This window comes from Aegilops tauschii, chromosome 2 (genome assembly GCF_002575655.3).
Source record: "Aegilops tauschii subsp. strangulata cultivar AL8/78 chromosome 2, Aet v6.0, whole genome shotgun sequence".
Classification (NCBI taxonomy): Eukaryota; Viridiplantae; Streptophyta; class Magnoliopsida; order Poales; family Poaceae; genus Aegilops; species Aegilops tauschii.
The window spans coordinates 204,220,076-204,292,164 of NC_053036.3; positions in this window are offsets into that span (position 1 = coordinate 204,220,076).

Genomic DNA, 72,089 nt, shown 5'->3' on the forward strand with positions numbered 1-72,089 from the left:
AACATTTATTTATAACAGTACCAATACAAGTAGCACAACATCTCAAAACACACTGCACGATCATGTGGATGAAGGCAAGTACCAAACTGTCACGACGCACACAAGATCACGTACGAATCTGCCAACACGAATAGGAAATCCAATCTCGTTTTGTGCAATTGCCGGTGTGACATTTAAGTTTGCTGTAGCAACAAGTTGAATAGATATTGTCGGAACCCCGATTCCAAGTCACACCGATCTAGCCTGTAACACCTCATATCACATTGCAGCCTCACGCACGGTACTCCCACGGGTGTCGCCTTACCATGGCCCGGGACCGTTTGCGCCTTTTGGCTCATGTATATGACAATGTCGCTAGCATCCATATGACAGAGAACCCGGGCCGACATGGCTAGTCGTGAACCCAAAGCGGCACTAACGTATGGGGACAGGCATACATGAATCAACATCGAACGTGTCGGTCAGCAGCGTGCGAATCCGGGCTGTAGCACTGGGCTAACAGGACTCCGGGAACCTGGGCTGTAGCAGGATAAGCAGGACTCCGGATGTCACCACGTGACATTTCCCCGAAGGGACAGACACAGGAACGATATGAAACACATGCCGGCCAATCAAGTGTCCAGAGCAGTAGTGCTGGGCTAGTAGGACTCCGGTGAACCGGGCTGTAGCGGACTACTATGGCTCAAGGAGGCACTAGACTACATTTCCCCATAAGAGAGGCTGCTAAGGATAGACAACTAGATTGTTGGATCCCACACATACCAAGCATTTCAATCATACACACAATATGCTCGATATGTGCAAATACAACATGGCATCACAACAAGACTCTACGACTCAGAGTATTTATTCATTAGGCTCCGAAGAGCCAGATATTACAAACATGGGTCTCATGACCCAACATCCAGAGCATACAAGCAACAAGCACATGCGGAAGCTTAACATGTCTGAGTACAGACATCTACAAATGGAAAAGGCTGAGAAGCCTGACTATTTACTAGATCCTGCCGAGGGCACAAGATCGTAGCTGAGGTATCAAGCTAAACGTCGAAGTCCACACGGAACTACTAGCGAGACTGACGTCTCTCTACAAAACATAAAATAAGCAAACGTGAGTACAAATGTACCCAGCAAGACTTACATCAGAACTATCTACATATGCATCGGTATCAACAAAGGGGGTGGTGGAGTTTAACTGCAGCAAGCCAGCTTTGACTCGGTGGCTATCCTAAACTATGGCTGCAAGTAACTCTTTTGAGGTGGCGCACACGAGTCCACATATTCACCATATCAATACACCACTATGGATCCGCTCCCGTCTCCCTACGAGAACGCCATCCATAGCACTCACGCTTATCTTGCGCATTTTAGAGTATCCACTTTCACTTGTCTATGAACTGTTATAGGCAACCCAGAAGTCCTTTACCGCGGACACGGCTATTCGAATAGATCATATTAACCCTGCAGGGGTGTACTTCGTCACACACGCTCTCGCCACTTACCACCATGTACACGTCGTGTACCTCGGCAACCTTCAAGCGGAAGCCTGGTGAGGGAGTCGGCCACGACCTGACTAACCACACAAGTCTCTAGTCTAGGTTTATCGCCTATTCGGGTTCCATCCGCAAGGAGATCCGGCCGGGGTGTCGCTCACGGCCCCAAACGATGTGAACTGGGTTCCCAAGCCCACCTCGACGGATGGATCTACGCTTGGTACACCGTGCCACGGTGCCTAGTCTGTCCCAAGCCCACCTGTACCGGGTACCACTTGGTAGACTACTAACACAACCTACAAACACCAGAAACTAGTTGCAACTCCTGGACAGAGATCGAGGCGGTTAATAAGCCGAGAGGGGTCGAGTTACCGGAACCCAATGTGTGGTAGTAACTGTTCATGGATCACAAACATAGAACTCAGTTCCTGAGGACGGTTTCAATGAGACAACCCACCATGTACTCCTACATGGCCTCTCACCGCTACCTTTACCAAATCGTGTTCACACCCTTAGCTCTCACACAGTAGGACATGTTCACCACTTTCCAATTCATTCCCGATGAATCGGACCTGACACAACTCTAAGCAATAGCAGGCATGACAAACAAGCATGAATGAGTAGGCACATCAGGGCTCAAACAACTCCTACTCATGCTAGTGGGTTTCATCTATTTACTGTGGCAATGACAGGTCATGCAGAGGATAAGGGGTTCAACTACCGCAGCAAGTAACAGATGAATCGTTGTTGTCCTAATGCAGTAAAAGAGAGCAGGAGCGAGAGAGTGGGATTGTATCGGAATGAACAAGGGGGTTTTGCTTGCCTGGCACTTCTGAAGATAGCAAAACTCTTCATCAGTGTCATCGATCAAATCGTCGGAACGTCGTCTATTGAGAGGGGACAAACACCGGCAACAGAGAGGAAACACAATCAATGCAATGCAACAACATGATGCATGAATGTGACATGGCAATATGCTGTGAATTGAGCTAATGCAGCTAGCAACAAGTGCAAGGGAGTCCATTTGAACCAAAGGTTCAAATGCAAACTCTAGTTTGAGCATTTAAAATGCCATTTGAATGTTCTCACTTATACAGCAGGTATAAGTTGGTTTTTCATGCATGAAAGTAGCATAAATGGATAGATTGGATTTTTCTGATAATTTTTCGTATATAAATTATTTGATTTGGAGCTGCGATTGAATTTCTATGAATTTTAGAGGTTTGCACTATTTTCTGGAATTTCCTGTATAAGAATAAATCCAGAAAATCTATTACCGCGTCAGCATGATGTAAGTGTGACGTCAGCCAGTCAAAGGGCGACTCCAGGTCAAACCTGACGTGTGGAGTCCACACGTCAGTGACTCAACTAACTCACAATGTTAATTAAGGTTAACTAATCAAGTTAACAGGCACTGGGCCCACTGTCAGTGACACAAGGGGGAAGGTCAAACCCTGGTCAGCGGGGTCAAACCCGCCAGACCTGGTCCACGGCTCGTCGCCGACGACGACAGAGACGGCGGAGGGCTTCGGAGATTGCCCACAGGTGATGGTTTTGGGCGTGGGGAGGCTCTACGAAGAGCTGCTGCTCGCGCGCAGCTGATGGAGCAGACGGCGGGAGCTGGGGTGGCCGGAGTCGACCGCGGCGAGATCATCCGCGGCGGCCGGAGTTTGGACACGTGCGGGTTCGGTGTTCCGGTGCACGAGAGAGCTAGTTAGGGGCTGTGTTGGACTCATCGTTGCTCCAGGAGCACGCCGGAGGCACAATCTTGAGCGGAGATGCACGGTGGCTGCGAGAGCAACGACCATCGCGGACGGTGGCGCTCGGGTATGGCGGCTGGCACGACTAGAGGGCGTAATCGAGCTCGGTGAGAGGGGGTTACGACGCGTGAGCTCACGGTGGTTGCAGAGGTTGTCGAAGCGGGCTCGGGGAAGGCTTGACGGCGTCGGAATCCCGCCGACGATCTCCTGTGGCCGAGGAAGAAGATGAGGACGTCGAGGGCGTTGCGGTGCTTCCCAGCTCACGTGGCTTGGTGGGGTAGATGGGGACGGCGTGGCGGAGCTCTCGAGCACGTTGGAAGGGCGGGGGGAGGGCCGGTGGTCGTGGCAACAGCAAGCGGCGGCGACGACATACTCGGCCATGGGGGGGGACAGAGGAGCGAGGGGAAGGAAGGTCCAGAGAGCGAGGGAGAAGTGAGAGGGTGTCGGGGAGGTGGCGTGGCACTCGTGGAGGCGTCCAGAAGCGGCGGAAGCAGGAGGTGGCCTCGCGCGTGGCGACCACACGCCCGGCGTCCCTCTGGCGTCCTTCTGGCGCGAGGTGGGAGACGGTGGCGGCTCTGGTGGGCTGGGCCAGCTCCTGGGCCGTGGTGGGGCGCCAGGTAAGTCCAGGTGAGGGGCCCAGTGGCCTTCTCTCTCTCTCTCTTACTTAATTGTTTATGTTTTCTATTTTATTTCTCTGTTTTGAATTAGTAAAAATACTAATTCGTTTTGTAAGATCCTGAAAATAATTGTGGGCACTTTTGAAATTATTTCCAACAGCCCTCAAATGCTTTCAAGATTATTTGGACAGTTAAAATATTTTATAGTATTTAAATGTCCAAATTCAAATACTTATGATTTAATTCAAAAATCCAAAAATGGCCAGGAAATATGCTCATCATTTTTGGCAGAGGTTTTCACCTTTATCAAAATCATGAACATTTCCAAAGGCATTTTGGGTTCATTGAAAACATTTGAATTTGACCCTAGTTGAGTTCATTTGGTGCTAGGGTTTGTTCATCCCCATTTCAAATTTCAATAAATTTAGACATGGTGCAAGCATGACTAGCTAGCCTAGTGCATAGCAAGGCTAGGGATGTGACAACTCACCCCCACTAAAACAAGAATCTCGTCCCGAGATTCAAGCGTAGGGTAAGGTGAAAGGGGAACGCAAACTAACATAATCTTCACGATCCAATTGTTCTTCTCGAAGATGTTGATTCATTGCATCATTTTGATCTTGACATCATTTCTTTCGAGAGCTTCATCCAACTATGATGACGGAAGAGAGGGAAACTCTACAGGATTGATCTTCTCGAAGATCGAACTATACAAGATCAACTCGCGGAATGCGATGTTGAAACATCTCGAGTTGAGACACAAAACACATCGAGAGGGATGGAAGAACAAACGATGAGATTTGATTTGGTGGGCAACAATCCCACGCTTAGATAATATGGTGCATGGGTTCCAAAGCAGCGAGGAGTTAATTGCCATGATTCCATAACGGGGCACCTTAGGGAAGGTGGCTCATAGAAATATCCCTTAAGTGGCAAAAAGAATTACTTTTGATTCAGAGATCATTGAAACTCTTCATACCAGCCTAAGGCAATTTACAAATGATCGTTTGAAAGAATTCAAAGAATGGCACACTCAATTTGGAAAGGAAGCTACGGTTATAGAACAACTCAGCAAATGGAAGGCACATTCCAGTTGATACCAGGGATATAACCTAGTGACTGAGCGTGCTTTCAAGATCTTGAGCATTTCCATATTCATCAAGGTTTTACCAACATCCGTGCCGAGGATCCTGGCAACACATCATACTACCATGATGAATGGTGATGGAGGATGCAGGTGCAAAGGAGGATAACACTTTCTCAGATTTTCCTTAGCAATGCCAAAGAAGCAAATCTGGATGATCGACCGAGAGACATTTAGCACTCCGCTTCTAATGTTCTCCTTGATGTTCTAGCGTAACCCATTAGATGTGGTTTGGTATCTTGAACATCAAGTAGTAGGTCGGACTTCGGGAGCGCAGGAATCCATAAGGAATAACTAGTGGAATAAATCCTAAGAAATCCTTATGGGGAGGTGGCCAACTTACTCAATCAAGATACTACCATAATAGGTCTTCCGGCTGGGTGTGTTGGCCACGACATCCACTTTACCGGTTATCGAGAGACCAATATTATAATTCTTGGAAAATGTTCCAACCATCATATCTGCCCGAGATTCAGATCTGGTTGGTGTCAGGATATTCCAGACTCATCAAGTCTAGAAGGAAAATGAAAGTTTGCAACACAAATCGACGAGATGACGTTGCGAGATTCTCAGGGAATGAACTACGATAGCAAGCTCCAAAACATGAGCTGGTTCTGCTACAAACACGTGTGAACACGCTGTCCCAGACAAGCATGACCACATAGTAGTCTTATGATAAAACACTACCGAGTTCAGGTGGGGAACCACCATCTAGGGTAACGAAGTCTTGTGCATGACCTAGGATTTGCACAACAACTCCTTTTCCTTGAACAAATCAATCAGTGGCTTAGTGTGCTAGAGAATTCATATGGAATGAAGATGATCAGTCTAACAGACCACGGAATACTTCGCACGTGCATAACTGACTTGGGACGATTCCAGAGGAGGTAGAAACATGCTTTCTCAAATTCACGGCGGCAACTTGCATCAAATGCACATGAATTAGAGGAAGTCACTCCTTTCATCCAAACATAGGCTTCATGAACTAGCACAAAGAAAATGCTTTCAAAAGTTTCCAACACTAACTTAGATGTTCAACATGAATCATGGACAAGATGAAAATGTTGTCAATGGGCTTAACAACAACTCATCCAGGTTTCCATATAAATGTATTTCCATAACTATGTGAACATGGTGATAGCACTGGTCATACCAAAGGATGTAATGGTGTATGCTCGAGGGATCAACCACGAGTAAGACAACATTATGCATATCGTTGGTTCTGACTTGATTTGATGATAGCCCATACGCAAATCAAAGATTTGTGTAAGACAATAGATCCAACAATTGATCACGAGGATCAATCAATGAAGATATCATCTTTCTTCAACACACACACATACACAAGATATCCCTTTGGAAATGAACTAAGTTAGACAACCTTTTATCTTCCAATTCTCCAAGTTGTTGTTTAGCTTGACCAACTAGCTCAGGGGTATCCAACACGGATTCTTGGAGAAGGGGTGGTTTACAGGAAACCAACTTGATCACGAATTCAACATAGCGGTCAGGTGACAACCTGGTGATACTTCCGAGAAGATATTCGGAAAATCACGTACCACCGATATGTTGCTAAGTTCGAGAACAATCTTGCTTTTCAGGGCAAGACGATATGACCGAATAAGCAAGGACTGACACTATCCTAACTCATTGATCAAAAAGTGCACCAGGGAAAATGGACTAGGTCGCACGATAAATCTTAGGATGACGATTCAATAACCGGCATACTAAGGATGAGAGTATTGTCCATTAACTACCAAGCAACGAGTTGCTCAGAGTATTGATTTCACACATCACAGTTCACTTGTCGGCATTCCGGTTACAATAACACGGGAACCAAGGAATTAACAATGATGGTAAGAAGTATTACTACGTCAAGAATTCATAAGAGTTGGTGCAATTCTCATGACATTCCTGACATCAAGAGGGCAATACCTCAGGGTAGAACAGAATCAAAAGCTGGATTGGCATTTTGATCTGCGAAATACAACTACTTTGACCAGTCCAAGAAATGGATGAGGTACTGGAGTTTGTTTCTCCTAGTCATTCCGGATTAGAATGGCTTGACAGACCACAAGAATAATAGGCATCGATGAACGAATGGACACATACTCTTGACTATCAATTGATAGGCAATGGTCGAAATACAAGTGAAGAGTAACAACTCAAGGAACATATATATTTCTGAGTTGTGGATGCATAGATTAGTATGTCAAACAAGTTCAACATATTTCTTCCGGATAATCCATGCAGAAAGGTAGGACTGGCAGATTCATAATGTAGAATGGAGAACTCATCGAGATCACTCTTGTTGTGATCTTTTGGGTCAAAGGAACTTCTGCCATATTGGTTCATGGTATTGGAAGAATGATAAACCACGGACCTCGAGGACTATCGCAAAGGTTACTAATATCCTAAAGGTACGAGCAACACTATCAACTCGAGGTAAGTAGAGTGAATCTTGGGTCAAGAACCCAGGAATAGAATACCTACTAACTAAATGGCATCACGGGATGCTTTCGAGAATAATGGCCAGAATCATCACACTGGGGATGCAAGCATTGCTAGATTACTAAGTGGTCCTCTAAGACACCTAGGGTCATAATAATAACTCCAACATATATGTCAAGGCAACAGAGTACCTCAACTCAACGATTAGTGTGGTTAATCTAGCCCAAAGGAACATCAAGAACGGAAAGAAGGGATTTGCAAATGCGTCAGATTATTTAGAAGCCTGGGATGACTCGGACAACATAACGGCCGTAAATGCTCAAAGGATTTGAGACATCCTGCAAAAATGGTGGCATAACCACTCAATGACATCATAATATCAAGGTTCTGGTTCAACTGACAACATACTAAAAGTAGTAGAAACTGAACTGAGGCCTGGAACCAACAATCTTAAGATTCTATGGATTAGTAACACGTGATCCTGATAGAAAGACAAGAATCCTAGTTCTTAATCCCCGTAGAAGAGAAGAGGTTGACTCAGATTAGAGGGCATAAGGTAAAGGAGTAAAAAGAGCCTTACGTTCCCTTCCACAATCAATTCCCTTATATAACTAAAGCATTTCTAGACTCAACTTCGACCAGATTGGCTTGGTAATCCTACAGGCAGTCAGGCTCTAATACCAAAGCTGTCGGGACCCCGATTCCAAGTCACACCGATCTAGCCTGTAACACCTCATATCACATTGCGGCCTCACGCACGGTACTCCCACGGGTGTCGCCTTACCATGGCCCGGGACCGTTTGCGCCTTTTGGCTCACGTATATGACAATGTCGCTAGCATCCATATGACAGAGAACCCGGGCCGACATGGCTAGTCGTGAACCCAAAGCGGCACTAACGTATGGGGACAGGCATACATGAATCAACATCGAACGTGTCGGTCAGCAGCGTGCGAATCCGGGCTGTAGCACTGGGCTAACAGGACTCCGGGAACTTGGGCTGTAGCAGGCTAAGCAGGACTCCGGATGTCACCGCGTGACATTTCCCCGAAGGGACAGACACAGGAACGATATGAAACACATGCCGGCCAATCAAGTGTCCAGAGCAGTAGTGCTGGGCTAGCAGGACTCCGGTGAACCGGGCTGTAGCGGACTACTATGGCTCAAGGAGGCACTAGACTAAATTTCCCCATAAGAGAGGCTGCTAAGGATAGACAACTAGATTGTCGGATCCCACACATACCAAGCATTTCAATCATACACACAATATGCTCGATATGTGCAAATACAACATGGCATCACAACAAGACTCTACGACTCAGAGTATTTATTCATTAGGCTCCGAAGAGCCAGATATTACAAACATGGGTCTCATGACCCAACATCCAGAGCATACAAGCAACAAGCACATGGGGAAGCTTAACATGTCTGAGTACAGACATCTACAAAAGGAAAAGGCTGAGAAGCCTGACTATTTACTAGATCCTGCCGAGGGCACAAGATCGTAGCTGAGGTATCAAGCTAAACGTCGAAGTCCACACGGAACTACTAGTGAGACTGACGTCTGTCTACAAAACATAAAATAAGCAACCGTGAGTACAAATGTACCCAGCAAGACTTACATCAGAACTATCTACATATGCATCGGTATCAACAAAGGGGGTGGTGGAGTTTAACTGCAGCAAGCCAGCTTTGACTCGGTGGCTATCCTAAACTATGACTGCAAGTAACTCTTTTGAGGTGGCGCACACGAGTCCACATATTCACCATATCAATACACCACTATGGATCCGCTCCCGTCTCCCTACGAGAACGCCATCCATAGCACTCACGCTTATCTTGTGCATTTTAGAGTATCCACTTTCACTTGTCTATGAACTGTTATAGGCAACCCAGAAGTCCTTTACCGCGGACACGGCTATTCGAATAGATCATATTAACCCTGCAGGGGTGTACTTCGTCACACACGCTCTCGCCACTTACCACCATGTACACGTCGTGTACCTCGGCAACCTTCAAGCGGAAGCCTGGTGAGGGAGTCGGCCACGACCTGACTAACCACACAAGTCTCTAGTCCATGTTTATCGCCTATTCAGGTTCCATCCGCAAGGAGATCCGGCCGGGGTGTCGCTCACGGCCCCAAACGATGTGAACAGGGTTCCCAAGCCCACCTCGACGGATGGATCTACGCTTGGTACACCGTGCCACGGTGCCTAGTCTGTCCCAAGCCCACCTGTATCGGGTACCACTTGGTAGACTACTAACACAACCTACAAACACCAGAAACTAGTTGCAACTCCTGGACAGGGATCGAGGCGGTTAATAAGCCGAGAGGGGTCGAGTTACCGGAACCCAATGTGTGGTAGTAACTGTTCATGGATCACAAACACAGAACTCAGTTCCTGAGGACGGTTTCAATGAGACAACCCACCATGTACTCCTACATGGCCTCTCACCGCTACCTTTACCAAATCGTGTTCACACCCTTAGCTCTCACACAGTAGGACATGTTCACCACTTTCCAATTCATTCCCGATGAATCGGACCTGACACAACTCTAAGCAATAGCAGGCATGACAAACAAGCATGAATGAGTAGGCACATCAGGGCTCAAACAACTCCTACTCATGCTAGTGGGTTTCATCTATTTACTGTGGCAATGACAAGTCATGCAGAGGATAAGGGGTTCAACTACCGCAGCAAGTAACAGATGAATCGTTGTTGTCCTAATGCAGTAAAAGAGAGCAGTAGCGAGAGAGTGGGATTGTATCGGAATGAACAAGGGGGTTTTGCTTGCCTGGCACTTCTGAAGATAGCAAAACTCTTCATCAGTGTCATCGATCAAATCGTCGGAACGTCGTCTACTGAGAGGGGACAAACACCGGCAACAGAGAGGAAACACAATCAATGCAATGCAACAACATGATGCATGAATGTGACATGGCAATATGCTGTGAATTGAGCTAATGCAGCTAGCAGCAAGTGCAAGGGAGTCCATTTGAACCAAAGGTTCAAATGCAAACTCTAGTTTGAGCATTTAAAATGCCATTTGAATGTTCTCACTTATACAGCAGGTATAAGTTGGTTTTTCATGCATGAAAGTAGCATAAATGGATAGATTGGATTTTTCTGATAATTTTTCATATATAAATTATTTGATTTGGAGCTACGGTTGAATTTCTATGAATTTTAGAAGTTTGCACTATTTTCTGGAATTTCCTGTATAAGAATAAATCCAGAAAATCTATTACTGCGTCAGCATGATGTAAGTGTGACGTCAGCCAGTCAAAGGGCGACTCCAGGTCAAACCTGACGTGTGGGGTCCACACGTCAGTGACTCAACTAACTCACAATGTTAATTAAGGTTAACTAATCAAGTTAACAGGCACTGGGCCCACTGTCAATGACACAAGGGGAAGGTCAAACCCTGGTCAGCGGGGTCAAACCCGCCGGACCTGGTCCACGGCTCGTCGCCGGTGACGACAGAGACAGCGGAGGGCTTCGGAGATCACCCACAGGCGATGGTTTTGGGCGTGGGGAGGCTCTACGAAGAGCTGCTGCTCGCGCGCAGCTGATGGAGCAGACGGCGGGAGCGGGGGTGGCCGGAGTCGACCGCGGCGAGGTCATCCGCGGCGGCCAGAGTTCGGACACGCGCGGGTTCGGTGTTCCGGTGCACGGGAGAGCTAGTTAGGGGCTGCGTTGGACTCATCGTTGCTCCAGGAGCACGCCGGAGGCACAATCTTGAGTGGAGATGCACGATGGCTGCGAGAGCAACGACCATGGCGGACGGCGGCGCTCGGGTACGGCGGCTGGCACGACTAGAGGGCGTAATCGAGCTCGGGGAGAGGGGGTTACGACGCGGGAGCTCACGGTGGTTGCAGAGGTCGTCGAAGCGGGCTCGGGGAAGGCTTGACGGCGTCGGAATCCCGCCGACGATCTCCTGTGGCCGAGGAAGAAGATGAGGACGTCGAGGGCGTTGCGGTGCTTCCCAGCTCACGTGGCTTGGTGGGGTAGATGGGGACGGCGTGGCGGAGCTCTCGAGCATGTGGGAAGGGCGGGGGGAGGGCCGGTGCTCGTGGCAACAGCGAGCGGCGGCGACGGCATACTCGGCCATGGGGGGGACAGAGGAGCGAGGGGAAGGAAGGTCCAGAGAGCGAGGGAGAAGTGAGAGGGGGTCGGGGAGGTGGCGTGGCACTCGTGGAGGCGTCCAGAAGCGGCGGAAGCAGGAGGTGGCCTCGCGCGTGGCGACCACACGCCCGGCGTCCCTCTGGCGTCCTTCTGGTGCGAGGTGGGAGACGGTGGCGGCTCTGGTGGGCTGGGCCAGCTCCTGGGCCGTGGTGGGGCGCCAGGTAAGTCCAGGTGAGGGGCCCAGTGGCCTTCTCTCTCTCTCTTACTTAATTGTTTCTGTTTTCTATTTTATTTCTCTGTTTTGAATTAGTAAAAATACTAATTCGTTTTGTAAGATCCTGAAAATAATTGTGGGCACTTTTGAAATTATTTCCAACAGCCCTCAAATGCTTTCAAGATTATTTGGACAGTTAAAATATTTTATAGTATTTAAATGTCCAAATTCAAATACTTATGATTTAATTCAAAAATCCAAAAATGGCCAGGAAATATGCTCATCATTTTTGGCAGAGGTTTTCACCTTTATCAAAATCATGAACATTTCCAAAGGCATTTTGGGTTCATTGAAAACATTTGAATTTGACCCTAGTTTAGTTCATTTGGTGCTAGGGTTTGTTCATCCCCATTTCAAATTTCAATAAATTTAGACATGATGCAAGCATGACTAGCTAGCCTAGTGCATAGCAAGGCTAGGGATGTGACAGATATCCCTGATTTAACAGAGGTAAAAAAGGAAACAATTACTGCCAATAAAGGAGGATGAAACATGCAGCCACAAAAAGAAGCATCTACCTTATCTTGATGGAAAACAAAGTATAGGACAATAGCATTTCTAAAACGGTTGCATTGATTCATATTAACAGAGAAATTCTCTTAAAATAGTTCAGTAGTTAATTCTGAGAGTGGCATTGCTTAATTTTACCATCAGCATTAGATTAAGAAAAAGCATAAACAGTTCTAGGGCGAGTGGGTGCAACAACACCATGTGCTTCCATCTACTTATAAAGGGGTTGATGCAGAGTTTGTTGTAACAAAGCAACAAGCATCATGTCTGGATTGGTACCATTTTTGTTCCCTACTTAATGGGAAAAGAGAGCAATACAATAGCTTCAATTCAACATTTATTTAAAACAGTACCAATACAAGTAGCAGAACATCTCAAAACACACTGCACGATCATGTGGATGGGACATGGGATATGCCAGCACCAAGTGCGTCCACACGTATAAATGGGTGATGCAGAGTATGTAGCCAAGCAGCATATCTGCATTGGTCCCATATTTGTTCTCTTTGAAACTTTTTCCTATGTGAGGGCAGCAAATCTAGTCCTGCACAAACTACCCGACCCCCAATTTCTTTCCCTTTTCAACAAAGAGTTCGGTTCCTTACAGATGTGTGTACTGGGTTACCCCCTTTTTCCCTTTTCGACCAACAAAGCGGCTGGGTAGCTAGTCTATACTACTTTCCCTCCCTCCTTTCCTCATTGAACCACGTCCTAGATTCATGCTCCACCCCACCGCACCCTTCTTTCCTCTTTGAACCAAGACCTAGATTCGACTACAGAATCGAAAAAGATCTGCATGCAGCTAGACCAATGACGATTTCAAAGAAACTTATACCTTAGGGTCGTCAGGATGTGGCAAGGCGTGCGGCGGGAGGTTGGATCTGCCTACACTACGTACGGCAGCGAGGAAGAAGGGGTCGGTGGCCCTCCCGCACAGGCGCTGGTTGAAAGAGAAAAGCGCAGCCGGCAGTGGATTGCCTCCCTCACCGAAGGCGATAGAGTGAACGCTGCACCTCCTCCCCTTCCCGGTGCGACGGGATCCGGACGCCTCCTTCGCCAGCTGTGAGGGGGGGTGAGAGAGAGAGCGGCCACAACGCAGTCTTGTTTAGATCTGGTGAAGAGGGTGAGAGACTGTGAATATAGCAAACCCTAGCAAAGGAATGCTGAGCCACCAGCGTGTATATATATATGTAGTGCGGCGAGAGTGTGGAGAGTGCAAACCCTAGCGAACAAGCGCTGAGGCTCCAGCTTATATATATACTGTAGTACGGACTGAGCTCTAGTGCCTTAACTGCACCTGCTTTTGGCTGTATGACCGGTGGGCCAGCCACATTTTGGGCCCACCTGTCATAAACCCAAAGGCAGGTGCACTAAAGTCAATGAAGTTGCGTCCATATAGTACTCGTGTATATGACTAATATATAGTGGAGTGGTTTTCTTATTCTCTCCATAACAGTCGTTTTAAATTTTGTAAGTACGAAACGAAACTCTTTATTTAACGTACCAGTGAAGAAAACTACTACTCCCTCTGTTCCTAAATATTTGTCTTTCTAGAGATTTCAACAAATGACTACATACGGAGCAAAATGAGTGAATCTACACTGTAAAAAATGTCTATATACATCCGTATGTGGTAGTCCATTTCAAACCACTTGAAAGACAAATATTTAGGAATGGAGGGAGTACTTCCGATGAACTAACCATCCACGCGTCCTGGTCGCACTTCCTGTCCTTCACGTGCGGTACACTACCCTCCCTTAAGTGAACAACCACACATGCGCCAAATTATCGGAAACGTGTGAGAGTGTGTACAAATAAAGAATTTTAATTTCAATTATCAGAAAGGTTTGAGAGTATGTACAGTTTGCCCTCTCTAATAATTATGGTTTGTTGTGTTCGGCCTAAACTTGGTCAAACTTTGCAAAGTTTGACTTCAGTCAAATCTAATATGCGGAGTAAATAAAAATGGAGGGCTACTACGTCCATCCGGGCCGGTTTTTAGTCCACACCATTTTTTTAATCAAAGTTAATAGCTGGACAAATAAAATTACAGGGGAGCTGGAGACAAAGTTGTGAGAAGGCTTAGAAATCAATACAAAACTTATGCTCTTAGTACCAACATCGATCCTTCTTCGAGGAAACATTTGGTTCATAGCCACTTGTGTGATAAAATTGCACCAACGTGAAAGACGACTGCGTCTCCAACGCAACCAAGGTGAACTGACGAAGGATATCATCTTTGTGGGTAACAAGCAAAGAGCACTGATGGAAGACGGCTTGTTTTTCATTGAAAATCGACCAGCTTCACCAGCCGACGCAACCATGAGGCGCAACCATGAGCATCGATAGGTCATCGTGGTGATGCATCATCCATTTGGCATCAAGTTTGGGTGAGGCACCTATGAAGTTCGACAAATCCTCACTGTGGTCTGTTTCTTCTTAGTAATCAAGCTCGAGGAAGGAAGAACCACGTGGCAGAGGACAGTGAGGCGGAACAACAATGGCCATCCAATTTTGTGCAGTTCCACTAAAATTGAGGAAGACATGCCCGAGTATGGAGATACGCATCGCTGTTTCCAAAAATATAAAAAAGGGATATAGTGTTGTTACTTTGTTTTACAAGATTAAAAACGACATCTCAATTGTCAATAAGAATTATGAAAAGTACACCAACAAACAGAAGCATCATGATTATCTTGATAGGAACTAAACCAGGATACCCGAGAAAAAAACATTTCTTCATTTAACCAGTGATAGTATTAGATTAGCAGCAGCAATACGAGCATATGGACAATGACCGCGCAACCACCATGTACTTTTTGTCGAAACAACATGTATACCTCCACCGAGGCATAAATCAAGACAACTTTTCGAGTGGCATTTCCTCTATAATAGTAGGTGATGTTGGACCAGCCGATGAACCCTAGCTACTATACATGGGGAGCTGGGGAGTAGTCACATAGAATAAAACCCGCATGCAGCGACCTGGGGAGCTGGACCAGTACAAGAAGTTATACCTCAGGTGGGTGAGATGTCGCTTAGGCGGGCGGGTGGGATCTACCCACACGACGGCAGCGAACAAGGGTGCGGAGGACCTTCGTCCGCGCCAGCGCCGGCTCCGAGAGGACGGTGCGCATCGGCTTCCTCCATCGCCGACGGTGACAACGTCAACGCTGCACCTCCTCACCTCCCGCAGCGAACGGGATTCAGCCGGATCTATGACCACCGGTGAGGAGAGAGATAGTGTGGACACTGTCATCTTGTTTTGATATGGAGAGGGTGAGAGAGCGAGACGCGAGAAACTCTACCAAACAAGAGGCTATAATGGAGTAAAACAATCTCTCCATAGCAGTGGTTTTAAATAGAATACGCGCATTCCCAGAAAAAAGAAACGAAAATTGGCGGATAATTTTTTAACGTACCAAGAAAGAAAACTCGATTGAAAACACGCCCCCGCTTCCAGGTCGCGAGAGTCGTCGCGCACACACACATAGACATAGACATGCATATCCGTGTTTACGTAAAATTCCATTTCCATTTCCATCTCCATCTCCAATCATATTTGTCCAACTGGCACATTATTTACGTTGTTAATTATATACGCGGCAATATTAACGTACATCATCTCTTGTTTGCGGGTGTCCGGACCGCTGCCACGGCCGCTCCTGACCAACCCGAACCCTCTTCATCACCCGCGCGTGCTTCCCGCCCGAAACGGTCAGTGCCGCATTCATGCCCGGCCAGAGCGGACGTGACCTCTCACTGGCGCCGACATTGAAGCGGTGCACCAGCCGAGAGAGCGTCGCCCGCGTCGCTTCCTGGTGCACGCGACTGCTCCACGTTCAAAGGTCGCAATAGCCGGCGACAACATGCATGTAAAAAGTTCTTGGGAGTCCATGGTACAGCTAGCTATCCTCCCCCAACTCGTCAATCTCTTCCAGTAGTACTAGTACTCCATGGCGCGATCCATCGACAAGCAGGCGGGAAAGTTATCGTATACTCGATTTGCGGTGAGTGGCATGCCGAGCGACCGTGTGGGGTCGAGCCGTGGAGGAGGGTTAGACACGAACGCGACAGACGTGATTTAAACTTTGGTTTTGCTCGATGGCGCGATCCAACGAAACGAAACGTTGGTTTCTCTCCGTTTCCATTTTTCTCCGAAAAAACGGAAACTTTCCACTCCATTTTCATTCCTACTCCAAGGTTGCCCCGTTACAACATTCCATCAAATACAAAGGAAAACTAACACGCATGCTGATGCATCTCAGTGATTCATAGATCATAGCCAATATTTACTTCACAACTAAAGACAAAAGTTGTGAGAGCGTGTACGAAAGAAAAACTACTGATGGGGTCACTACGACTTAAACCCTAAACCCTAAACAGGATTTAATTTCCTGGCCATGTAGAACCTGCGAAGGAAAGACGACTGGCACCCTCGGATCATACGATGCTTTGGTGCAGTTCCACTAAAATCGAGCTAAGCATCCCTGATGGCAAAGATATTGAAGAAGTGTGATTGGAATAATAGTACTGGCACTAGTTCATGAGACATAAACTCATCACAAGAAGAAGCCGGTAGAAGTAGAGAAAGATCGACATGGAGATGGAGCTATGTGGGGAGCTGCGGCAGTGGAGCAAGCCGGCTCCAAAAGGAAGATGGACTACCTGGGACATCGGGCTGTAGCTAGAAGGGCGGTTGGGACGCGGCATCGGCCCATACAGCGGTGACCCCTGATTGGGACGCACCGACTGTGGATTTTCCCCCCGCCGATGTCAACCGCGTCTACGCAGAACATTGTTCCCTTCCCCCAGCTGCGAGATCAGGCCGGATATGTGACCAGCGGTGTGGCCACCATCGTTCTATGCTTGTGAAGAGAGCAACCCAAGCAAGCAGGCTTGTAGCTTAGGCTCTTGCTAGTGTATATATAGTGGGTTTTTTTTCTCTCCATATCAACCATTTTATATGTAGCGACCAGACCTCAAATGGCCTGTGCTGCTGTGCACCAGTGTCATCCCTGGATCAGTAATGCTGACACGCACAGTACAAATGGAGGATTTATAACAGAGTAGCAATCACACACTTATTACATCGAATATCTCCAAAGAGATTAAGTATGATAAGCATGGCTTAAGGCCATCTAACAACGATAACAGTGGAAGACTTGGAAGATAAGTGAGTCCATCACTCCAGCGGCATCACTGAGTATAAGACCACGACCTAAGGCACCTTACTCGTCGTCTGAAAAGTCTGCAACATGAAACGTTGCAGCCCGAAAACGGGTCAGCACATAGGATATGCTGGCAAAGTAACACATAGAGAGCAATGAACAATAATAATGCTATACTATATGCATATATGGCTGGTGGAAAGCTCTATGGTTACAGTTTTTGCGAAAAGCCAATTTTATCCTACTTCAAAAGGAATAATTTTATTTAACTATAATGGTGGTTGAAACATTGAGAAGGTACCTCCAACTCAATCCCAATTATGTATCATCATTAACCCAACAAAATTAATTATAAGTATCACGGTGATGAGATTCAAATGATAATCCAGGTACTAGATACTCAAGTTGTCCATAACCGGGGACACGGCTAACCATGATTAGTTTGTACACTCTGCAGAGGTTTGCGCACTTTTCCCCACAAGACTCGATCGCCTCCGCTTGATTCTCGCACTACATGATGTTTGAGAAACGGATGACCGAGACACAGTCTTTCAGAAACAATCACTCTTTACTCTGGATGGACCGGTACACCTACTTTCCCCTACATCTGCTAGTCCACCTCTTCAAGAGATCCTGTAACCTACTCAGCTATGCTAGAGCCCATAATAGCTTGTGGCTGCACACCGAAGTTTCTAGCATGAATAATCTTATGATCCCTTTGAGCCTGGGTGGCGGACCTTATACATACAGACAACACTGGGTTCTCCAGGTGCCTCAATCCACCCAGATGTGAGTTTTAGTTGCCACCTTAAGTTGAACCATTAAAAAAACATCTCACATCTGTCATGGATTTCACTCAAACCCAATCCACGTCTACGAGCATAGCATGGCAATATAATAGCAACGTAGAAGTAACTCCCAAGGGTTTGATAAAGTAAAACAGGTAATAGGTACTACCTCAACTACTCCCCAGTTCCCACAGTTTAATTAGATCCTAATCATGCAAGTGTTTGAGGAAAACAGATCTAATGCAATAAAACTGGGTATGAACGGGATATGATCAAAGTGTTACTTGCCTTGCTGATGATCCGCAAAACCTAGCGAGTCGAAGTAACAAGCGGCACACTCCAGGTACTCTATCGCAAACAAACAAGCATACAATCAGTACTCATCTATTGCACAGGTAAAACTCGAATGAAAGATCCAACCAGAAAGTTCAACTTAAGAACTCCGGTTTGCCAAAAAGAATCAACTCGAAAGAAGCAACGAAAGTCAAACGGCGAAAGAAAGAAACTTCGTTTGCTAATCTGGATCTAGGTCAAATTTTACTGTAGCAAAAACTTGTTTGAGTAGGTTAAACGGAAAGAGAATTTCGAGACGAAACTCTAGGCGCTTGAATCGCCTGATTCCGATAAACGAGCGAGAAGTTAAACAGAATCAAAGATTCGATCAGAAATCGAATCTGAGAAAATAACGAGAAAATCCGACGAAAAGAAAAATGGTCGAACGGTTAAATAACGGACGTTCGTTAACAGAGAAAAACCGACGAACGCGTTCATTAAAACGAACGGTTCGGTGAACGCTCGCAAAATAATAAAACCGAAAAAAAACCGATCTAGGGTTTTTTTAAACGAAGGGTTTTTTTTAAAACGACAATCGGCAACGACGGAACGGGGCAGCGGCAGTACCTCGTCGGGGCTCCGGCGAGGGCTCCGGCGGGGCTCCGGCTCGGGCGGCGGGGTGCGGGGCTCGGGAGGGTGCGGGCGAGGCGAGGGGCGGCGGCGGCGGCAAGTGCGGGCGGCGGCGGCGCTCGGCGATGAGGGCGGCGGCGGCGGCGGTGAGAGGAAAGAGAGAGGGGGGGTATTTAAAGGGGGGGTGCAAGGTGGCTTGGGGGAGGGGTTGGCCGGCGGGTGCCGTGCGGGGGCCGGACTCGGCCATGGCGGCGGCGGCTTCCCGTGCGCGGAGAGGAGAGGCGCGGGGTGGGCCGGCGCTCGGCTGGGCTTCGGCCCAGCAGGCGTCGCGCGTATTTTTTTTAAATAAGTTCCGCGGAAAATAATTCGTAGAAAAATAAATAAAAATCTGAAAAATATGAAATAAATTTTCCCCGTCTTGTTAGAAAATCTAGAACAGGGTGAACATTTGTTTTAAACAAAATAAATATTTTGAAAACATGCAATATTTTTAATGCAATAAAAATTGCAAATAAAATCCAAATAAATTCCAAATAATGATTTTAACACTTTTCCTCCAGTATTTCAATTGTTTTGGAGAAGTCATGTTTTCTCCTCTCGTTTATTTTAAAATGAAATATTTTTCCGGAGAGAAAAATAATTAAAACCACAATCCTCGTTTGAAAATCAAATTTGAAAATTCGAGAAAACCCCAACTCTCTCCGAGGGTCCTTGAGTTGCTTAGGATTTATCAAGGATTTTGTCAAAATGCAATAAAACATGATATGCAATGATGATCTATGTATAACATACCAAATTGAAAATTTGGGATGTTACAAACCTACCCCCCTTAAGATGAATCTCGCCCTCGAGATTCGGGTTGGCTAGAAAACAGGTGGGAGTGGTTTTCCCGTAGATCTTCCTCTCGCTCCCAGGTGGCTTCATCCTCCGTGTGGTGACTCCACTGAACTTTGCAAAACTTGATAACCTTGCTGCGGGTAACTCGGCTGGCATACTCGAGAATCTTAACTGGTTTCTCCTCATAGGTCAAATCACTTTCCAACTGTATCGCTTCTAGTGGCACAGTATCTCTTAGTGGTATCTCAGCCATCTCTGCGTGGCACTTCTTCAACTGCGAAACGTGAAATACATCATGTACTCCAGACAATCCTTCGGGCAATTCCAACTTGTATGCAACTTCTCCCATACGATCCACAACTCTGTATGGTCCGATAAAACGGGGCGCTAACTTTCCCTTAACTCCAAAGCGCTTCACTCCTCGAAGTGGTGATACTCGAAGATACACTCTGTCTCCGACTTCGTGAACTGTCTCCTTTCGTTTAGAATCAGCATAACTCTTCTGCCTGGACTGGGCTACCTTGAGCCTATCGCGAATCATCCTCACTTTCTGTTCAGACTCCTTAATCAAATCTGGTCCAAACAACTGACGGTCTCCAACTTCGTCCCACAACAACGGTGTTCTACACCTCCTTCCGTACAAGGCTTCGAAAGGGGCCATCTTCAAACTGGTTTGGTAACTGTTGTTATAAGAAAACTCCGCATATGGCAAATTGTCGTCCCAACTAGATCCATAATCTAGTGCACATGCTCTCAACATGTCCTCCAAAATCTGGTTGACTCTCTCGGTCTGTCCATCTGTCTGCGGGTGAAAAGCTGTACTGAATTCCAGCCTGGTTCCCAATGTTTCATGTAACTGCTTCCAAAACTTCGAGGTAAATTGGGTTCCTCTGTCTGATACAATGGTCCTCGGAACTCCATGCAAACATACTATCATGGTCATGTATATCTTTGCCAACTTAGCACTGGTGTAAGTGGTCTTCACTGGAATGAAATGAGCCACTTTCGTCAATCGGTCGACTACAACCCATATCGAGTCATAGCCTGAACGAGTCCTGGGTAATCCTGTGATAAAATCCATGCCTATTTTATCCCACTTCCATTCGGGTATCGGCAATGGCTATAGCAATCCTGCTGGCTTCTGATGCTCTGCCTTCACTCTCTGACATACATCACAAACTGCTACATACTCCGCAATATCCTTCTTCATTCCGGTCCACCAGAAAGTATTCTTCAAATCCAAATACATCTTGGTATTCCCTGGGTGAATCGAGTACGGTGAATCATGGGCTTCTTGCAAAATCAACTTCCTGATCTCTGGATCATTTGGCACATATACACGGTCCTTGAACCATAAGGTATCGTGCTCATCCTCACGAAATCCCTTGGCTTTTCCTTTGCTCATCTTCTCCTTTATCTCTTCAATCTCCTTGTCTGACATCTGAGCTTCTCTGATCCTTTCCATCAAGGTAGACTGAATCTCCAATGTCGCTAAATAGCCTCTTGGGACTATCTCCAAACATAGCTCGCGAAGGTCCTCGGCTAACTCCTGAGGTAACTCTCCTGTCATGAGGGTGTTGACATGACTCTTGTGGCTCAACGCGTCTGCTACTACGTTAGCCTTTCCGGGGTGATAATGCAATCTCATATCATAATCTTTAATGAGCTCCAACCATCTTCTCTGTCTGAGATTTAACTCCTTCTGCGTGAAAATGTACTTCAAACTCTTGTGATCCGTGTACACTTCACAATGATTTCCGATGAGAAAATGTCTCCATGTCTTCAATGCATGCACCACGGCTGCTAATTCCAAATCATGCGTAGCATAATTCTTCTCATGGGGTTTAAGTTGTCGTGAAGCATACTACACAACTCTTCCTTCCTGCATAAGCACTGCTCCAAGTCCTCGACGTGAAGCGTCGCAATAAACTTCATAATCCTTGCGTTGATCTGGCAGAATCAACACTGGTGAGGTAACCAATCGTTTCTTCAACTCTTGTAAACTAGCTTCACATTCCTCAGTCCAATTGAATTTGGTGTCCTTCTTCAATAGCTCAGTCATGGGCTTAGCAATCCTTGAGAAATTCTCAATAAACCTCCGGTAGTATCCTGCAAGTCCAAGAAAACTCCGGATTTCTCCAACTGTCGTGGGTGATTCCCAACTTGTCACTGTGTCAACCTTGGTAGGGTCTACTGCTATTCCTTCTCCAGAAATAACATGTCCAAGGAATCCAACTTCCTTCAGCCAAAACTCACATTTGCTGAACTTGGCGTATAACTGATGTTCTCTGAGCTTCTCAAGTACCAATCGCAAATGTTCCTCAGGCTCCTCCTCATCCTTGGAAAAGATTAAAATATCATCAATGAACACCACGACGAACTTATCCAAAAACTCCATAAACACTTTGTTCATCAGGTTCATGAAATAGGCCGGTGCGTTAGTCAGTCCAAATGACATAACGGTATACTCATACAATCCATATCTGGTGGTAAATGCCGTCTTAGGTATATCCTGCTCTCGAATCTTTAACTGATGGTATCCTGATCGTAGATCGATCTTGGAAAATACTTTAGCTCCTTGCAAGCGGTCAAACAAATCATTGATCATCGGCAGGGGGTACTTGTTTTTGATGGTCACTTCATTCAATCCTCGGTAATCAACAACCATCCTCAGCGATCCATCTTTCTTCTCCACTAGAAGTACTGGTGATCCCCAAGGTGACGAACTTGGGCGAATATAGCCTTTATCCAGTAACTCCTTGATCTGCTTCTTAATTTCCTCCAAATCCTTTGCGGGCATCCTGTACGGTCTCTTAGATATTGGCCCTGTGCCTGGCAAAAGTTCAATCAAAAACTCAATGTCTCTATCCGGTGGCATGCCTGGCAACTCTTCTGGAAATACATCCGGATAATCCTTCACCACTGGTACTTCCTCCTGTACAACTCCTGATAAGGAATTCACTTGAGTCCTCTTCGGCATATTCCGGGATACATACTTGATCCTTTTTCCTTCTGGGGTGGTAAGCAAAATCGTCTTGCTGGCACAATCGATGTTTCCTCCATACAACGATAGCCAATCCATTCCCAAAATCACATCCAAACCTTTCGATTCCAAAACAATGAGGTCTGAGGGGAAAATATGCCTACCAATGGCCAACGGTATCTGAAAACATCCTTGGGTGGCCATGTACTCTGCTCCTGGCGAGGTTACTAACATAGGGCTTTTGAGAACTTGGGTGGACATCTTAAACTTATTCACGAATCCCCTTGATATGTATGAATGCGATGCACCAGTATCGAAAAGAACGGTTGCAATAAATGACTTAACCAAAAACTTACCTATTACTGCATCAGGCTGAGCTTCAACCTCCTCCACGCTCACGTGGTTCACATGTCCTTTGTTGAACGGGTTCGGCTTCTTCCCAGAGCTTCCATTGCCATTTCAATTTTGGGCTTCGGGACAATCAGTAGCATAATGTCCCGTCTTCTGGCACTTGAAACAAGTAATGTGACTTAGATCCCTCTTGGTTGCGGTAGATGGGTTGGTGCGGTTCTGTCTGTTTCCTCCTCCATTCCATTACCATTCTTGGAGCCATTATGGTTGTGCGAGCTACCTCCTCCATGGGTATGCTGAAACTGTCCTCCCGGCTTCGGGGTAAAACGGGGCTTTTGCTGGGCTCCAGAATTGTACTTCCCTTGTCCATACTTCCTCTTGCGGTTTTCAATCTGCTGTTGCTTCCCTTCAATCATGAGAGCTCTATCTACCAGCTCCTGGCAGTTGTTGAAAGTTGCTACCATCAACTGCATACTCAGCTCATCATTCAATCCTTCCAAAAACTTCTCCTGCTTGGCTGCATCTGTAGCAACGTCATCTGGTGCATAACGTGCTAACTTACTGAAATCCTCCACATACTGGCCTACGGTGCGTCCTCCTTGGCGTAGGTTGTGAAACTCACGCTTCTTCATAGCCATAGCTCCTGCTGAAACATGAGCTGTACGGAAAGCTTGCTGAAACTGGTCCCATGTGACAGTGTCAATAGGGTGCGTGGCTGTATAATTCTCCCACCATGATGCTGCGGGTCCATCAAGCTGATGTGCGGCAAAACGCACTCTTTCCGCATCTGTGCATCCTGCAGTGGTCAACTCCCTTCCAACTTTGCGGAGCCAATCATCTGCAACAATCGGCTCGGTGCTACTGGAAAACACCGGCGGGTTTAGCCTTAAGAAACGGGCTAAGTGATCAACAGGTGGTGGGGGCGGTGGGTTGTTGTTGTTGTTGTTGCCTTGGTTCTGAACTAACACTTGCATCAGGGCATTCTGTTGCTGAATCAACTGGGTGATCTCTGGCGGGAAAACAAATCCGGTGTCGCGTCTCGGAGGCATCTGATGGGTTTAGAAAAGATGAGAGTTAAGAGTAGAATGAGGTCTAGAGGGAAAACACTACCCATATGCTCATGAGACAAATTCAATCAATATCACTCAATCAATCCAATCAAGGCAAAACAATCGATCTAACTAGCGTTACAAAGTGCTTGAACTATACTCTTGAATGGGGGAAAAACTACTACTGATATGGTGGTCTACTAAAAATTCTGATCCGTTGAAGACTCCATGATGTCTGCTCCAGCTTCATCAATCCATTCGTCTTCACTTGGTTCCGAGTCGGTGTCGTCGATGATGATGTAGTTATCCGGACAAGTGCATTCGTCGACTTCTGCTTTTGGCACTGGATTTCCCACGAATGCTCCAATCTTATTCTCCAGGTCGTCAATCTTCCCTACTAGTGCGTTGATTTCCTCCAAGTAATCTTCGCGTGTAGCCTTGAGTTCTTCTTGGAGTTCCTTGATCTTTGTTAATGCCTTCTTTAGTTCTTCCTTGTCCGTGCACATCTGGTTCTCCTGGCGACGAATATGTTGGTTCTGCTCCTGGATGAAAGCTGCAATTGATCCATCCTTCTTGGTCTTGATCATCTCCCATTGCGTGTCTCGACGTCCACAAATTTGGTAAATTGTATCCTTAAGTTCCTGGTGATAGACTTCTCCAATGCGTCCCATGGCGATGTGTGCGGCCATGCTCTTCCCTAAACTCCAAGTTGGTGCTTCGAAAACCAATCTCATGGCACTAAACATCCTTCCTGGAATGATAACTTGAATCTTCCAGCTCTCCTCTTCAGGTAATGTGGCATTGTAGGTTCCGGTGATGCTTGGTATTCCTATGTTCAAGTACTTCGTGACTTCCTTCAAGTGTCGACCAAACGGCGTGTCTTCATCTGGTTGCATGAACTTGCTCCTTGCATTTGCCATTCCTAAAAGAGTAGAAAGTGGAGAGGGGTCAGAAATGAGAAGAGAGAATCTTTCTAGGGCTTAAGCTTAGTGGTCGTGTCCTACAGTCAGCGTGTGCTCTGATACCAACTTTGTAGCGACCAGACCTCAAATGGCCTGTGCTGCTGTGCACCAGTGTCATCCCTGGATCAGTAATGCTGACACGCACAGTACAAATGGAGGATTTATAACAGAGTAGCAATCACACACTTATTACATCGAATATCTCCAAAGAGATTAAGTATGATAAGCATGGCTTAAGGCCATCTAACAACGATAACAGTGGAAGACTTGGAAGATAAGTGAGTCCATCACTCCAGCGGCATCACTGAGTATAAGACCACGACCTAAGGCACCTTACTCGTCGTCTGAAAAGTCTGCAACATGAAACGTTGCAGCCTGAAAACGGGTCAGCACATAGGATATGCTGGCAAAGTAACACATAGAGAGCAATGAACAATAATAATGCTATACTATATGCATATATGGCTGGTGGAAAGCTCGATGGTTACAGTTTTTGCGAAAAGCCAATTTTATCCTACTTCAAAAGGAATAAATTTATTTAACTATCATGGTGGTTGAAACATTGAGAAGGTACCTCCAACTCAATCCCAATTATGTATCATCATTAACCCAACAAAATTAATTATAAGTATCACGGTGATGAGATTCAAATGATAATCCAGGTACTAGATACTCAAGTTGTCCATAACCGGGGACACGGCTAACCATGATTAGTTTGTACACTCTACAGAGGTTTGCGCACTTTTCCCCACAAGACTCGATCGCCTCCGCTTGATTCTCGCACTACATGATGTTTGAGAAACGGATGACCGAGACACAGTCTTTCAGAAACAATCACTCTTTACTCTGGATGGACCGGTACACCTACTTTCCCCTACATCTGCTAGTCCACCTCTTCAAGAGATCCTGTAACCTACTCAGCTATGCTAGAGCCCATAATAGCTTGTGGCTGCACACCGAAGTTTCTAGCATGAATAATCTTATGATCCCTTTGAGCCTGGGTGGCGGACCTTATACATACAGACAACACTGGGTTCTCCAGGTGCCTCAATCCACCCAGATGTGAGTTTTAGTTGCCACCTTAAGTTGAACCATTAAAAAAACATCTCACATCTGTCATGGATTTCACTCAAACCCAATCCACGTCTACGAGCATAGCATGGCAATATAATAGCAACGTAGAAGTAACTCCCAAGGGTTTGATAAAGTAAAACAGGTAATAGGTACTACCTCAACTACTCCCCAGTTCCCACAGTTTAATTAGATCCTAATCATGCAAGTGTTTGAGGAAAACAGATCTAATGCAATAAAACTGGGTATGAACGGGATATGATCAAAGTGTTACTTGCCTTGCTGATGATCCGCAAAACCTAGCGAGTCGAAGTAACAAGCGGCACACTCCGGGTACTCTATCGCAAACAAACAAGCATACAATCAGTACTCATCTATTGCACAGGTAAAACTCAAATGAAAGATCCAACCAGAAAGTTCAACTTAAGAACTCCGGTTTGCCAAAAAGAATCAACTCGAAAGAAGCAACGAAAGTCAAACGGCAAAAGAAAGAAACTTCGTTTGCTAATCTGGATCTAGGTCAAATTTTACTGTAGCAAAAACTTGTTTGAGTAGGTTAAACGGAAAGAGAATTTCGAGACGAAACTCTACGCGCTTGAATCGCCTGATTCCGATAAACGAGCGAGAAGTTAAACAGAATCGAAGATTCGATCAGAAATCGAATCTGAGAAAATAACGAGAAAATCCGACGAAAAGAAAAATGGTCGAACGGTTAAATAACGGACGTTCGTTAACAGAGAAAAACCGACGAACGCGTTCGTTAAAACGAACGGTTCGGTGAACGCTCGCAAAATAATAAAACCGAAAAAAACCGATCTAGGGTTTTTTTTTAAATGAAGGGTTTTTTTAAACGAAAACCGGCAACGACGGAACGGGGCAGCGGCAGTACCTCGTCGGGGCTCCGGCGAGGGCTCCGGCAGGGCTCCGGCTCGGGCGGCGGGGTGCGGGGCTCGGGGGGGTGCGGGCGAGGCGAGGGGCGGCGGCTCCCGGCGGCGGCGGCGGCTTGTGCGGGCGGTGGCGGCGCTCGGCGATGAGGGCGGCGGCGGCGGTGAGAGGAAAGAGAGAGGGGGAGTATTTAAAGGGGGGGGTGCGAGGTGGCTTGGGGGAGGGGTCGGCCGGCGGGTGCCGTGCGGGTGCCGGACTCGGCCATGGCGGCGGCGGCTTCCCGTGCGCGGAGAGGAGAGGCGCGGGGTGGGCCGGCGCTCGGCTGGGCTTCGGCCCAGCGGGAGTCGCGCGTATTTTTTTTTAAATAAGTTCCGCGGAAAATAATTCGTAGAAAAATAAATAAAAATCAGAAAAATATGAAATAAATTTTCCCCGTCTAGCTAGAAAATCTAGAACAGGGTGAACATTTTTTTAAAAGAAAATAAATATTTTGAAAACATGCAATATTTTTAATGCAATAAAAATTGCAAATAAAATCCAAATAAATTCCAAATAATGATTTTAACACTTTTCCTCCAGTATTTCAATTGTTTTGGAGAAGTCATGTTTTCTCCTCTCGTTTATTTTAAAATGAAATATTTTTCCGGAGAGAAAAATAATTAAAACCACAATCCTCGTTTGAAAATTCGAGAAAATCCCCAACTCTCTCCGAGGGTCCTTGAGTTGCTTAGGATTTATCGAGGATTTTGTCAAAATGCAATAAAACATGATATGCAATGATGATCTATGTATAACATACCAAATTGAAAATTTGGGATGTTACATTATATTGCGTACGTGTCATTGAAGAGTGAAATGATGGTTGCTTCTTCCGACTAACTTACTGTGTGATTTGACTGCTCCTTTAGTGGCCCCTACACGTACTCCCCCTACGTGTATGCAACAATCACACATACACATGGACGTGAAAATGCGCGCGACGCCCTAATGCATGCATGTCCGAGCACACGACGGAACACACACGGTCACGCTCAAGTGCTCAACCTACCCGTGCATGCACACACATACTCAGCCAGGGTGAGCTAGTGACCGCATAAACACCGAAAAATGTATATATTGAGCGCAATGAGCGTATTATGAAGTCCACTGACTGTATTTTTACAAATATACAGTGACAGACACCGTATTTATCTTGTTTGAAATTAAGCCATATTAACCGGAGAGGACGTAGTATGGACTAGCATTACTTTGTTGTGTCCCGTCAACTTGCCGAACGAGGAGAAGCTTGCAGGACAGGAGAAGCTTGCACGTGGTGGCTCGCAGGACAAGGAGAAACTTTTGACTAATGCAAGCTCTCCCTCGCTCACGCGGTGGACGTGCAACAGTTAATTTGGTGTCAGATTGCCAGAAGCATACACTATACTAGTACTATTATTGTTCGACTTCCCGATGAGGCGAACAGCCAAGCGCAAAGTTTACTAGTACTAGTACAAGTACTATAGCCTATAGAGGTATGTCCTATACTAGTACTAGGAACCGGATGGAGGAGCGTCTGCACTCTTATTATATTTTTAAAATGTGATAAAGCAATCTTCAACACATTTGGTTCTCTTCGAGGGTTCTCGCATGTGATAATGGAAGTTGATTGCATGGAACACTCGCGACAATTTTCGCTTAATTTTGGCTCATATCCTGTTACAAATAGGAGCGCTCGGTAATATTTCCTATTTTTTTTGTTATTCAGCATGTAAACAGGTCAGCAAACCTTGCGGCGCATCTTTGTGCGAACCGTGCTTGCTGCACTTTGAATGTGGCCGAGAGTTGGCTTGATGAAACACCTCGCTTCCTACTTCCTTTTTTGCGGGGTACCTCGGTTCCTAGTGACCAGTGTCTTGGCTGATCGTCCTAAGAATGCTTATATATGAATAAAGCTCTCTTGTTTACCCGCAAAAAAGATTAAGCCATATTAACCGGAAAGGAGGGAGTATGGACTAGCACTACTTTTTGGTGTGTCTCGTCAACTCGCAAAACGAGGAGAAGCTTTTAGGACAAGGTGAAGCTCGCTTACGCCTTTTGACTAATGCAACGTACCCTCGTCCAAGCGGTGGACACGCATCAGTTCATTCGGTGTCAGATTGCCAGAGGCATACACTGTAGTACCAAACATGTGGAGTACCATCATTGTTCGACTTCACGAAGAGGCGAAGAGCCAAGCGCAAGGTTTAGTAGTACGAGTAGTACTACTACTAGAACCGCATGGTGGAGCCTCTGTACTCTTATTTTTTTAATCTTTGATAAAGTACCATTTATTCCGGAGAAGGGCGGGAAACGGCAGCCCAACATGTAATGATGATATCGATCAACCATGCTCGAATATATCTTGGCCTCCGTGCGAGCCCATCTGTGTGTTCTCGCTCCTCGTCTCTCTCAAGGAACGGCGGGTTGGCCATTTTGCCATCAATTGAGATCGGTTTGCTCACACTCCGGTCCCACATGTCAGTGATATGCCAAGAGGAGGTGCGTTGACCGACTGGCCATACGCGTACTTGGTTTTGCACCTTCATACTACTCCTCCCTCCGTCACAGTTTACAGGGCGCGCTTCACTATGATGCATTTCTCTCAATGCATTTCCACCACCAGAGAGACTTTAGACGCGTTTGGTTTAATGCTCAATTAATTAAGGCGTGGTAACCGCAATCAAGTCCACAATTTTCTCTCGATGTACTACGGAGTGGAGTAAGTGCATGCATGTGTGTACCCAGGGTGGAAGCACTGCATGCATGTGTGTACGCATTATTTCCTCTACTAATAGATGTCGTGCTATAACTACCAATGCTATTTTTTAGGCCGATCGCTAGTCGCCTTGGTCCCAGAGATTTTTCCTTTTTCTGAAGCGTGCTCTATAAACAGTGACGGATGGAGTAGTATGAGCGGATTCAAAGAAGAGTGTATTGATGGTTGCTTCTTCCGAGCAACTTACAGTGGGAAAGGTGGGTCTTATGATTTGACTGCTCATTACTCACTATTAATGCGGCGCAACGACCGGGCTGAGTCTCCCATGCGGCTGTGCACTACCCCCTCGGTTCTTAAATATACTCTGGAGTATTTGTCTTTCTAGAGATTTCAACGAGTGACTACACAAATATTTGTCTTTTTAGAGATTCAAATGGACTACTACATACGGATGTATATAGACATATTTTAGAGTGTAGATTCACTCATTTTGCTCCATACGTAGTCACTTGTTGAAATCTCTAGAAAGACAAATATTTAGGAATGGAGGGAGTACACATACGAAGCAAAATGAGTGAATCTACACTCTAAAATATGCCCATTTGAAATTTGTAAAAAGACAAATATTTAGGAATGAAGGAGTATAATTTTGTGCATGACACATGGACCCGGATGCCGAAGAGGCTTCTGGCAATGCTATCAAGCTTCCACCATTTGTTTACATAATTGACGTACTATACAATAATTTTCCGGCGACATGAAATTGTACAATGGTGTGAGCTTTCAGCTTTTGTTTCGTGTGTCTTGCCATCGATGCTCTTTCGGAAACAATAAAAAACTAACTTCCTTGCTAATGCATCTCAATTATTAGTAGATCAGAGCTAATATTTACATCACAATTGAAGACAAAGTTGTGAGAAGGTGTTAAATTAAAATTGATCCATGCTTTCATTGGCAGCAACGTCCCCCCAGCTCTGTCTAAATCAACAAGGCATGTTGGGAAAAAAGTAGCTGTCTGGAGCATGCAACATTCTGATCATTTTGTGCAGTTCCACTAAAATAGAGCTGAGCGTCCCTGTTCCAAAGATATTAAGTGTGATTACAATAATAGAGGACTGCTGATGAAACAATAAGCACACAAATAGAAGCCGGTCACCTTTGAAGTCTCTCTTAAGACTAACTAGTTGGAGAAGATTAGGCTTGGAGTTGGATGAGGAGGATAGAGCAAAACCAATCTCCCTTTGTGCAGTCGCACTGAAATGTAGAGACGTTGCCCGTGTGACATTTTGGTAGAACTGCACAAAACACTCCTAAGAAAAAAGTGATTTGTGCAGTTCACCAAAAGGTCGCAATAGCAACGAGGTGAAATGGATAGCCCTGTTTGCAAAAAAGAGGTAGAAAGGAAACAATTACTGGCCAATAACAGTTGATGACACATGCGACGACAAAAAAGAAGCATATTCCTTGTCCTAAGGGAAAATAACAACACGGTTGTGTTTGTCTAAAACGGTGTGAGGACGAGATTGCAATATGGAAAGTACGCCGGACGAGCTACGTTTTGGGAAAACAACTATGGAAGATCCACATGCAGCGACGTGGGAAGACGGGCAGTGCAGCAAGGCCGGAGGGGATACCTGGAAGTTGCTACCTCTTGAGCACTGCGTTGGTTTTCCCTTGAAGAGGAAAGGGTGATGCAGCAAAGTAGCGTAAGTATTTCCCTTAGTTTTTGAGAACCAAGGTATCAATCCAGTAGGAGGCTACGCGCGAGTCCCTCGCACCTACACAAAACAAATAAATCCTCGCAACCAACGCGATAAGGGGTTGTCAATCCCTTCACAGTCACTTACGAGAGTGAGATCTGATAGATATGATAGGATAATATTTTTGGTATTTTTGTGATAAAGATGCAAAGTAAAATAAAAGCAAAGTAAAAAGCAAAGGAAATAACTAAGTATTGGAAGATTAATATGATGAAGATAGACCCGGGGGCCATAGGTTTCACTAGTGGCTTCTCTCAAGAGCATAAGTATTTTACGGTGGGTGAACGAATTACTGTTGAGCAATTGACAGAATTGAGCATAGTTATGAGAATATCTAGGTATGATCATGTATATAGGCATCACGTCCGAGACAAGTAGACCGACTCCTGCCTGCATCTACTACTATTACTCCACTCATCGACCGCTATCCAGCATGCATCTAGAGTATTAAGTTCATGAAAATAGAGTAACGCCTTAAGCAAGAGGACATGATGTAGAGGGATAAATTCATGCAATATGATAAAAAAACATCTTGTTATCCTCGATGGCAACAATACAATACGTGCCTTGCTGCCCCTACTGTCACTGGGAAAGGACACCGCAAGATTGAACCCAAAGCTAAGCACTTCTCCCATTGCAAGAAAGATCAATCTAGTAGGCCAAACCAAACTGATAATTCGAAGAGACTTGCAAAGATAACCAATCATACATAAAAGAATTCAGAGAAGATTCAAATATTGTTCATAGATAATCTTGATCATAAACCCACAATTCATCGGTCTCAACAAACACACCACAAAAAGAAGATTACATCGAATAGATCTCCACGAGAGAGGGGGAGAACATTGTATTGAGATCCAAAAAGAGAGAAGAAGCCATCTAGCTACTAACTATGGACCCGAAGGTCTGAGGTAAACTACTCACACTTCATCGGAGAGGCTATGATGGTGATGTAGAAGCCCTCCATGATGGATGCCCCCTCCGGCGGAGCTCCGGAACAGGCCCCAAGATGGGATCTCATGGGTACAGAAGGTTGCGGCAGTGGAATTAGGTTTTTGGCTCCGTATCTGATCGTTTGGGGGTACGTAGGTATATATAGGAGGAAGGAGTACGTCGGTGGAGCAACAGGGGGCCCATGAGGGTGGAGGGCGCGCCCTAGGGGGGGCGCCCCCCTACCTCGTGGCCTCCTCTTTTGTTTCTTGACATAGGGTCCATGTCTCCTGGATCATAATCTTCCTAAAAATCACGTTCCCGAAGGTTTTATTCCTTTTGGACTCCGTTTGATATTCCTTTTCTGCGAAACTCTGAAATAGGCAAAAAACAGCAATTCTGGGCTGGGCCTCCGGTTAATAGGTTAGTCCCAAAAATAATATAAAAGTGAATAATAAAGCCCAATAATGTCCAAAACAGTAGATAATATAGCATGGAGCATTCAAAAATTATAGATACGTTGGAGACGTATCAGGCATCCCCAAGCTTAATTCCTGCTCGTCCTCGAGTAGGTAAATGATAAAAACAGAATTTTTGATGCGGAGTGCTACTTGGCATAATTTCAATGTAATTCTTCTTAATTGTGGTATGAATATTCAGATCCAAAAGATTCAAGACAAAATTTTAATATTGACATAAAAAATAATAATACTTCAAGCATACTAACAAAGAAATCATGTCTTCTCAAAATAACATGGCCAAAGAAAGTTATCCCTACAAAATCATATAGTCTGGCTATGCTCTATCTTCACCACACAAAGTATTTAAATCATGCACAACCCCGATGACAAGCCAAGCAATTTTTCCATACTTTTGACATTCTCAAACTTTTTCAATCTTCACGCGATACATGAGCGTGAGCCATGGATATAGCACTATATGTGGAATAGAATGGTGGTTGTGGAGAAGACAAAAAGGGAGAAGATAGTCTCACATCAACTAGGCGTATCAACGGGCTATGGAGATGCCCATCAATAGATATCAATGTGAGTGAGTAGGGATTGCCATGCAACGGATGCACTAGAGCTATAAGTATACGAAAGCTCAACAAAAGAAACAAAGTGGGTGTGCATCCAACTCGCTTGCTCACGAAGACCTAGGGCATTTTGAGGAAGCCCATCATTGGAATATACAAGCCAAGTTATATAATGAAAAATTCCCACTAGTATATGAAAGTGACAAAATGAGAGACTCTCTATCATGAAGATCATGGTGCTACTTTGAAGCACAAGTGTGGTAAAAGGATAGTAACATTGTCCCTTCTCTCTTTTTGTCTCATTTTTTTATTTGGGCCTTTTCTTCTCTTTTTTTATGGCCTCTTTTTTTTCGTCTGGAGTCTCATCCCGACTTGTGGGGGAATCATAGTCTCCATAATCCTTTTCCTCACTTGGGACAATGCTCTAAAAATGAAGATCATCACACTTTTATTTTCTTACAACTCAACAATTACAACTCGATACTTAGAACAAAATATGACTCTATATGAATGCCTCCGGCGGTGTACCGGGATATGCAATGAATCAAGAGTGACATGTATGAAAGAATTATGAACATTGGCTTTGCCAAAAATACGATGTTAACTACATGATCATGCAAAGCAATATGACAATGATGGAGCGTGTCATAATAAACGGAACGGTGGAAAGTTGCATGACAATATATCTCAGAATGGCTATGGAAATGCCATGATAGGTAGGCATGGTGGTTGTTTTGAGGAAGGTATATGGTGGGTGTAAGATACCGGCGAAAAGTGCGCGGTATTAGAGAGGCTAGCAATGGTGGAAGGTAGAAAGTGTGTATAATCCATGGACTCAACATTAGTCATAAAGAACTCATATACTTATTGCAAAAATCTACAAGTTATCAAAGTAAAGTATTACGCGCATGCTCCTAGGGTGATAGATTGGTAGGAAAAGACCATCGCTCATCCCCGACCGCCACTCATAAGGAAGACAATCAATAAATAAATTATGCTCCGACTTCATCACATAACGGTTCACCATACATGCATGCTACGGGAATCACAAACTTTAACACAAGTGTTTCTCAAATTCACAACTACTCAACTAGCATGACTCAAATATCACCATCTTTATATCTCAAAACAATTATCAAGCATCGAACTTTTCTTAGCTTTCAACACACTCTTAAGAAAGTTTTTACAAATCTTGAATACCAAGCATATTAGGATTATTTAAGCAAATTACCATGCTATTTAAGACTCTCAAAATAATCTAAGTGAAGCATGAGATATCAATAGTTTCTATAAAACAAATCCACCACCGTGCTCTAAAAGATATAAGTGAAGTACTAGAGCAAAACTATATAACTCAAAAGATATAAGCGAAGCACATAGAGTATTCTAACAAATTCCAAATCATGTATGGCTCTCTCAAAAGGTGTGTACAGCAAGGATGATTGTGGTAAACTAAAAATCAAAGACTCAAATCATACAAGACGCTCCAAGCAAAACACATATCATGTGGTGAATAAAAATATAGCTCCAAGTAAAGTTACCGATGGAAGTAGACGAAAGAGGGGATGCCTTCCGGGGCATCCCCAAGCTTTGGCTTTATGGTGTCCTTAGATTATCTTGGGGCTGCCATGGGCATCCCCAAGCTTAGGCTCTTGCCACTCCTTGTTCCATAATCAATCAAAATCTTTCACCCAAAACTTGAAAACTTCACAACACAAAACTCAACAGAAAATCTCGTGAGCTCCGTTAGCGAAAGAAAACAAAAGACCACTTCAAGATACTGTAATGAACTCATTATTCATTTATATTGGTGTTAAACCTACTATATTACAACTTCTCTATGGTTTATAAACTATTTTACTAGCCATAGATTCATCAAAATAAGCAAACAACACACGAAAAAGAGAATCTGTCAAAAACAGAACAGTCTGTAGTAATCTGTAACTAACGCAAACTTCTGGAACTCCAAAAAATCATCCAAAAAAGGAAGGCCTAGGCAATTTGTTTATTGATCAGCAGCAATTGGAATCACTATTTTATCACGTTCTGGTGATTTTTAACAATTATTTTCGTGAACAGAAAGTTTCTGGAAATTTCTGCAAGATCAAATAACTATCATCCAAGAAGATCCTATAGGTTTAACTTGGCACAAACACTAATTAAAACACAAAAACACATCTAACCAGGGGCTAGATCAAATATTTATTCCTAAACAGAAGCAAAAAGCAAAAAACTAAAAATAAAATTGGGTTGCCTCCCAACAAGCGCTATCGTTTAACGCCCCTAGCTAGGCATAAAAGCAAGGATAGATCTAGGTATTGCTATCTTTGGTAGGCAATTCTTTAATGAGGCATCTACCATCCTTAGGAATTTCTTTCTTTTTATTTATTATCAAACTTTTAGGCACAAGATCGAAAAATTCATTTGCAATAAATGGTTCCTTAATGATTGCAACAAGATTGGGATGATTACTTATAGATCTGAGATCCGCAGTTTCCTTACTAGAGGATTCACCCTTATTTTTAGGAACATACATAAGCTTGGCAATTTTAGTAGGAGGACTTGGAGTATTCTTTACGGAAGAAAAAGCGGTTCCCAAGTTGGTAATGATATCTTCAAGTTTATCGATCCTAGTGGAATCCTGATTTATTTTCTCATTAACTATGGGTTCCTTCTCTTTAATATTTTTCAAAGTGACTCCTACTTTAGATCCATATTGAGAGATTCGGTTGTGGATCTTTTTATCCAAATTTTCAATTAACTCTGCAGTAGCAACCTTATTTCAATAATTTCAAGCCTTTGCATTACATGCTCCAAAGTTAACATAGTTCCATTAACCAAAAGAGGGGGTGAGCCAAACAAATATATCATAGCATTATAAGAATCAAAAGAATGGCTACCTAAGAAATTCCCTCCGGTAATGGTATCAAGGATATATCTATACCAAGGATTAGCACCTACATAAAAATTGCGGAGAAGAATGGAAGTAGATTGCTTCCTGGTAGATCTATTTTGAGCATTGCAAATTCTATACCAAGCATCTTTTAGATTTTCTCCCTCCCTTTGCTTAAAATTTAGAACTTCATTCTCGGGAGAAAATGGAGAAGATAGAGGGCTAGCCATAACGACAAGCAAGCGAAAAAGAGGCGAACGAAAAAGAGAGGGCGAATAAAACGACAAGGGTGAAGTGGGGGAGAGGAAAACGAGAGGCAAATGGCAAATAATGTAATGCGGGAGATAAGGGATTGTGATGGGTACTTGGTATGTTGAATTTTGCGTAGACCTCCCCGGCAACGGCACCAGAAATCCTTCTTGCTACCTCTTGAGCACCGTGTGGTTTTTCCCTTGAAGAGGAAAGGGTGATGCAGCAAAGTAGTGTAAGTATTTCCCTCAGTTTTTGAGAACCAAGGTATCAATCCAGTAGCAGGCTACGCGCGAGTCCCTCGCCCTACACAAAACAAATAAATCCTCACAACCAACGCGATAAGGGGTTGTCAATTCCTTCACGGTCACTTACGAGAGTGAGATCTGATAGATATGATAGGATAATATTTTGGTATTTTTGTGATAAAGATGCAAAGTAAAATAAAAGCAAGGTAAAAAGCAAAGGAAATAACTAAGTATTGGAAGATTAATATGATGAAGATAGACCCGGGGGCCATAGGTTTCACTAGTGGCTTCTCTCAAGAGCATAAGTATTTTACGGTGGGTGAACGAATTACTGTTGAGCAATTGACAGAATTGAGCATAGTTATGAGAATATCTAGGTATGATCATGTATATAGGCATCACGTCCGAGACAAGTAGACCGACTCCTGCCTGCATCTACTACTATTACTCCACTCATCGACCGCTATCCAGCATGTATCTAGAGTATTAAGTTCATGAAAACAGAGTAACACCTTAAGCAAGATGACATGATGTAGAGGGATAAATTCATGCAATATGATAAAAAAAACCATCTTGTTATCCTCGATGGCAACAATACAATACGTGCCTTGCTGCCCCTACTGTCACTGGGAAAGGACACCGCAAGATTGAACCCAAAGCTAAGCACTTCTCCCATTGCAAGAAAGATCAATCTAGTAGGCCAAACCAAACTGATAATTCGAAGAGACTTGCAAAGATAACCAATCATACATAAAATAATTCAGAGAAGATTCAAATATTGTTCATAGATAATCTTGATCATAAACCCACAATTCATCGGTCTCAACAAACACACCGCAAAAAGAAGATTACATTGAATAGATCTCCACGAGAGAGGGGGAACATTGTATTGAGATCCAAAAAGAGAGAAGAAGCCATCTAGCTACTAACTATGGACCCGAAGGTCTGAGGTAAACTACTCACACTGCATCGGAGAGGCCATGATGATGATGTAGAAGCCCTCCGTGATGGATGCCCCCTCCGGCGGAGCTCCGGAACAGGCCCCAAGATGGGATCTCATGGGTACATAAGGTTGCGGCAGTGGAATTAGGTTTTTGGCTCCGTATCTGATCGTTTGGGGGTACGTAGGTATATATAGGAGGAAGGAGTATGTCGGTGGAGCAACAGGGGGCCCATGAGGGTGGAGGGCGCGCCCCCCTACCTCGTGGCCTCCTCTTTTGTTTCTTGACATAGGGTCCAAGTCTCGTGTATCATAATCTTCCTAAAAATCACGTTCCCGAAGGTTTCATTCCGTTTGGACTCCATTTGATATTCCTTTTCTGCGAAACTCTGAAATAGGCAAAAAACAGCAATTCTGGGTTGGGCCTCCGGTTAATAGGTTAGTCCCAAAAATAATATAAAAGTGAATAATAAAGCCCAATAATGTCCAAAACAGTACATAATATAGCATGGAGCAATAAAAAAATATAGATACATTGGAGACGTATCAGAGGTCATCGGGATGTAACTAGGTGAGCGGCGGCGGGCGGAATCTGCCCATACTGCGGCAGCGAGCAGGTGGCATAGGCCCTACCGCGCCGGAGCTTGGTCAGAGAGAACGGCGTGTACCGCAGATCGGGATGTGCTGCCTCGGCGCCGTCGAACGGAGAAACGATGCACGTCCTCCCTTTCCGCCGGCGGACGGGATGCGGCCAGATCAGTGACCAACGGTGAGAGAGAGAGAGAGGCCACCGCAGCATTGTGTGAGATACTCTGAAGAGAGACAAACCAGGCAGGCAGGCTCCATTGTATATAGTGGAGCGGACTACCTTTTTCTCCATAAAAATTGTTTTATATTCTGTGTACGTGCCATTGAGCGATATAACTTTATTTAAAAATAACGCGCCAACGCATCAAGTCGAACTTTGTTTCGTGCACGCGTGGTACACGACCTTCGTATGTAAGCAACCGCTACACGCGTTCAAATTAGCACGTGGGCTGCCATTTCGTACAGAAATGAGCTCCACCGTGTACCCTTGCGGGTGTGGCTGGGCACGAAGCGTGAGTACGTGCACGGTGCACCTATTCTCTTCTTGTATACGTACACCACCTACGTGGGTATGTGTGAGAGAGATACAAACGTAGAGAGATATAGTGTGTGGGTTCGTGAGAGTTTTTGGGGGGGTCAATCAAAAAATGTAACATATGCAATGTGTGTGAAATAGAGTCCTGGATATATCATATATATAGAGGGGGCGATCCACGAGAAGAGAGTGGAGGTATCATCGGCTTGAGGTGTCCATAGAATCGAAGAGAGGGATGATGTGTGTGTGTGTGTGTGTGTGTGCGTGCGCGATCAATAAGGAGTGCCATCGAATTTGTGTGTGCCCACGTCAAAGATATAGAGTGGCTGGCCTACTGGAACGTGAGAGGGGACATGTGCAGTTTGTCTCTGTGGCATGGATACCTACCTACAGCGCTCGACTATCGGTGTGTGGTGGGGGGGGGAGGGAGGCCTAATTAACTATAGAGGTACAATGGCTGGTATATGTGTGGAGGAGGAGAGAGGCCTGCCTCATGTATTAAGGGAGATCGATCTACCTCATGTATTAACGGAGATCGATCGGCATCCATGCATATGTGTAGGAGAGGAATAAGGTTGGGAGAGAGACAGAGCTACAATGTTGGAGGGTGTGGTAGTGGAGTTGCTTCTAACAAATGGTGGGATAGGCTTGCTAGACAACCGGAGGGCACGCCTGCAATATCAATAAGAGAGGGGAAGGCTGCCTGTCTGTGCACGTGCGTGTGAGAGACGGGTCAGGAGGCATGCACGAATGATGAGGGGGACGATATGGTTGTGGTAAGCAGACATAACTACATAGGAAGATCAATCATCCTTTTCAAAGAAAGAAGAGAGATAACTTGTGAGGTACGTCGATCGATGGGGGGGGGGGGAATAGTTAAAGTCGACCTAGGTATATGTTGGGAGATCGATCGGTATACATGCATGTGTGTGTTAGAAGCAAATGAGGCATGGGGAGAAGGATAGAGAGAGAGGGATGCATCTAGGAGGTGGTGCGAGAGTCATACTATATAGAGGGGGAAGGAGTGTGCGAGTACGAGATCGATGAAAATAGTGGTGGGAGTGAGGCATGGACGGTGGTAAGAGAAGAGGGGAAGCTTGTGTTTGTGCTAGGCACACCTGGCTAGAGAGGCATATCGATCGATGTGTGCCGTAAAGAAGGAGCTGGGGGGCCTACACACACCGTGGGTGAACGACCTAAAGTGAAAAGACGAATTTGCGCGATGGAGCTAGAGAATGTTGAGGGAGGGTGAGAGGGATGCTGGCATGTGCATGCACGGGAGAAAGTTAGCGCTAGCTACAAAGATAAGAGGATTGTGTGGGTGTAAAAGACGAATAGAGATCATACTTCATTATAAAAAGCGAATTCGGATATTTGAAGAATTTATCATAGTGTTTTAAACCGACGCATGTGTGAATATATATAACAGTGATACACATGGTGTGGTTATGAACATGTTATACTACATATAATATATTTTATCTCTACTCTTATAAAAAAGCGGAGTTGTTGATGATGGTGTGCCTGCCATCCTGCAATATAGGCCGTCCGATTTATATCTGACGGATAGGAAGGAAACTATGGCAATTTTGAAAAAAGATACCCACACCCCTCTCCATATTTGCAAATTAGGCCTCCCCTTGATCATGTTGATGTTCTGTGGAACGCATGGGCATCTTGCTAGTACTACGTATAATATATAGAACATGGATCATAATTTGGGCTAATGTGTGGCTTTTGCAGCTCAGGTCTAAATACTTGTCATAATGTAGGGGGCGGGGCACTATACTATGTGTGATAAACACGGTGTATGTATGGAACATGGTTTAGATTATGAATATATAGTTAGTACATCAAATGTACTATTATTTGGAATCAACATCAAGTGTATTCAAAAAAATAGAATTCGAGTTCATGTAGTACACATAGTTCATATCTATCTCTATAGTAATCATGTGGTGTGTTATTAAGGTAATACACGAATGATGGTTGAAGTTTGCAACAATCATGATTGTAGATTCTTATTGAAATAGAGAAACGAATTCAAATTCAGTTCGAATTGCAGCGGTAGCATAGATATTTGGAATGCACTAAAATGTTGGTATGAGTAGGTTACATGCATTATACAGCAAGCGAAAAAATTTAATTGGACATAACATGGATTCATACTCCCTCCTTCCATCTATATAGGGCGTAATGCATTTTTTAAGACCGCCTTTGACTATTGACAAGATAAATAGGACATGACATGCACAATGTGAAAATTATATCATTGAAAGAACCTTTCACAGACGAATTTAACGGTGTGCTTTGTGTAAGTTGCATGTCATATATTATTGCTCTAATATTTGGTCAAAGTTAGCATTGAAAAACACATTAGGCCCTATATAGATGGAAGGAGGGAGTAGCTTTGAATAGCATTTTTATAGTAAAACAGGGCAAGACTCTCTCTTTGTGTGGTGTGAATAGTTTTATTTTTTGTTTTCTTTTTGATTGAGGGAAGTGCGAATTGATTTGGTATGTACAAGTACAATATTACACGTTAGGCTTGTCCCTAAAATTCAACCCGCGCCTTGTTATATCCCAAAAATTCAGATATCGTGCTCCCAAAACTGGCGCCTTCACAACCCGCGCCTTGCTATCCCGAAATTACAACGCGCGCGAAAACTCCCTCCAGCTGCCAAATCCCGACACGCCAAATCCCCCTTCTAACCCTGAGCCGAAAGGTCCGCTAGTTCAAATCGGTGGGGGGTACTTTTGTAACACACCCTACATTTTGGACAAGCGTGTCCCTAAGTCATGGTTCACCCCCTCCCATCGCCTCCTTTTCGCCATTCGAAATCCCAGGCCGCCATAACCTCTCCGCTCCAGCCGCGAAACCCCACCCTCCTTCGTCCGCCACCTCACCGCTGCCCAGCCGGAGCCTCTTCCCCGACGACGTCGTCCACCACAACATCTCGACATCCCTCGTCCACCTCCCCGGATGAGGATGCGTCGTCCATCTCGCCGTCCCGCCGGTTCAGCCGCCCCGCTCTCCACCTCCAAGGAGCTGCTCCGATGATCGCCTCGTCTATCGCGGCTGCTCCATCCCCACATCGCCGCCTTAACCTGCTCCACCGGAACCGCAACATCCTCACCGACTCCTCGGACGAAGCCGAGGCCTACTCGGCGCCACCAAAGAGGTTGTACACTCATTGCATCGCACCTTCTCCTTAACTCGACCTCCCGGCACCGACAGTGCTCCATCCCGCACCCCCATGGAGCGACTACCTTGAAGCCGGCGCCGCGGGCGACATCTCCTAGGCGGCTCTCCCCAGTGCGAGGCCCCTTCGGCGGCGGCGTCCATACCAGCCGGCTCTCGCTCGCGCTACTGCTGCTGCTCCGGCTCTCGCTCGATCGCTTGCTTGCCCAGCTGCTGCTGCTCGGGCTCTCGCTCGCTCGCGCTGCTGCTGCTGCTCTCCCCCTCGCTCGTGCTACTGCTCTGCTCCGATTCAGCTACACTTCAGTCGAAGGAATCGACTTTTGGGTCAGTCGATTTTCAGGGGGTGGGGGGCTTGCCGGTGTTAAGGAAGAATCACCCGCAGCAGGGACGGGGCCTCGCCGGAGAGGTACCCCACTATCTATCTTAGGGTTTAGGGTGGGGGCGGGGGGCTAGAGGGCTGGCCGGGGCGGCGGCGGACCGGCGGTGGGTAGTTGTTTCGGGGAGGCGAGGCGCTGGGGCCGGTGGTGGCTGGCGGCTCAGGGGGGGTGCAGGTTGAAGATGAACTATAGACCCTCCCTGAACTACATGTCAAGTGCCTCTCTGCTACCATTGCGTTCAGTTTCGAAAGTAACATTCAGATTCCACAGTAAATTTCAGTTTCGTCAGTTAAGTTCAGAGTCAACAGTTTTTACCTCATCTGTTGTAGTCAGGTGGTTTTTGGTGATGTAAATGTTACATCTATTTTACATCATCTATTGGAGATGCTACTAGAATCCCACTTGAGATTGATGATGTCTGTCTTGTGCTGCTTCAGCCTTGATGTCTTAGCTCACCGGAGCTGCTCCAACGATGGAACGATCCATCACTACAGAGCAGTGCCCTAGACGCCATCTACAGATTCCTCAGATCTTCCTCCACACCTCTGACAGCCACCTCTGCCTCAACTACTTCAGTGACCAACCCAATGATGATGAGGTCGACACGGTTACGGCAAAGAGGTTGTGCACTTGTTGCATCACTTATTACTATACATTCATGTCGATCCATTAGGGCTATTTTGGTTCAACGGAAAAACATAGCAATAGGGAATTTTCCACTGGCACTCTACTATTCAATTATTCATGCATTTTGTTGAAAGGAATGAAGCAAAACATCCACCTGGACCTACTTTTCAAAATCCTATGCATGAAAACAAGACCAAGTGCATTAGTGGCAGAATAACATTCTAATTGTACACGCTTTCATATGGTTTCACTTTATTTTGGCCATGTTTCTTTGCATCTGCTCTTCCAATTCCTGTAAACCAAACACCCAACTTGACAGAAACCCTGTGTTTACAAATGCTATGTTTACCATGTGCATTCCTATCCTATTCCGGTGTTTTTCCTATCCCTGCGTTTTTAGAATCATGCAAGCCAAATGAGCCCTTACAGAATTACTTCAGTTACAGGTAGGTGTCGAAGGGAACTTTGTGTGGTTTGTCCTGCTCCTGCCGCGATGTCGTCCACCTCACCTGGGCTGCTCCATCGACCGAAACATCCACCAAACCAGACATCACGACTCCTGACCGTCTTTCGCCGCCTCAGATCTCCTTCCCTGCCGCCGGCACCCACCGCAACGGCATAACCATCATCAACTCAGCAGATGAACCTGAGGAGTACAGGGGTCCACAAGAGAGGTCGCACTCTTTTGTTTTTGCTTATGTTATGCATTGCTTAAAATTACCTGCTGCTTTATCATCCTGTTCACCTCTTGGACTCCAAGTCAGGTCCAAATTAATGTTCAAACTTGAGTTCTAAATTAGTTGTGGGGCACATATCGAGGAAGCAATGAATAGTATCTCTGTCTAATATCTAGTTCACCTAGGGTATGCCTATGTTGTTCATCTTGGGTGGGAAACAAGTAGTAAAGCAATCATCATCTGTATTTTTATTAAATTAGAGCAATCATCAGCCTGGTATCATTATTTTTGGATCCATCCACTGGTTGTTACCATCACTCTAAATTTTTGCATGGTCTCCTTACATAATCTCACCATATTTTTTCGTATGCATGTCAGATATTGTACACAGTCATGCTGAACATGTAGAGAAAAAGAGAAGAGTTTTGCGCTGCAATACAATGTCATGCAGACATCGCTCCATGGTGGGTTCAATGGCAAACCCTCCCCACCCCTCTCCAGATTGTAATCCAGAGGAAGATATCTGTTCTGAGGCGGATTCAGACGCCGCTGACCACTCCTATTTACCCCCCCCCCCCAAGGTGTTTGCTCTACCTGGGCATGATGATGTTAGTCATATCATGCACATGTTGCCTTGCAATGCCTACTTTTGACATCATATATGTCATCTGCTTAGTTTAGACATGTTCTGTAATGCCACCTATTTAGTTTCTATATCTTATATGGGAATTATGCAGTCTCATGTCTTTTAGCCAGCCATAATATATGTGAAATGTGCAATGCCATCCTGTTTAACCAGGCATCCTATATTTGAATGATATCTTTCCCATCCTTTTCTTCATTACATTTCCATTTGTCGACAATGTTTGTACATTAAACTACTCTTCCTGTGAATCAGCCATTTGGGTGGGAGATTGAAAAATCTGGAGTGAAAACAAGGCCTTCAGAGCAGACAGTGCTACCTGTCGAAGCAGATCTCTTGTTGGGTCCCGATAGCTCCTCAGAGATGGATTCAGAGACAGATGACCAGTCCTATTCCCCCACCGAGGTGTATGCTCTAACTTGGCACGGTTATACTGCTCATATCATGCATATGGTGTCTTGCATTGCATAGTTTAGACATCATATACACAATATTCAACACCATGTTCTTAGTTCAGACATCATATCTAATGCCCTCTGTTTAGCACATAAATCACATATGTGAATTAAATGATGCGATCCTGATTACTTAGATAACATGTAGGTGAATTATGTCATGCGATCCTGTTTAGTTATTCATCGTATCTTTGAATTATGTTATGTTATGCTATCCAGTTTAGATAGACATCATATATGTGAAATTATGTCATGCTATCCATTTTAGTTAAACAATATACATGTCAACTACTTGATGTCCTCTTTTTTCCACACTATCTATTGCATCTGTCTCTCATACAATGTCTGTACATTCAACTATGTTTCTTGTTTATCAGCCATTTGAATTGGAGCGGGTGATGCCAGTATCTAGCGGACTAAAAACACGGTCTTCAAATAAAATAGTGCTACCTCTTGGTGGAGATAGCACCCCGGTTGTACATGCACGAGAACCAGCCCTACTGCGATGGACAGAGAACCAGCTTCACCCAATCTAACCCCAACCCCAGCAGATAGTAACCCAGTTCCTGTTGACACAGCACCATCTCCACCATAGAGCTCCCAAACAAGAGCAGTTAGTAAGGCATCTCCAGTGCCCAAAGGGCCAGTACTACCACGGAGAACCCCAACTCCACCAGTTAGTACGCCTATTCCTGTGGAGGAAGCACAACCAGCTAGTCGTAGTTTAGCATCTATCGCATTTGATGTTGTTAAATCGTATGTGCGTATCTTCCCATCTTGGAAATATTATACTGAAGATGAAGGAAAAAGCCAGTTGCAGGTGTTTGTCCAGGAGTTATGTGTAAGTAATGTTATTCATGGCAATTACTTTGCTTTGTCCCATACATCCTACCTCCATGATGGTTATAATACAGCAAATTTTCCCATTTTTCTCTATAGAGAAGGACCGATTTGGAGACTCAGGATGAGGTAACCTGTGCTCATACCTCTGCTATCTTCAAGAATGCTTGGTGGCAGTATCGGAATTACCTGAAGAAAATGTACTTCACCAGCAAAGAAACTCGTCAAATTCCCTTACGTTCTCCTGAGACACATTTACTAGACGATGACTGGGAACGCCTTGTTCTGTACTGGTCCCGAACCAAGAATGTGGTAAGGTCTATGAGCTCATTTTCTATTTTTAAGTATTATATTCTTGCGTCTTACTATACTCTGTTCATGTAGAACAAGTGCCTAAACCTGAAGAACAACTGTTCTAATTTAAGATTCCATTGCTATCATAGTTCAAAAAAGCGCTAGGCGTTAATTGTACGTTTTGCCACCGCCTTGCGCTTTACTGACCAAAGTGCATGCTTATGCGCAGTTATGCACAGATTAAGCGTAGTTATGCGCAATGCATTTTGCCAATGCCTAGAGCCTAGGCGCGCTTAAGCGCTCGCTTAGGCGCGCCTTTTTTAACTATGATTGCTATCGTGCATACTGCTTTGCTCTTGTATCACTGTAAACACCCTTACAAACAAACTTATTTTTAAATTGAAGGATCCAATCGAAACTCCAATGGCACAGCAAGTATGTTCGCGCATGTTTCTTTAACAGGCTTGCTCTTATCAATAGCTCTGTTGATTTCAATTTCAATTGTGTATACATTGACTTCTCATATCATGCACATTACTAGCATCACAACAGAGCCAATAATGTTGTTGTACATGTAGACCCGTGGTACCCATCTGAAATCTTGTTGTGCCGTGTAGTTTCCCACGCTTTGTATTCTTTCACTGTTGCTTTGTCTTGAACTGACATGATTTGAACCCTGTCTCTATTTTGATTTGGCAAGACAATGCAGTGACCACAGGACATAGATATATGTTTGTTTGATGCTTTTATTATGTACTAGTACTTGGCAATAGAAGACTTGATAGTTTAATCCTGTCCACCTTACTAATGAACTGGTTCACCGAAATGAGTTTCATATACTAGTACATGCTAAACCTGTTATGTGTCTGCTTGTTTCTTCTTTTAGAATGCTGACAGAATATTGGGGAAGAGTGCCTTATTAAGCAATGGTAAAGGAAGTAATGCAGATAAGGTTCAGGATAGTGACACATCCTTGTTGGTCTCCAACAAAGCTGATAAAACAGCTAAGGAAGACTATCTCGAAGACAGTGAGACAACCCCAAAGTCCTGTCTTGGTTTAGTGTTCGAGTTACTGGCCACTACCGCTTGCACAAGCTATTCAAACTCACTGTCTGAATCAGATCGGTTTCTTGAGTCTCAACTACAAGCTGAAAGACATCGATCAGCTATGCTGCGACAAGAAGCGGAAGGACTGCGGAAGTCCCTGGAGCATTCAGATGCATACTTTCTGGTGCAACAACAAGCGTTGGAGGATTTTAGCGCCAAGCAGGACAAAGCTAATAAGCTTTCTAAGCTTATTGCCAGCATGGTGAATACCCAGGATAACGTTTCTTGAGCTCTTCTGAAGTTGTTTTAGTTATGCAGTTGTTTTGCTGCCGCGTTTATTTGCACTGGTGGCCAATTTTGACGGTCAGTGTATGTAATATGCTGCTTTGTTCCCTATATTTGCACTAGCGGCGAACTTTGATGCCTAGTGGATGTAATATGTGTAATAGCGGTAATAGGCTAGCGTTAATTGCTTGCTTATTTATTTCCTTATTGTCTAGTTTAGTTGTTTGCTTGTAGTCATTGCAGTTCTTTTTCTGTGTTTTTCTAGTGGCCACAATAACCTATTTTTGGAAACTAGACCAAAATAATCATGGCAACACACGGACTGTTGTAACCATGGGCCTCCTGCGGGCCGTATGATCCATGGGCCTTCTACGGGCCGTAGGATCCATTGGCCTTCTATATGGGCCGTAGGATCCATGGGCCTTCTACGGGCCGTACGATCCATGGGCCTTTTACGGGCCGTAGGATCCATGGGCCTTCTACGGGGCGTATCATCATTTCGCCAATCATGGGCCGTACTATTCATGGACAATAACGGGCCGTTAATAGGCCGTATTTGATGATTCTATGAAAACAACCCAACGGGTTTTTTTGACATGAAAACGGCCCAACGTAATAACGGGCCACAAACGGGCCGACTGTAACCACGGGCTGAATTTGGCCCAGAAGCAGAAAATGACAGTAACGGGCCGTAAGTAACCAAATGCTGGAAATGAGCCCAAGAATAAATGGGACCTGAGAAGGCTGAAAGATAACATGGGCTGGAAACGGCCCAATGGAATAATGGGCCGTTAATGGGTATGAAGTGATACACTGTTCATTACGGGCCAGTTTCACCACGTGTCGTTAATGGGTATAAAGTGATACACTGTTCATTACGGGCTAGTTTTACCATGGGCCGTTAATGGGCTGAGAGTTACAAAGGGCCACATATGAGCCGAAAGAAGTCATGGGCCATACATGGGCCGGAAGTTAAAACGGGCTGGAATTATATTGGACGGCCCAGATGGCGCTACTGGGCCTAATTCGGATAGGCCGTAAACGGGCCCTGGGTTAGCGGGCTGTAAATGGGCTATATGCAAACAGGCCGTTAATAGGCTTGCCGTGGGCCAGCCCGCCACCTTTTGACCAAGTCAAACGGGCCAGCCTTTTCACAACAATGGGCCTCTGTTGGGCCGTGCCACGTGTCGACGTATCATAGGCGCTTTGGGTCCAATGAGTGGATGACATCTGTCCCAACGGTGAGCCGACACGTCTTTCCTCCAGCCAATGATGATTTTACACGTGGAAAATCCCCATTGGTCGGGGCTATTAACGGGTTATCAGATCCAAAACCGGACCCGATAGCTTAACAGCGTTCCGTTATGGTGGATGCCACGTGTCGGTCACCCTTGACGAAATCACTTCTGTGACGCGCGATTTATCGTCATGGAAGTGGACACTTCTGTGATGATAATTTTGGTAATGTCATGGAACACTTCTACGACAGCACAGGTATGACTATCTTGATTCTGTCATAAAATCGTCATGGATGTACATGCATGACAGAAAACGTGACCTACTATGACAAACACGTATCATCATGGAAGTGTATTTTTTTTGTAGTGGCGTAGGGCGTACATACCAGGAAAGATCGAATAGGAAAATAGCATGCATCATTTTAAGAAGTACTACAGAGTTATATTACATCAATTATTGCTGCGGTTCTAACTTAAGATAAATTCGTCTTGGTTATGAACTCGCAGCGGCAAAGGGAAACGGGGCGCCTAGTCTCGGCGCTGGCCCTCCACTCTCCGGACCCCGTCGACGCGCTTGATGATGGGCTCGATACGCTCCTCGAGCGTGGCGAGGTCCACATCCTTCGGCAAGCTTTCCAGCGTGGCGGCGAAGTCGATGTTGGGGTTCCAGTATGCCACCTTGGTTAGGACCTTAGTCAGGGCGCCCCGGCAGAGCCTTCGGGCCTCGTTGGCCAGAGAGGTCGCTCGGTTGGAACGGAACTGCTCCAGGGCTCCAAGAATGCCCTCGAAGAACAGGGTCAGCCTAGCATTGGGACTCACGTTCGGCTCCTGGGAGTACCTGACATTCGGCATCCGCATGGCGGCCAGCTTCATGGTGATCCTGTCGGCGACATCGACGAGGCGGCTGATCCAAAGGTTTACGCCCTTTGCGTACTCCTCATGTTCAGTGGCATCATTCCTTCGCAGCTGCTTCTCGTCCTCCAGGACCTTGTTCAAGGTCTCCTCGCGAGTCCCAGCCTTTGAAAGCTTCCCCTCCAAGCTGCCCAGCTTCAACTTCAGATCGTTGATGGAGTCGTTGGCCTCGGAGAGCAACTTGGCCTTGTCGGAGACTGTGGCCTGGGCATCCACCAAAGAACAGTTGGATGTGTCCCTATCCTTCGTCGGCTCCGAGGCCACCTTCTTCAGCTCCTCCCGCTCCAGCTCCAGCTTCTTCACCTTGTCGGCATGGCCCAGGGCATGAGCATTGAGCGCCTCCTTGTGCCTCTACTTCAGCTCCTGGGTCCGCTGCACAATGAGCTTCTCGACCTCCTCATCCTTGCCATTGAGTGTGGCGGCGAGCGCCTCCTCACGGGCGGCAAGGTTCTCTTCCTGGGAGTCCAGCAGAGCCTGGTGCTGATGCCGAGTGGCCTCGTCCTTGGCAGCCTGTTCCTTCGCTGCCTCCTGGGCCTTCTCGACGTCGGCCTACTTCAGGATGAGCTCCTGTTTGCACTCAGCCAGCAAACCCTAGGCAACCCTCAGCTCTTCGTGGGCCTCGCAGAACCAGGCCTGCGTCTCGGTGACGCGCTCCTCAAGATCCGCCCTTGCCTTGTCCACCGCCGCCATCCTGGATTTTGCCTTATCCAAGCGGGCACGGTGGAGCACCTGGAGCCTCGGGAAGTTGGCGCTCATGGCCCGAAGAAGCTGCTCCTCTTGGGAATCGCCACCGCCGACGCTCGGTTCATCAACAACCTGAAGCCTTGTGGTGGCGAGCGCCTCGCGTCAAACACCTCCCCCTCGACTGGCACCCGGGTGCTCGCCATCCCTGGGAGGTGGACGAACAGGTCGTCGCCCACCTTCAAGTACTTGCCCAAGCCAGGGGCAGCGGGGGAGGAAGGTTGGTCGTCAACCACTCCCTCCCCGGCAGGCCCCGTGCCGGCCTCCCCGGCAGGCCCCTTGGCGTCCTCCTCAGCAGCGGTCTTGGCGGCCTCCTCGGCGGCAATCTTGTCGGCCTCCGCCTCGGCGTCCTTGGCGACCTCCTCGATGACGGTGTCAATATCCTCCCAGTCCGCCGAGGAAGGGTCTGGACAGCAAGAACGGGAATGAGATGGGGCCAAGGTCAAGGTTCAGAAAGAAGAAGAAGAAAGAACAGGGACGGGAAGCAAACAACTTACCCACACCGGGCTGGGAAGAAGTGGCGCCCTCCCCGCCAGCATTTGTTGCCGGGGCGGAATCACCAGCACCCAAGTTCGCCTCCTCCTCCTCCGTGCGCATGGGCTCAGTGCTTGGTGCCCTTGCCGGGGACGCCCCTCTGGGCGGCGTAGTCAAGGGGGCAGTGTGTTGGGAGTGGCCCTCAGCGGCTCCTCCTGCTGTCGTTCTCCTCCTGCAAACCCGGCAAGGTCAGCATCAAAGATTCACACCCCAATGTAAATCAGAGAAGGAAAGAGTGATGAACTCATGCTAGGGGATGAAGCGGGGGCTGCATCGGGGGCTACTGTCCGGGCTGCTCTCCACCAACACCGGCGTACACAAAGTACCCGCCGGGGGCTGTCGCCCGTCGAGGCTTTGGCCCTCTTCGCTACCCTCAGGGCCACCGTCTCCGTGTCCCTGTGAAGATAACATCAAGTCAAAGAAGAATAACATAGGTGTGAGGCCAGGAGATGGTGGGGGAAATACTTACTCATCCTCCACCTCCCCCTCCACTGGCTTCCTCTTCCTTTTCGGGCTAAAAGATCCAAGGTCGAATTCGGCCTCCAGGGTGCTGTCCGAGGGAGAGGGAGAAGGAGATGGGGTCCGGCGCCGCTTGGACGAGGAGGAGGCAGTCGCCGTCTTCTTCGCCACCGCGGCCTTCACCGTCTTCTTCGCTACCAAGGCCTTCATCGCCCTCGTCTGGCGCACGAGCTGCTCCTGAGCCGGTTGCCGCTGCACGGTCCTGCCAGGCCGGACCGGCTCATCGGAGCTGGCCCATCGCAGGACGCGCTTCTTCCCCGCGGACGGAGGGTCATCCACTTCGGCTTCCTCTTCGGGCGACTCTTTGCCCGCGTCTTTAATAAGGGGGGACCCAGCGCTGGCGCCGCTGGCCTCCCCGGCAGACTCCGCCCACTGGGCGAGCTCCTTCTCCTTCGCAGCCGCGTCGGCCTCGTCGTCCACGGTGCCGGTGCTGCCGGCCACCCAGGCAAGCGCCGCCTCCGCCTCCCTGGCGGCAACGTAGTCCAGCTCCTCCCTGGTGGTGTCGCGGATGAGCAGCGGCTCGTCGCAGACATAGTTCTCCGACAACTTGTCGAAAAACTCATGCACCTCCTCTACTGGCGGCTCGGCCCAGGCCGGGTCGAGGCCGTGCGCGTTGAAGTCCGGCATCATGGCGATGATAGCGGACTGGCGAGAGTTATTGCTCAGCGGGACCACTCCCGCCGGCAACCCAAATAGGGGCCCCTTGGCGGCCTTGCAGGTCTTCACAGCCTTGCCGGTCCTCTCAGCCCTGCCGTCGCCGTCCACATTGAGCTGGAAGAGCCTCTGGCAGAAATGGGCGTGCCCCATCACCGTGAAGTTATGCTTCAAACCAGGGCGGAGCCTCATGACATCGGCCGCATTCCTGAAGTCCCGGGCCGGCCTCCCCTTGTTGTGCAGCGGGGCGATTCTGCGACAAATGAAATCAGCCCCAATCATCTCAAGGGTGAGCCCGGCCATGGTGAGGCGGTGGATCCTGGTGGTGGTGACCATGAGCTTCTTGTCATTGGTGTCGAGGTCGCTACAGTCCTTGCGGCGGGTCGGCGGGCTGTGACGAACTCAGCAGAACTCCTGCGGATCCTCCTCCTGGATCCAGAGCCACCGGCCCCGCCACTCGTCCCACCTCTCCTTCTGGGCACCCTCCGGGTACATGCCCTTCTCCTGGGTCCTCGGGATTCAGGTGATGCATCCAGAAATGGCATCCCCTGGCTAGATGCAGGGATAGAACTAGTGGCGGAAGAGCGTCGTGCTGGGGTGCACTACGGCAAATCCCTCACAGAGATGGGCGAAGAGGGCCATGCACGCCATGGCATTCGGCGTAAAATCAAGGAGGTGAAAGCCATAGGTGTGCATGATGTCGTTGAAGAAGTCAAAGAAACGGGGGCAGAGCCCGCAAGAAAAGTAATCGACGAAGAAGGGATACCGATTTGGGCCGGCCTTGGCGAAATCGGCAGGGATGATGTGCGTGGCAAGGTGCCTCGTCGTCTCCCTCCCCCACTGGGGCTTGAAGTAATCCCTGAGGTGGACCGCGTCAACCGTCGAAGGGAAGTAGGCGTGCTGCGTCCGAAGCAACGCCAGCTCGCTCTCCGGCGCCTCCCTCTCCTCGGCATCCTTGGCCGCTCCCTTGCCCTCGCTGGTTTTGGGTGCCATGGCAGCTGGAAGAGGGCGAAGAATCAAGAGCAATGGGAGCACAGCGGCGGCAAGCAGGGGCGAGAGGTTGGAATCTTTCGCCTGAGGAAGAAGAGGGGAACGACGATTCCGAGATTGGAAAAGGCGCAGAGGGTAAATGAGCAGCGCACCTCCGGTTTTTCCTTTTTATGGGGAAGGCGCAAGCCGCCTCTTTACCATGATGTGACACACGCATGCAGCAACTTCCCCATGCACGACCCCCACGTCACGCATTCAATGCAGGTTGTGGGGAAGCGCAACTGGCGAGGGAGTTACTGCGGTAAAACTCCACCGCCCGCGCGCCCGCGCACCGTTCTGGACCTAGCCCAATAACACCCCGCGCTTATATGTGGCCCAGGCCTGGGGGCTCTTGTCGGTGTACAAAAGTAGGGGTCCCTTTTGCACCCCTTTACTTGTGCGCGGGCAGTCGCAGCCACACACCCGTAGCCGCGCTTGGCGGGACAGAGAGGAAGCCAAGTCACAAGACTACCAGAGTCGTGCTCAGGACCAGAAGCATGAAAAGCAGAGGGGCAAGGTGAAACTCCCCCGGGAAGGCCCTTGCCGGGGCGGCCTTCACAGCCCCGGCAAGAGCCTTGCCGGGGCAACTTACCCAACACCAACGAGGCTGCCACCCTTGAGTTTAAGAGTTCCGACTCCATCTACCACATTGGAACCAAGGGTCGGGAGGCGCCTCCATGGTGGCATGCAGATCTTTGTGAAGACAAAGGGCCTGCGAGGCCTAGATAGGAACCAGGAAACAAGACAATAGCGAGGCTCCTTGCCGAGGATGCCCACGAGGCCCCGGCAAGGCTCCTGCCGAAGATACCCACGATACCCCGACAAGACTCTTGCCGAGGGCGCCCACGAGGCCCCGGCAAGACCCTTGCCGGGAATATCAGCAAGACCGCGGCAAAGCCTTTCCACACCGTCACCGCCCCCGCTCAGCGGCCGACCCACCAACTAAGCAGGTACCCACGTGGCAATACGTGGCTCCCAAGCCAACTAGTAAAGCACCTACGTGGTGGCATGTAGATCTTCGTGAAGACCCTGCCACCACACCAGCTCAGCAGCCTACCAGCCTACATGGCGCTGCATGCTTCGTTGGCCTGGACGCGTGTCGGAGCAAGGCGGAGAGGCGACGGACGGGACGGGCTTCATTGCCATCCCCGATAAAGCAAGAGGACACCTAAGTAGCGCATTTAATGTGTTTTGTCATGTGATGTCAGGCGATAAACTCGACTACTGTACAACTTTTCCACCTCCTGTGTGCCACTGTGGCAGCCCCTTTGACTATAAAAGGAGGCCCGCGGCATACTGTGAGAGGATTTGGACGTTTTTGACCATGCACGCTTTGTAGCTAGCCCAAGAACACCAGATAAACACAAACCAGCAGGAGTAGGGTATTACGCATCACTTGCGGCCCGAACCTGGATAAATTTCCCGTGTTGATCTCTTAAACCCGCTCTTTCCACAGCCCCGCGCCCGTCGACCGTAGAAGGGATTCCCCGTGATCCCATAGGTGTCGTTTCCACTGACAAACTTGTTTATTCCAGTTCTTCACAATCTGATGCTCTATATGTGCAACTATTTGCCGTGTAGTTCAATTTCATCAATAACAGTTTCAACAACACCACTATAAATTACACTATTTGGTTGTTGTTAAGGATATTGCAGTTAACATGCCTTTTCATTTTTTTTAACAATAACTAGTGTTCTTTAGACCTGCACAATACCAGTTTGATTGACTATTTGCTTGTTTTTAAATGTTATGCCTGATGCAGTTAACACACCTTTCCACTTCTTGTTTTGCTTAACTAGCATGCTTAAGCCTGCACACTAAAGCTATCATTTGTAAATTATATTGTCTACCATGGATATATTTGGTTGATGTTTGGCCTGTTGTGCTTAACATGCCTTTATATGTACTCATGCAGGACAATATTGAGAACAGTGTTGTTTTTTATCGAGGTTAGTTTCATCGCATTGCTTATATGTACTCACTGTCCAGGATATCGGTAGCTGGTACCATATAGCATGGGGCTGATAAGGGATTAATCGTCGAATCGGACATTTTACTGAATATATCTGTAACCCATTTATCAGTAGGTTAACTAGGGCCATATTTAATATATCTGAGGCTACATAGCAACATGCATTGTACTGAATGACTAAATATGCAATCCCAGGCTACATAGCAACAAGGAAGAGTGTTACCTTAATGTTCTGATGATGTCTAGATATACATGTAATAAAATCTTATATAATGGGATGGAGAGAGTATTGTACTACATCATTCTTCAATTGTTTTTTATCTTCTAATACTAACTTGGTGCTTTTAGGTACATATATCATTGTCAAAGATCCACACTTCGACCCTTTCTGCGTATGGGGCAATGAGATATTCATGAACCAGCATCAAGTGAGGAAACTGATAAAGATTGTTATTAGAATGGGTCCAAAGACGTCAATCGAACTATTTGTTTACACTTTATGCAAGACAACAGTGAACTGCAGGATGGTAAGTAAGAACCCTGTAGCCTTCTTTTTACTGCCCGTAATGAGTTGTGTTAGATGACAATGTCTGAATCTTTTTTCTTTTGAAGTGGATCCTGAAGCAGTTTACTCAAGATTGCCTCTCAAACTACATGATTGTCGGTCGGCCATCACAAGGAGTTGGACTAGAGTCTTGCATGCCTTCTACATCCAGGAGAGCACAATAGGGCCATTCAGCTTCACCTTGTTCAGCAACCAGAATGTATGTCGCCTCTTTCTTTACCATCCGTAATAGTACAAGTATAGAACCCTGGTTCATCATTATTTATTTGGTGCTTATGTAATTCTTAAACATATGTACCTGTGAATCAAATAATGCATTGGTTGTTTGAACCTGATGGATATGAATAAAGCTATAGCCTACTTTCAAGTTTAAATTAGGTACAATTTTAAATGGCAGCAATTAAATTAGGGCGAAATTACGGTGTGCATGTCATTACGGCGCACACGGTTAATAAAGCCCAGCGTGTGCGATATACATCATACTCCAACATGGTTCACAGAGAGGAAACGTGTGTAACAATGCACACAGTTGCCGTTTGCAAAGCGTGTGTGATGTCAGATAATATCACATACGGTGCGGGAAAACTAAATGTGTGTGATTGTCTACCTACCATACACGGTTTATAATCATGAACTGTTTGTCATGTGCCAGGCATCATAAAACTCATGTGCCTGGAATCTGCCTGGAAAACTCCCGTGCCTGGAATCTGCCTGGTTTTAGGTAAAACCACAAAACTCCGACTGCGATGGCAATGCGAGCACAAACGAGTAGCAAGGATGAAGCGTTTGGGATATTCTAGATATCGGAAATGGTTATATAGGGACAACTGTATGCATCAAGGCTCCCTATCCCCAACGGTTTTTGGGTCGTGTCGGAAATACCCCCTATCGCCATCACTCACTAGCCGACGGTTTCTAATGTTGTCACTGAAAGGGGTTAAAAACCGTTTATATAGCACCGACGCGTACCAGTGTGTACAAAAGCCTCAAAGGGCATCAGGCTCTTTGTGATGTGCTTAAAAAGCAGATCCTCAACAGGAACCCTAGGAAAGAGGGTATTGCCTTTGAGAGGAAACTCAACGCTGATGGGACCTACTGGAAACCTGAGCAGTATCCCAAAACCTCACATGTTGCCGCTAAAGGACCTCCCGTAGATCCATCCACTTTTTCTGGCTTTACTTGTGAATCTTCACATTCATCTGATGAGTCATTTGACTCCAACTATAAACTATTCAAAAATCGGAATGGTGAAGTATTTGCTAGATATGTTGGCACTAACTGTAGGAATGGTTCCCCTATGAAGAAAATCTGGGTTCCCAAAAGGTGCCTAGAAAGTCTTCAGGTGAATGTCATCATGACACCACCTGTGAAGAATAGGAACCCCAGATCAAACTCTTCATATGGACCAAATTCTTTGGGGATGCTATGTTTGATGAAGATGATATTTTTTGTCCCCCAAGTTATGATGAGCAAATTTGTTATGATGAAAGCATGCCTACTATTTATGATTATTATGTTGATGAAAGTGGGTTTGGAAGAGTGTCAACTCTAGGTAATGATGCCACTATTTTGGAGGGTGTTCAATCTTTTCACAATTTTGATAAAGGTGGATTTGGAGAGGTCATGACTTTATTTAGTGATGAATCCACTATTTTGGAAAAGGTTCCAATTGATTATGAGAACAAAGTTGCTATCTATGATTATTATTGTGATGCCATGTATGCTATAAATGTAGCGACCCGACATCAAAAGGTCAAGCCTCTGTGTATCTGTGCCATCCCTGGATCAGTATGCTGGCACACAAAGTACATAAATGTATATATAAAAGTGCAATCACATGTATAAATAACGTAAAACTGATATATACCTCGTAAGTCTCAGCGGAAACAAACAATCGGGTGTGGAGGCCCATCAACGCCGTTGGCAAGTTGAGTGTAGACCGTAACCTTGTACCGTACTCTTACTCGTCGGAAGACGGAAGAAAAATATCTGCAACATGAGACGTTGCAGCCGTGTAGGTCAGTACATTGAATGTACCGGCAAGATCACTATATGTAATATGGCTTTGTGGCTCTGTATCTGAGTTTTGTTTGCGTAAAATCTGATTTTATTTTCCCTACATCAACGGAATATCAGGAGTCTGTACTATGGAGTTTTCCATCATGACATGGTTCCGCCAACCGATGTCTCATAGCCCAAAATCATCATAAGTTGCCCACAATTAAGTTATCAGTCCGGTGTTGAGAGTTCCGAGATAGATCCAAGTCCAGATGCTCAAATTGTCCGTAACCATGGACACGGCTAATCGATTAGGTTTAAACCCTCTGCAGAGGTTTGTATACTTTACCAGCAAGATTCGTTCCCTCTTTTTATGTTCTCGCACTTCAGGGTGTTTGAGAACAAGATGACCGAAACATGGTCTTCCGAAGATTTCCTCTGACCATTGTTCGGTGCTCATCCAATCCTACCGTAGTTCTACATCTGCTAGCACCATCCCAGCCAGAGTCACCACTAGGGTCAACCAAGCCAGAGCCCATAGTGACTTGCGGTTGCACAGGTAAGCTTCTACGCATGAAGTATTCTTCTGTCTCTTTGAGTCTGGGTGAATCTTTCCACAAGATGTCATGGCGCTTCTCCATGCATCCCGGTCATCCACTGGTTGCTCCAGGGTGCCCATCAAATCCGTCCTTCACCCAGTAGTGTGTATTGAATTCTTGTCTCGAGTCTTGAAATCTTGCGCTCTTGAAGTCCTAAGGATGCAGTCCTTGCCGATGCCATCATGAAGTTGTCGCCATTGACGTATGGGGTCCTTCATACTCACACCACTCCTGAGCACTCATACCAACCCCGTCTACTATAGCGTATCATTTAAACTACATACGTCCCGGGCTTGATAACAGGGAGATGGGTTCCTATCTCATGTATTCTACTCAACTACAAGAAGTCAATAACACTATTGGAGGGATTTGTTGCAAAGATGACACTAAATGCAATAAAAACATAGGTATGAAAAGCATGGTCAAAGTGAACTTGCCTGGTAAAGTTGAAGATTATAACGCTCTCGGAACCTTTGATAAACTATTCGTCACTCCGAGAAAATCTATATAGTCAAACATTGTATTCACATAAGCAATAATACTAGCAAACAATACTAGCAATCAAAATAACAATCATAAAGCAATAAATAAAACAATAATGAAGTCAAAGAAAACAAATAGAATTCCAAGGAAACTAGAAAACAAGGGAGAAACCAACTCACACAATAACAGTCAATACTCTCATAACACACTAAATTACTCTAATAACTTTCGTACAAAAAAAATATAATTCTAATGAAACAACAGAAAATAATTTACTAAAGCATTTACTAGCAAAAGAACTAATATAACAACTATTATAACTATCTAGTTAACACTAGAACAACTATAACAACTAGCAAAACATTAAGACAATAGTAGACAATACTAAAATAATTATGAAAACTAATTTACTCCTAAATAACAGAATAAAAAACAACATATATTGATGTGGCAAAAGAATTACTTTTAAAACTAATAAAGCTATTTTTTCAACTATCACTATGAACTAAACATGCAAATACAAAAACAGTAGCTAAACACTAATAAATAACTACAAAAACTTATCTACTGTAGTCTAACAGAAACATATAACAACATGTAAAAAGTTACAAAAAGAATTAACTAAGAATAATTAAAAACAACAATTATATGACTACAATAACTAGCTAAGCAAAGTGGTACTGTTTTTGCAATAAATATAATTTAAAATTAAATAAAAATAAATCAATACATGCTACTGGATAGACAAAACAATAACAAAACCGCAGCAAAAAGAATCAATCAAAAATCTATTCTAGAATTCAAATTAGAGCAAAAACAGTGTTTGGAGCATATTTGAAATAATTCAAATTTAAGCTAACTAAATTTGAAAACTAATGACACAAACATAAACTTCATAAAATTTTGAAACTACAGAAAAAAGAATCACTTAATTTGGATTAAATCCCTAAAAGTTATTCAAATTCTAAAACAGAAACTATTCTGTAAAATAAAGCAGAAACAGAAAAAAACGCAACCGAACGGACAGGGGCTACATGTCGCGTTCTGATAGGCCTAGGTGTGTGCGCGCTCTAGATCTAGTAGCTGACGACCGGTATCTAGGGAAAACGGCGGCCGACAGCTATTAAAACAAAAACCGGCGGTTTGGTTGAACTAAACCGGATTAAACCGAGACTACAACCGATCTATATAAAAAAAATTACCTGTTCGATTGGATCTAATCTCGGCCGTCAATAACAGACCGGACGGAGGGAAAGCATACCACGGCAGCGACGAACTTCGGTGAGGTGCTCCGGCTTCGGTGGTCGACGGTGGCGAGGCTCCGTCGGGCTTCGGCGTCGGGGAAGCTCACTAGGCGACGCAGCAGGGCGAGGCAATCCCAACGGTGGTCGACGGCGGTCTTGGGGACTAGGGAGACGGACGACGGCGAGCTCGGGGCGGCAGTGACGTTCGTTGGTTGATGGCGATGGAGCTCCGGTAGTGCTGGAGCTCGGGTGAGGGCGCGGGGAGGTGTGGGAGAGGGCGGAGGATGCGTGGTGTAGCTTTGGGCGGTGGCGGGGTGTTCGGAGCGATGCGGTAGGGGGTCAATGGCGCGGCGGTGTTGCTCTGCTTCGGCGAGGAATCGAGGAGGCGGCGAGGTTTCTCGGTGCGGGGACAAGAGGGGGACGGGTCGAGGGATAGCATATATATAGGGGCGCCTTGGAGAAGGGGTCGAGCGAGGGGGATCCTCGATCCCGAGAGATCTGGCATACGGCGGCGGCGGCGATGATGATTGTGGCTTGCGGAGGAAGAAGATGAGGCGGGCCCCACGTGCCAGTGGAAGCGGGGAGAGGGGTAGCGAGCGGGTGGCCGTCCCGAAGGGTTCCCGGTGCGCGCGCGCCGAGCTGGGCGAGTGGGCCGCATGTGAGGGGAGAGAGAGAGATGGGCCTCGGTGGCTTCGGCCGTTTGCTTTTTTTTTTAATAAAGCACAGACAATAAAACAAACACAAATGAATAAAAAGTATATTATATAGGCATATAATATATCAAAATCTTCAGAAAAAGAAATCCTAAAACGTGAGCATATTTGCAGGTACAAATAAAATCCTAAAAATTTAGATAAAGCAAACAGTGCTACTGTTGCATTAAAAATGCAAATAATATTATTTTAAAATACCAAAATGATTTCAAATCCGTTTTTTCTCCATTTTTCTATTGTAGGGAATCATTTTACCCTATTTTCCATATATTATATTTTGTTGGAGAAAAACAATTTGATTGAAAATTTTAAATAATTCTGAAATGGTTCTTTGAAACTTCCAACTCCCTTTCTGCAAGTTTTGAAGAAGTCATATTATCTTCTCTCATGAAACTCATTGAGCTGCATAAAGTTTCTCAATTTGAAATATTCCCGAATGGAATTCAAATCTTTTCAAACCCCCTTTTCATTTATTTAAATGGAAGAAGTCATATCATCTTCACTCTAGGGTTTGTGATGAAATGAATTTGAATTCATGGAGATCATAAATGAAAGGGTGAAAGTTTTGGAAAGTCATTTTATTCCCTCTCATTCAACTTTGAAAATATTCAAATTTCACTCAATTTCACACAATCAAACAAACAATCAATCAAAACTATTTATGTAATATAACATTCAAAATTTAGAATTTTGGGATGTTACAATAAAGAATAATGATAACCATGAAACTTGTCATTATGATTTTAATTTTCAATTGGATTATGCCTCACATGATAGTTGTTTTGTTGAGTTTGCTCCCACTATTCCGAATGAGAAGAATTTTGCTTATGTGGAAAGTAGTAAAATTTATAAGCTTGTGCATCATGATAATAATGCTTTATGTGATGGTTCTATTTTTGAATTCATTCATGATGCTACTGAAAATTATTATGAGGTATGGATATATGCTTGTAGGAGTTGCAATAATATCAAGTTTCCTCTCTATGTGTTGAAAATATTGAAGTTATGCTTGTTTTGCCTTCTTATGCTAGTTGATTATTGTTCCCATAAACTGTTTGCTCACAAAATACCTATGCATAGGAAGTGGGTTAGACTTAAATGTACTAGTCATATGCTTCATGATGCTCCCATTATGTTTCAATTCTTATATTTTATGTGAGCATCATTGAAATCATCGTGCCTATCTAAAGAGGCATTAAAGAAAGCGCTTGTTGGGAGACAACCCAATATTTACCCATACTATTTTTGTGAGTTCACATGGTTATTCTAATGTAGTAATCATATTTTATAGCTTTTGTTTCAATAAAGTGCCAAGTAAAGCCTTTGGGATAGTGTGGATGATAGTTGACTTCATTCTGTGCAAAAACAGAAACTTTTGTGCTCAGTGACAGAATTGTTTAAAATTACTGAAGCGTCGAAAAATTCTGATTTTTTTACAATTGATTTATATACAAATTGCCTATGTTTCCTAATTTTTCAGAATTTTTGGAGTAATAGAAGTATGGTTATTGTTCAAATCATTACAGACTGTTCTGTTTTTGACAGATTCTGTTTTCAATGCATAGTTTGCTTGTTTTCTAGTTTCTATGGCTTATATTGGTCAATATAAATTGTTGAAATGATATGGTACAGTAGGCATTGTGTGAGAACAATTTTGAATCTTGTCTTGACAGTACCAAAGTGAATGATTTGTCTTTATCATACTAACCCATCTCACGAAGTTCCGTTAAGTTTTGTGTGATTGAAGTTTTCAAGTTTTGGGCGAGATATCGATATGAGGAGAATAAGGAGTGGCAAGACCCTAAGATTGGGGATGCCCAAGGCATCCCAAGGTAATACTCAAGGAACAGCCAACCAACTAAGCTTGGGGATGCCCCGGAATGCATCCCCTCTTTCGTCTTCAACATTATCGGTAACTTTACTTGGAGCTATAATTTATTCATCACATGATATGAGTTTTTCTTGGAGCGTCATTTTATTTTATCAGTATTTGCTTGCTGTTATTTAGAGTGAAGTTTTCCATATTTTAGTTCAATAAAAAGGTCAAGTATAGCCTTTACCATGCTTATTTTCCAAGTCTATATGTTGTTGTTTTGGAAACAGAAAGTTTTCTATCGTTGTCTAAATTCTTCTGGAAAGTCAGAACATGATAAAATTTTCTATAGTGTGGTAATTTTTCAGAATTTTTGGAGTTAAGGAAGTATGATTCCTCTTGAATTCTTTACATTTCTGTCTAGACAGATTGCTGTTATGTTTGCATATGTTTGCATGTTTAATGATTCTATTTGAGGATGGGAGTATTAAATATGCAGAGGCATTTAGTATGAAATGTCAAATTATAATTTTAGTGATTTTCTACAGTAGAGAATGATAAGGTTTTGCGTTGATTTATACTAACTTATTTCACGAGTTCTTGTTGAGTTTTGAGTGCATGAAGTTTTTAAGATTCTGGGAAACTATGATATGAGAGGAATTAAGGAGACACAAGAGCTCAAGCTTGGGGATGCCCAAGGCATCCCTAATTAATATTTCAAGAAGTCTCAAGCATCTAAGCTTGGGGAATGATACGTCTCCAACGTGTCTATAATTTATGAAGTATTCAGGCTGTTATTTTATCATTCTTGGATGTTTTACAATCATTTTATAGCAACTTTATATCATTTTTTGGGACTAACCTATTGACCCAGTGCCGAGTGTCAGTTGTTGTTTTTTGCTTGTTTTTTACATCGCAGGAAATCAATATCAAATGGAGCCCAAACACTGCAAAACTTTTTGTGGATTTTTTTATGGACCAGAAGACCACCAATGGGCCAGAACAGCACCTGGGGGGTGCCCCGAGGGGGCACAACCCAGCAGGGCGCGCTTGTAAGCCCAGGCGCGCCCAGGTTGGTTGTGCCCACCTCGGTGGCCTCCCGCACCCCTTCTTTACCCTATAAATTCAAAAATATTCTGAAAACCCTCGGGGTTACCCTAGATTAGAAGTTCTGCCGTCGCAAGGCTCTGTAGCCACCGAAAACCAATCTAGACCCTGTTCCGGCACTCTGCTGGAGGGGGGAATCATCACTGGTGGCCATCTTCATCATCCCGGCGACCACCACGATGAGGAGGGAGTAGTCCACCCACGGGGCTGAGGGTTTGTACCAGTAGCTATGTGTTTAATCTCTCTCTCTCTCTCTCATGTTCTTGAGATGTCACGATCTTGATGTATCGCGGGCTTTGTTAATATAGTCAGATCATATGGTGTTTTACCCTCTCCATCTGGTTGTGAATTGAGTTTTCCCTTTGAGATTTCATTTTATCGGATTGAATACTTTTATGGATTTGAGAGCACTTGATATATGTCTTGCATATGAATACTCGTGGTGACAATGGGGTATCGTATTGATTCACTTGATATGTCTTTTGGCACTCAACTTGCGGATTCCCGGGGTGACATTGGGGTAATCTACGCATAGGGGTTGATGCACGTTCTTGTCTTTGTTTCTCCGGTAGAAATATTGGGGCACTCTTTGAGGTTCTTTCTGTTGGATTGATTATTATGAATCTAAAATTATTTGGTGTTATTTTAGTACGAACTCTTGGATAGATCGATCGGAATGAATAGCTTCGAGGTGGTTTCGTACCCTACAAATAATTTCTTCTTATGTTCTCCGCTAGATAGGAAGTTTGGAGTGATTCTTCATCGCACTTTGAGGGGTGGTTATATGATCCAATTATATTAGCATTGTTAAGAGATTGCCCTAGGTGAAAGTACGGACCCTAGGCCTCATTTTCAAGCATTGCAATACTGTTTGTGCTCCATTTTATCATGTGCTACCTTGCTGTTTTTTATTGTTCCTATTACAAAAATCAATATCTACTATCATTAGTACACTTTTATTACCATCTCTTCGCCGAACTAGTGCACCTATACAATTTAACATTGTATTTGGTGTGTTGGGGACACATGAGACTTTTTATTATTTGGTTGCAGGGTTGTTTGAGAGAGACCATCTTCATCCTACGCCTCACACGGATTGATAAACCTTAGGTCATCCACTTGAGGGAAATTTGCTACTGTCCTACAAAACTCTGCGCTTGGAGGCCCAACATGAGTCTACGAGAGCAAGTTGTGTATTAGACATCAAGCTCTTTTCTGGCGCCATTGCTGGGGAGGTGAGTGCTTGAAGGTATATCTTTAGATCTTGCAATTGAATTTTTTTTAGTTTCTTGTTTTATCACTAGTTTGGTTTATGAAAGAAAACTACATAAAAAATGGAATTGAGGTTGCATCATATTATTGATCATCTTTATAATATCTTTCTTGAAAAAGATGGTTTGAAAAATCGTGCTCAATTGTTAGAAGAAGAAGTGAATAAAATGTTTGGCACAAAATATTTGAATGATGAGCATGATTGCAATGTTGTTAGTATGAATTATTTTAATATCCTAAATGCTAATGATGATTTCACAAGTCATGACAAAAATGTTTCCTATAAGCATGTCAATTTTTGTGGAGTGCATAAATTTTGTGAAGACGTGCCTTATAAGGAAGATATATTTTGCAAGAAACATAAACATGATGAAGCCAATTCTTTGCTCAAAGTGATAGGTGAATTTTCTAAAAAATTATGTTCTCTTTGTCCTATTACTTGTGAACTTTGCAATAAGGTTGGTCATCTTAATTTCCAATGCAAAGTTTTTCATGACCGAATCATGGCCAAATATTGTAATGATTTGATCACCCTTGAACTTTATAATGAGCTTTATCTATTTTTGGGGAGTGAAGAATTGACATATAAAAATAGTTGGTTTGAAGTATTCATTCTCATCGACGACATTTAAACTAAACTAAAAAAATATCCATATGTTCTGCATGGTAAATTGCAATGAGAATGCTTATATTGCCAACAATAGAATGATGGGAAAACCAATAGAATATAAAAGGAATACTAATGAAAGGGTAAAGATTTATTCGGTGGAAACGACACCTATGGGATCACTGGGATCCCTTCTATGGTTGGCGGGCGCGAGGTTGTGCAAAGAGCGGGTCTGACAGGAAGCACACGGATCGTTTACCCAGGTTCGGGCCGCGAAGATGCATAATACCCTAGTCCTGCTTTGGTGGATGTATTTGAGTGTTCTTGTGTTCTTGAGCTAGCTACCGGGTGTAACTTGCCCAAAAGATTCGAATCCTCCTCCTCGTCGCCTCGGGCCTCCTTTTATAGGCAAAAGGGGTTGCCACAGTGGCACACAGGAGGTGGAAAGGTCTACAGTCGATAAGTCTATCCTCTCGGACCGTCAGACAAACGCATTTAATGCGCTGCCGACGTGCCCCCCTTACTTTATCGAGGATGGCAAGGAAGCACGCCCAAGTTGTCGCCGCCTCGCCTGGCCTCGACACGCGTCCGAGCTGACGAGGCGTCGTGGCGCCACGTTGGCTGGCTGCTGGGCTGGCGTGGTGGTGGAGCCTTCACGAAGACCTGTGTGCCACCACGCAGGTGCTTGTTGAGTCGGTCGTGGAGGCCGCTCGTCACCACGTAGGTGCCTGCTCAGCTAGTCGAGCTGGCAGCTGCATGGGGACGGCGGTGGAGTCATGGCAGACGCGGGCCCTGCTACCACCCTGTAAGTGTCTCCGGCAAGGGCCTTGCCGGGGCCCCGGCAAGGGTCTTGCCGCGGCTTCGTGGTCTTCCCCGGCAAGCATCTTGTCGGGGGTCTCGTGGATTTCCTCGGCTGGGATCCCGCCGAGGATCGTCGTCTTCTGGTCCTCATCTGATCTCATATGTTTATGATCTTGACGAAGATCTGCATGCCACCACAGAGGTGCCCCCCGAGCCTTGGTTCCAATGTGGATAGTTGGTGGTGTTGGAACACGTGGGCTCAAGGGTGGCTTGCTCTGCTGGCGTCGGGCAAGTTGCCCCGGCAAGGCTCTTGCCGAGGGAGTCCACCTCGCCCTCTTGCTCTTTTGTGTTCTCTGGTCTTGGTGTTGCCTCCTTCGGCTTCCCTCCTCTACCCTGCTTAGTGTGGCCGCGGCGCGGCTCCGACTGCCCGTGCACAAGTAAAGGGGTAAAAAAGAAGTGCCCCTACTTTTGTACACCGACAGGAGCCCCCGGGCCTGGGCCACACATAAGCGCGACACGTTGTTGGGCCAGGCCCAGAACGGTGTGCGGGCAGGCGGGGCCGGATTTTTACCGTGGTAACTTCTCGTCCGCGCGCTTCCCCATGACCCGCGTTGAACGCGCGACGTGGAGGGTCATGTGTGGCGTGGGGGTCATGCGTGGGGAGGTTCCCGCACGCATGCGTCACATCGCAGTTAATGGGAAAAGAGGCGGCCCGTGCCTTCCCCGTAAAAAGGAATAACCGCAGGCGCGCTGCTCAGTTACCCTCCGTGCTTTCCCCAATCTCGGAATTGCCGTCCCCTTCTTCCTCCCTCTCAACCTCTTGCCTTTGATCGCCGCCGCCGCACCTTCGTCGTCCTTCATCCCTCGCCTCCTGTAGCCGCCATGGCCCCCAAAACCAGCAAAGACAAGGGAGTGGCCAAGGACGCCGGGACGAACGAGCCGCCGGAGAGCAAGTTGGCGGTGCGGCCGACGCAGTCCGCCTACTTCCCCACGGCGGTCGACGCGGTCCACCTCCGGGACTACTTCAAGCATCTGTGGGGGTGCAAGACGGGGGGAGACGACGGGGCACCTAGCCACGCACGTCATCCCTGCTGCCTTTGCCGAGGCCGGCCCGAATCGGTACCCCTTCTTCGTTGACTACTTTTCCTGTGGCCTCTGCCCCCCTTCTCTGATTTCTTCAATGATATCATGCACACCTACGGCTTTCATCTTCTGGATTTTACCCCAAATGCCGTGGCGTGCATGGCTCTTTTAGCACATCTCTGTGAGGGCTTCGTTGGGGTGCATCCCAACAAGGCGCTCTTCCGCCACTACTTCTACCCTCGGATCCAAAAGGGGGGCGCCATTTCCGGTTGTGTCGCCTGGATCCCAAGGTCCAAGGGGTCATACCCGGAGGGTGCCCAGAAGGAGAGGTGGGAGGAGTGGCGGGGCCGGTGGTTCTGGATTGAGGAGGAGGATCCACAAGAATTCTGCCAGGTTCGTCAGGCGCCGCCAGTTCGCAGAAACGACTAGAGCAATGTCGACGCCGACGACGCGAAGCTCACGGTCGCCACCACCAGGATCATTCGCCTCACCGAGGCCGGGCTCACCCTCGAGATGATCTTGGTGGATTTCATCCGTCGCCGAATCGCTCCGCTGCATAACAAGGGGAGGCCGGTCTGGCTCTTCACGAACACAGCCAACATCATGAGGCTTCGCCCCGGCTTGGACCACAACCTCACGGTGATGGGGCACGCCCACTTCTATCAGCGGCTCTTCCAGCTCGACGTGAACCGCGACGGCAAGGTCGAGCGGTCCGGCAAGGTCGCTAAGGGGCCCTTGTTTGGGTTGCCGGCGGGGGTGGTCCCGCTGAGCAATAACTCGCGCCGAAACAACATCATCGCCATGATGCCGGAGTTCAACGCGCACGGCCTCGTCCCAAATTGTGCCGAGCCGCCGGAGGATCAAGTGCAGGAGTTCTTCGACACCTTGGAGGAGAAGTACGTCCACGACAAGCCACTGCTCGTCCAGGACACCACCCAGGCGGAGCTGGACTACATTGCCGCCAGGGTGGCAGAGGCGGAGCTTGCCAAGGAGGCCGGCAGCGCCGGCGGCATGGAGGACAAGGCCGCGGCGGCCGAAGAGGAGAGGGAGCTCACTCAGTGGGCGGAGTCCGCTGGAGAGGCCAGCAGCGCCGGCACCGGGGCCCTTCTCATTGAGGATATGGTCGACGAGTCGTCGGAGGAGGAGGTCGAGGCTGCCGCCCCTCGGACCACGGGGAGAGGGCGAGTCCTGCGGCGGGCCAGCTCCAACGAGCCGGTCCGGCCCGGCAGGGCCGTGCAACTGCGGCAGGCCCAGGAGGCGTCCGTGCGCCAGACAAGGGCCGCGGCGGCGAGCAAGTTGGTGAAGGCCGCGGTGGCGAAGAACAGAGCAACTGCCTCTTCTTCGTCCAAGCGCGTTCAGACTCCACCTTCTTCCCCTCCTCCGGCAGACGTTGACGCGGAGGTCGTCTTCGACTTCGGGTCCCTCAGACCAAGGAGGAAGAGGAAGGCAGCAAAGGAGGAGGAGGAGGATGAGTAAGCTTCTTGTTCCCCTTTTTTTGTCATCCCTATCTCCTCAGACTGTGCCGCTTATCTTGACTTGTTTTCATCTTCGCAGGGACGCGGAGACGCTGGCCCAGAGGGTGAAGAGGGCCAGGTCCTCGGCGGGTGGCCAGCCCCCGGCAGGCGCTTCCGGGACACCGCTGGTGGTGTTTAGCAGTCCAGACAGCATCCCTCGGCATAGCCCCCAGCGTAAGCTCATCACTCGCCCCTTGTTAACGTGTGTTAGGGATACGATCTCTTGGTGCTGACCTTGTCGTGATTGCAGGAGGAGGACAGCAGCAGGAGGAGCCACTGAGGGCTACCCCCAACACGCCGACCCCATCAACGACGCCACCCCGAGGGGCGTCCCCGGCAAGGGTGCCAAGCACCGAGCCCATGCACATGGAGGAGGGGGAGGCAAACTTGGGCGCTGGTGGCTACGCCTCGACGCCAGGCGTTGGTGGGGAGGGGGCCACTTCTTCCCAGCCCGGCACGGGTAAGTCACTTGCCTTCCGTCCCTGTTCTTCTTCTCTTCTTGAATCTTGGTCTTGGTTTCGCCTCATCCCCTTCTCGATATCCAGATCCTCCCTCGGCGGACCGGGAGGACGTGGACGCTGTCATCGAGGATGTCGCCAAGGCCGCCGCGGCGGAGGCCGAGAAGATCGCCGCCGAGAGGCCGCCAAGGCCGCTGCTGAGGACGCCGCCAAGGCCGCTGCTGAGGAGGCCGGCAAGGGGCCTGCCGGGGAGGCCGGCAAGGCCGCTGCCGAGGAGGAGGTGGTTGATGACCAACCTTCCTCCTCCGCTGCCTCTGGCTCGGGCAAGTACCTGAGGGTGAGCGACGACCTATTCGTCCACCTCCCAGGGACGGCGAGCACCGGGGCACCCGTCGAGGGGGAGGTGTTTGATGACGAGGTGCTCGCCACTGCCGGGCTCGAGGTCGTTGATGAGCCGAGCGCCGGTGGCGGCGGTACCCAGGAAGAGCGGCTCCTCCAGGCGCTTCACCATGCCCGCCTGGACAAGGCCAAGTCCAGGATGGCGGTGGTGGACAAGGCGGAGGCGGACCTTGAGGAGCGCGTCACCGAGGCGCGGGCTTGGTTCCGCCAGGCCCACAAGGACTTGAAGGCCGCCCAGGACGCGCTGGCTGAGCGCAACCTGGCGCTCGTCATGAAGCAAGCCGACATCGAGAAGGCCCAGGAACTGGCGAAGCAGGAGGCCGCCCAGGCCGAGGCTGCTCGGCACCAGCAGCAGGCCGCGCTAAGCTCCCAGGAGGAGGACCTTGCCGCGCGCGAGGAGAGGCTCGCCGCAACGCTCCGTGGCAAGGACGAGGAGGTGGAGAAGCTCGTCATGTAGTGGACCCAGGAGCTGGAGCAGAGGCACAAGGAGGCACTCAATGCCGAGGCTCTGGTTCACGCCGGCAACGCGAAGGAGCTGGAGGTGGAGCGGGACGGGTTGAAGGACCAGGTCCTGAAGTTGTCCAAGGAGAAAGACACGCTCAACAGCGCCCTAATTGAGGCGCAAGGCGCGGTCCTCGGCAAGGCTGAGCAGCTTTCCGAGGCCAACAACTCCATCAAAGACCTCAAGCTGAAGCTGGAGGGCCTCGAGGGAGCGCTGTTGGAGGCAAAGGCCTGGGAGGGGACCCTGACCAAGGATCTGGAGGCCGAGAAGCAGCTGCGGAGGAACGACGCCGCCACCCACAAGGAGCACGTGGAGGGCGAAAACCGCTGGCTCAAACGCCTCGCCACCGTCGCCGACAGGGCCACCACGCAGCTGGCCACCATGGGGATGCCGAATGTGAGGTACGCCCCGGAGCCGAACTTGAGCGCCAACTGCAGCCTGACCCTGTTCTTCGAGAGGGTCGTTGGTTCCCTGGAGCGGCTCCACTCCAACCGAGCGGCCTCGCTGGCCGATGAGGCCCGGATGCTTTGCCAGGGTGCCATTACCAACGTCCTCACCAAGATGGCGTACTGGAATCCCGACCTCGACTTCGACGCCGCGCTGGATAGCTTGCCGGAGGATGCGGACCTCGCGGCGCTCAAGGAGCGTATCAAGCCCATCATCAGCCGCATCGGCGGAATTCAGAGGGTAGAGGGCCAGCGCCGGGATTAGGCACCCCGTCTCTCACTGCCGCTGCAGGTTCATGACCAAGACAATTTTTATCTTTAGTTAGAACCTTAGCAACAATTGATGTAATATAATTCTGCAGTACTTTTGATATGATGCATGTTATCTTCCTGTTCGATCTTCCTTTGTATTTTCACCCTACGTTAATCGGGTAGGCTCGCCGGCGCGTAAACCCAGGCCGCGGCACCTTGAGGACGGATCCCCAATGGTCTGCCGGGTGTGCTTGCTGTTGGGCGAACCACCTTACCGCTCTCAACGCGGCCGCTCGAACTGTCGAGCTTGACTCGAGTTAGAGTCGAGAGCATTGCCAATTGCGGAAGGCTACCCTGCCGTTCTCGACGCGGCCGCTTGAGCTATTGAGCGGACTCGAAACAGAACAAGGGCGTTGCCAATTGCAGAAGGGCCCCTTTGCGTGCAGGTTTTCCATACGTAGGGCAGGACCTTCGAGGACGGTAACCTTATATATAAAACAAAATTGCTCAAAGTTTCACACGACTTAGCTTTTCTGTCGTTGCACGGGCATCCACCGCATCTGCAGATGGTGCTGTCAGGCTTAGTCGTCTTCTTCCTTGGAACGACGGCCACGATGAAGCCGCTGCTCCGATCAGACCAGATTTCCACAATTGGCCCCCTACCTGGCGCACCAAAGATGTCGGTGGAAACAACACCTATGGGATCACTAGGATCCCTTCTACGGTTGGCGGGCGCGAGGTTGTACAAAGAGCGGGTCTGACAGGAAGCACACGGATCGTTTACCCAGGTTCGGGCCGCGAAGATGCGTAATACCCTAGTCCTGCTTTGGTGGATGTATTTGAGTGTTCTTGTGTTCTTGAGCTAGCTACCGGGTGTAACTTGCCCAAAAGATTCGA